Raw genomic sequence first — 60,948 nt, 5'->3', positions numbered from 1 at the left:
GGGCCAATACTTTGTTTGCTTAAAACCCTTTTCAAGGGCTTTTATTAATATAAAACAATACATTATTATTATTATTATTATTGTTTATTATTAGTGCAACTAGTGTAAGTACTAAGCATGTTTATGACTGGTCCAACTGTTTTCATGCAGCCATGCTCCCTTTCTTGCGTGCCCCTCTTGTCATCTGCAAGATCACCCACTAGAACCTGCCTGCATATGTATATAGTTTTATCGTAGATGTTTCCTCGAGCAGGTAATCATAACAGTTAATCAAACTCTATTACAATATTGACACATTTCCAAAACCCTAACTTAAAAGTCATCCTGTTGAGAGTTTCGAGTTTAAATATTAAGATAAATTAAACTTGTTTACGAGTCCGACTGTTTGTCAGCTTTGCAAGTTTTTTTATTGGACTTGGTATGTGATATACTAATTATTATGTTATTAAATAATAATTTTTATTTTTCAATTTAATATACATATATATTAATACAAAATATTTTAACATATCATAATTGATGATAACATGACATGCTAATTGAGTAATGACAATTAATCAAAACCATTAATTATAAAAGTTAATTTAACTCAAAATAAAAATATATGATAATAATTGAATACCATAGAAGAATAAGAGTGTATTTGAATTTTTTTAAAATAATTTAAGGATTTCTTCGAACATTATGCTTGAAATTTAAATGGACAGACTAAATCAAACTCAAGTCAAACCTTAATTTTGGAGATACCAACTACCATTGGATTGGATAATTAGATTCGATTCATGAACACCTCCACAATGGGTTTGGTGAGAATTTTAAAATGGTAAACAAATTATATTAAGAGTTGTAGAATAAAATCAACAACTAAACGCGTTTCTTGTCAAAAATTTTTCGTTTTATTTTAATATCTAAAGAATATATATATATATATATATATATATATATATATATATTGTGTCTGTGTGTATGTGAGAAATTGAAGTGAAGCAAAGTAGATGATAATAGGCAAGTAGATTACATTAGTAAATTGAATTAACGTCATGTGTTTTCTGCTAATACCACATTATTTTAGTGCCTAGACATCTGGAATGCACCACTGGTTTGACAGTTGACTTAATCAACAACATGCATGTTGAGGTCTTTTCCAGTTCAATTTCTTAGGGCTTTAACAAGAACAAAAGGTCAACTCCATTTATGTTTGGTAAGAGTCAAGTGCAAAGCAATTGATATTCTATTTCGTACTCGAGTATTTGATTTATTGATTGGTGCATGATTCTTTATTTAAAGAGTAGAATTCGAATTTTTTTTTCTTTAATAAAAAAAATCAAATGCAAAGCAATTGGTATTCCATTTTATACACGGACATTTGCTTCATTGATTAGTATATGATTTTTTATCTAAAGAGTAAGATTCGAAACCCCATTTCCTTAATTGAAAAAAAAATCAAATACAAAGCAAATGAATTTCAGGACTCCTGTCTTGTATCCAATATTGTCAAACGTCAACCGTTTGGAATTTAGGATGAGCAGGCACCACTTTAATTTGCACCGTGTTTAGTGTTTATAAATTGCAAACACCAACAAAATAATTCAAAAAAGTGCATGCCCAACGGAATCTCCCATCAAATACCCTTCTTTCTCTCTTTTAATTCAACCCTCACCAAATCCCTAAGCCTACGATACAAGTAGGCAGGCAAATAATGCTATTATTTTTGTCCCTTTTCTTTTCTCTTTTTTATTTTTTTATATTTATAATAAATTAAGACAAACAAAAAAGAACCGAAAAAGTATATAATTTAACAAGTGTGATTTGGTCCATCTAAGTGTGTTGGCTACTTAGGAGGTTTGGTTTTGCATTTGCAATGCCAAAATATTGAGTGATGGTATCTCATATTGATTAAGTATTGGTTTTTTAGTGGTTTTGTATTTAAGTTAGATTTTTTTTTTGTTTATAATTGAGAGAATGGGGATTCGAATCTCATTTTTTAAAATAAAAAGATTATACATCAATCAATGAATTAAATATTCGAATACTATATTTCAGTAATTTTGTATTTAAGTTAGGTTCTTGTGAATGTACGAGCCGCACAATGTGCTCGTCAGTCTTCACACATGATATCTAAGTCATGTGATAAGTTTGTTGTCGTTACACTAAGAAAAGCATTAATGTAGTGACAAAAAAACCCCACATCTGTATTTTTGGCTCTAAAATTTCTTTTTCCTTGGCACTTTTAGAGTAAAGTGAAAGCACCTCTTTAGTTGCTTTCGCGGTTGCCAAAAATACTGTTGAAGATTACACGATCAAAATGTCCATTCATATTTTTTGGAATAACAAAATTACCCTTTTAATTATTTAAATCTTTTGAATTTAAAATAAAATTATAGTGCGAGCATAAATATTTAATTTCTAATATGAAACAATTTTATTGTTTTTTGAAAGTCCTAAAATTCCAAATTTCATAATAGTTTTTTTTTTTTTCGATACATCTTAAAAAAATTAAAAATGACTAACTCTTTACACTTCATCATCATGTCCTTTTTAAACGTTATAGATTGAGATGTTGAAACTTGAAAAGGGCTAAATTTAGGTTTTGGGCAAGAGAGAAAAAGAAAAGGATAACATCGCAAGAGAAAAGCGTGTCTTGACTTTTTCTTGTTAGCTTCAGGATTGAGTTAAAAGATTTGTAAAGAATAAATATAAATGTATGTATAGTTGCGACTTTTGTCTGGGGTCGTGAGTTTGGACAATTTGACCCAACAATGTTGCTTCACAGACAAGGTCAGTGTGAAAGACATCCAACAAAACTTGCATGACAAGTTCACAACGCCTTCCATTAACGGAGATTGTTGCACCATATTTATCTCATTCAATGCCTTTCATCAATAACGTCACCAAACCCACAATACGGTAGCTTTATGTTATTGCTCCTGTCGGAATCCATCCTTAAAAAGCAATAACTTTTTTCATATATAATTTCTTCTAAAAGTTAAAAATTCGATATGAAAATTGTACTTGTACACTAAATGTTACATACTTTATCCTAAATGTTTGTCAAGTGAATTCAATCAATGTGAATTCTCTTAGATGCTCTTTTTTTTTTTTTTGAATAACATTAATCTTGTGTTGCTATGATATATAATTGTGTACAAAAAATGATCAACAACCGTATATAGTACATGTAGCCTAGTAGATAAATTCAAAATTTAAACACCTAGCTTAGCCCCCACATACACAAGCTATGAGGCGTTGCACAAAAAGTCATCACCCCAAAGTTTATATATAGCCCATACGGTTCAATATACCTTCACCTCTACGTATAGCCTGACAAGTTGATGAAATTCTTGATGGATTCCCATTTTCAGCCATTGGTTGAAATGTTGGTAACAATCAATTAATTCCAACATTCATGAAATGTTTCCAAGTTTTCAAAAGACATGGCAATCGTTAAATTGAAAACGTTGAAATATCTTAGATAAATTAATGTTATTTTATATTTTTTTTTTATTTATGTTAACTTACATATAATATTATTGTCAAATAAATTAAAAAATAAAAAAAATTTTAAAGATAAAATATTTTGATCTTTTTAAGTTTTGATCATAAATTTATTTCAAATACTAATAGATTTGTGTGAAATTATAATTAAAATTTAAAAAAATTAAGATATATTTTTTTATATTATATATATATATATATATATATATATATATATGTTTAACAAGAAAGCAGAAGAAGATTTCAAAGAGTGGACCTGTTTTATTTTTCCAAAGATTTGACCCGAACCCATATGAAGGGCAAAGTTGAAAAGTAAAATTCTAAAATAGACCCGACTTATCCCTTCGGGAACAAGCCTTGAAGAGGTGATGTTAAGAATGTCGATATAAATAGACAATAAATGGATTGAGTAAATGGTCAATGTGCCGACTGCCATGAAAAGACCTAACCACCACGGTTCGGCTTTGCACTTTTCAAAAGCTGTTGGTCCCCATCTTGCTCGAGCAAATGGACGGTCACGATGATAGAGATGCCGCCCACAGTGATGTGGGCCATGTTGTCGGGATTCGGATGCTCACACCAGCACTTCCGTACAAAAGCTCAACACCTAAGACATCCCTGGAAGTGGGGTTCGTTTTTGGCATTTTGCTTCTTTCTTGACTAATTATATAGCGTGCGAAATTTAGTTATAACGATAACAGGGTGGCAATTTTTCTTGTGGTCCAATGCCAATGTGGCGTTATGCCTTTTCAGACTTAAATAATTATATATATTTTTTTAATTTTTGATAGGAAAACCATGTATTATGTTGAATAATTATAATTAATCTAATGGAAACATAAAATGATAGAATGTACTTAAACATTTTAATATGTTGAAATGAATAAATAATTATATTGAAAACTCATGAAATCTATAATAATATAAAATGAAATTTATCAAAAAAAGAAAAAAAGAGATATAAAGGAATACATATATACTTCATTAATTCAACCTAATCTAGTATGTATTTATAGTAACCATAAATTTAAATTATTATCAACCTTGTAATTAGAATATAAAAATACCATATTATTTTTATAAAACATGAGAAATACACACAAAAAGGCAAGAGGAGTATATGTATATTAAAATTAATACTGTGTGTAATTAAGTAAGTGTTAGATGTAAAGTGGTCAAATAATCTAAAAAGTAGACGTTATTTTAGAGTAGTATTTGTTTAGTAACATGTTAATCAAATTAGGGAATAGTGAACACAAAAAGGTTAGGGTGGGGGTGAAGGCACTCTTTGAGCACCCTAAATGGGAAAACTTGTCGGTTAGTATAAGAAAAAAGGGGGGTGACGTGGGATTGGGAATATCAAGTCCCAAACCCAACCAAAAGAAAAAGAACAAAATCCAATCCAGCAAACGTCAACACAATCAGACGCTGACTTGTTTTATTTTATTATTTTTTTTTCATTCAATACTAGTCGCAGTGATGCTAACAGTGACACCCAGCATCCGTGCTCGTCGGTGCTGCTGAAACTTCTAAGCAACCGCGTTTTTGTTTACCAGATTTTTCTTTCTTGTGCTGTCGCTGGGTTTTATTGCGAACTGACTTATTTCTTTTAATTATTTATTTATGCGAGAATGTGAGACTTTTTGAGTTTTCCTAGTAAAACCAAAAAGAAAAAAAAAAAAAAAAGCATGCACTTGTTAGTATTCAACTACAGCTGTCATTGTTCCATTGGCTCCCTCGCCTGCACCAGGGCACCTCCAGCTACTATCCATGTCGTTTCATAATTTAAAACGTTTTACATGACCTGACCCTGCTTCCTCCAGCTCTTCTTACCCATCTTCTTGCTCTAACAAATTTTAATTTCAATCGACTTAAATTTCATAAACCAATAGGTTAGCCACTTGTACGACCCATAATTTAGTTTTGTGAGCAAAAAGCTGTATACTAAATGTATTTGTCACACACGTCTCGGCAATCAATACTGGGGACACAAAAACCCATCACATCACATGCATTTATGAAGGAATTTATGATATCTCCTCCTAAAATAAAGAATATCAATGAGCATAGTTTCAACTTTTATTTGGGCAGTCATCCGAAATTTAAAAAAAAAAAAATTAGAGTAACACTTGCTCCTCGAAGGAAACCGGAACACACAAGGAAGGAGGATGAGGAGAAACTTGTGTTGATACACAGGAAAAAGGGCACCAAACCCGCACTAAAAGTTTGAAGGAGTGAGGTGTCGAGATTCAAGGTTTGCCCATTCCTCTTTCCACTTTCTCTTGCTTGTCTCTTAAGTTTGGAAGTAGATTCAATATAATCTCTATAAATTAATAATTTCAATTAAATAATACTTTTAATCAATCTCAATTTGATATTAATATGATAAATTAATAATTTCTTAAATTTACAAGATAATACATTTTTAAAAGAATATATAAGTTTCACTTGATATATAAATTAATATATAATCTCTTTATTTATCAAAATTATATATATGACTTAATTAGGAGATATTTGTAAAATATAACTCTAATGTTACTTGTTTCTTCTTTAAATTGATGTTTCCTTATACCTCATCTCTAATTTTTCTTAATACATTAAGAAGCTCTAGTGTAGCGTCCTCGTATTGTAAGAAAAAATTATGCAATGTGATTGTTGGTTTAAATGCATCTTTGTGCGACACAAGTTCCAATACTAGGGGTGATGCCAACCGACTAATTTATACATCAATTAAGCATCAAAAAAGCTTAATTGATGTATAAATTAATAAATTATTGATTTATTGATTAAATAATATCATAATTAATAGATAAATTTTCATGATTCCAAATGTAATAATTTATAGAGGTTTAACTGTATTTACAAGCAACCCTAATCCGTTTAGGTTCAACGCAACTTTTATGTTATTTATAAAATTTCCAAATTTAATTGAACTCTTTTAATTAAATACTTAAAGTTACAAACTTTTTTACAATTAAGTTCAATTTAATTCCTTATTTTATATTTTCAAATTGTCATTTTTAACGTGTGTTACCCATTAAATTTTTAATATGTTGATAATAAATATAAATTATATATATTTTAAAAAATATATAAATTATAATTCTAATATGAATAGGATTAGATAAATCAGACTCCTTTAAAACCATCAATTTCCAAATGATTAATTCATTTTTTTGGGTTAAGATTGACATCTAAGAATATGTCATAACCACCAAAATGTTAAGTAGAGTTATAGTGGTTTGACCCAACCTTTCAGTGCACAATCTTATCCTGTTATTAGTATCTTATCACCAAAAAAATATCTTGATAATATATAGAGTATGGTTTAGTGTCTACTCTATATTGACTTTGCCATATTAGCACTTGAGGCTAATAATGAACTCTTTAATAAGATTAAAATACTCTTCTCTATATCCTTATTTTGTCTTGGCCAAGGACTCACTTGGGTTATTACATGCCAATGTGCAGTGGGATATTCCCCTTAGTATCACTTAGGTGATGAATCTTTTATTAATAATTTATTTGCTTTCATGTACTTCATATTATATCCAATATCCATCCTTAAGCATCATTAGTTAGGATCACTAACAACAGTATCAAAGTATAGTACTCTAGACATAAAGCAACCTAATGATTTCAAACTTAAGGATTACTTACACAACTATTATGAGAAAATTTACTTCTATAGACATTTAAGTAAAATTAATATAAAATGTTCTTATGGTAGATTATGTTCAATGAATTTGTTCATATAATAAACACCCATATGGTAGTTCATGTATCCTTCAATTTGCAAAATTGATTACTCTCTACAAGCAAAGGTGGAGGGGAAAAGGATCGTAGGATACTCTGCCCCCATAAAGATATAAAATTTTTTATGATAACTCTTATTTTTTTGAATTTTTATAATTTTGTCCCTACAATAATTTATAACGTATCTTTATTTTTAAAAAAAGTTTATAATTTTGTCTCTATAATAATTTTATAATTTTTATAACATACTAATATGTCATTTGAATTTATGTTTACCTTGCATCTTATGAAGGAGTTGTTGGAAATAATAAAATGACCTCTCAAAAGCTTTACAACTTAAGTCTTAAGACATACTACATGCAATTTGTTTAGTATCGTTTATTAAAAAGCCTTTCCAACAATTAAGATAAGATGGATTGAAAATTTTACTTGTGTCAGTGAAGAAGCTTTGTGAAAAATATGAAATTGAGATTCCTAATATGGGGGCTAGATACAAATTAGGTAAAGATTGTCTTTAAAAGGATCATGCCACAATTGGGCACCATTGTCTAGTTGACTTGTTTCTTGTTGCTATTGGCTCATTCTTGCAAAAATTAGACTCCAAATTTAGATTTAATGTGAATGTGGTGGAGTTGCTCACTCTTGGCACACCTCGCAAGTAAATATTATCTAATGACTTTACTCAGCATGATAAAATGCATTTAAGCTATCAATTGGATCCATTTAAATTTGACATTATTCGTAATTAGGCTTAAAAAAATATATCTATACTTTCTGAGCTATGTTAAGTGTTACAGAAAATAAGAATATCATAAGTTTACTTTTCTTATTGGTAGATTGATCCAACTTGTCTTGACTTTTTCAGTTTCTACTGCAACATCAAAGTGTGTATTTTTTTATTATGAAACTCGTTAAGAATGAAACTCATAATAGAATGTTAGATAATTTTCTTAAAAATTCGTTAATCATTCTCATTGAAAATGAAATTATTCAAGTCTTTGACATTCATTCAGTAATAGATGCTCTTATCTTAATGAAAGATTGTCGAACTCAATTAAAGGTATACAATCTCAGCGTGTAATAGTTGTTAAAAATGTCTTTATTTTGTACTTTGCATGTAGTAGAAGTTATTTATGTAATTTTCACATGAATTTTTGTCCATCTAAGTTATATTTTTGTCAAACATTAAACTTGTGGCATGATTATTTTATAGACATTGTCTTCGTCCCCTTAAACGTGAAATCTTGGACTCCATCACGGTCTACAAATGAGGAACATAAGCATGTATTGGTATCACAGCTTTATCAATTTCTAATCTTAATGAGGAATGATTTGAAACATTTAAGAAATATGCTTTAATGCAATAAAGATTTCTAACTATAACATGTTATAATTTTTCTTTACAAAGTATGTCTAATTTCATAGATTTTATCCTATTAGTAAATAATAGCAATTATAAATATAAAAATAAAGAAAATTTTTATTAAATAAAAATATTTAAAGTCTCTATCCGACACAATTATTATAGATATAAAGATAAAGAAAAATTTTATTAAATAAAATGTTTAAAATCCCTATCCGACTAATTGATTTATAGGGCATACATTAACTCCACCCTCTCAAGGACTCATTTAGTATTGCGTTTGCGGTATTTCATTGTGGTCGTGGTATTTAAAAGTACTTGTAGCCTTATTACAATTTCAAATACATGTTGATTTGGCTCTAAATTTTTGAGTGTCAACCGACTAAAAATACTGATTTATATTTTTTAAAATTACCAAATTATCTTTTTAATTATTAAAATATTTTGAATTTAAAAATACAATTTTAGTACCTTTCAAATGAAAAATAAAAAGTATGGTAAAAATGTAAGTATTTAATTTCTAGTTAGAAATAGTTTTAATTTTTTAGAAATTTAAAGTTTTTTATGTATAATTGTAAAAGTAAATTTCACAATAATTTAGTTTTTATAGCATCTTAAAAATATTACTTAAGAATATAAGAATTGACCTTTTTGTTTTTTTTCATTTCAACATCACGTTCTGTTTAAAATATTTTAACTCTTCACCAACATATTTGACGATAATTTCTGACAGCAATTTTAATATATATTTCCTGCAACAATAATACCAAAAAATTAACCCTAACACTATCTTTACAACACTAAGGTTTGGTACGCCTGTATCTCTCACACCGGGCAAGGCAACGTGGTTGAAGTGACAGCGGACACGTGGGCATTGACATCTCGTACGGTGCAAAGTACCCAATCTCACTTAATCTCTCTCTTGCGTTGCATTTGCATGGAGATCCCAAATGACAGTTGTATTTTGGCTGTCGGATTTTCCTGCTGATTTTCTACTTTTATTTAATTCTCGTAAACAATTGTACTAGTAAATAATAATGCAGCCAACGCAGATAATATAATAATAATAATAATAGTAATAATAGATAGAAGAAAGGAGTTGGACAAAAAGCACAGCCTCAGAGGATCTGTACGTGTTTTCCTTTCTATTTTTCCTTCTGTGCGTGTGTGTGTGTGTGGTGTGGTGTGGCTAGGGAGTAGGGGTAGGGATGTTTGACTTTGAGGACCAACTGGGTCTGGGGGAACGAGGTTTTTGGTAGTGATGACACTTTGCTGCTCTCTTTTGACACACGTTGCCAAAAAGTCACTGCCTAAAGTATTCATATCTTGCAGGTCACAATCTTGAATTCCAGATCTTTGATGTTTTAAACTAGGGTGAAGGAGAATCTATATGTGTTGGCACTTAGATTTGTGCTCACCATTTTTCATTTAGAATTCAATTTATTTCTCAGTTGCATTGTAGATCCAAAAATTTGAGATTTGGGTACAATGCATAAAGGTCAAACTTGATTACATATACTAATAAAATGATAATTTTAATTAAATTTTACAGAAAAAATATTCAAACATATCGATATAAAATTTTACGAAACCCACATATAATAACAAATTAATCATAGCATTCGATGGGTTATAATGTGGATATATTGTGATTCAATTATTGTGTAAAATGAAAGATACATTGCAATTATACCTAGATACTAGTACAGTTTTAAAAATGAGGAAGTGGTACAAAATGTTATTATTATATATATTAAATATCATCATGTACTTTTGCATTATGGTGTACTCTACTTTCCGACACATGCACATTATTTAATTTATACTTTATCCTTTGGATTTAAGGTGTTGGATTTTTCGGCTACGCGTCTATATACTTTTAATCCAGCTTTCAAAAATAATTTGGACTGCGCCAAGTGAAGTGATGAAGTGTAAAGTTTCAGATGTGACAATTAATTTGTTCATAGTTCATACATATTTCCCTCACAAGACGGTGCTCCTTCCATGTGAAAACACTATACATTACTTGTTCTCTTCCCCCTGCCCCCCCAAGGGTTGTAATGTTTGGCCATCTCCTTTTAGAGAGCAGGAAATTTCAAATGCAAGTTGGGGTATTTGATATCTTTAATGTGTTGTAGTTTCTAAAGTTGTATGAATAAAACAAACAAGGGAAGGAAAATCGTGGGTTTATTCTAACATTTTAGTTTGACTTGAACATTAAAGCAACCTCTCTCATTTCTACCCCAAAAATACAAAATGTAGGACTAGTATATTGACAACTGGTTGTGATGCTAAACTCATGGATATATAGTATAGACAATTATGGGTAAATTTTGATAATAAAAGAGAGTAATAATCAATTATTTATTTGAAAAATATATTTGACATTAATTGTAATAAGTTCTAATTCCTAGCATAACAAGTCCATAATAACATCAATGTAACCCTTTGGGACTATCTTCCATGCATGTTCACCATCATAACCTAACCAATTGTCCTCTCTCTGTCACTTTTCCATCACCAAATGCAACTCAAAAGTAATTTCTACAAGGAAAAAAAAAGCTCCATTTATTTGTTACTTCTGTTATTTGTTATTAACTTTTTTTATATTTTTTTAAAACAAAAAAGGGCATTTGGGAAAAAAAATCAATAATACATTTAAGAAATGTTATATTTTAATTTAATTTTTATAACTAGATTACAAAAAGTATGATTTTACTTTTATGTGAAATAATTACTTTTAAACGATTTTTTTTTGCAACAATTACTAATATATATTTAAGCAAACACGATGTTACGTTGTAATAGTTGCTTTCAAATTAAAATAAGCAATATAAAAATAAGAAGAGCTGTATATGATTGGGCTGTCTAATTAATTGCTACATCTTACCTAATTTTTTTTGGTATTAATAATTATCATTAATATTGTTTTCGAGTTTCCCATCTTTGCTATGAAATTATAAGCATTTCCATCAAGGGTACTCTATAGTTGAACATACGAAAGGCACAATGCATACAAAATTTACAAAGACAAAAAAAAAAAAAAAAAGAATGAGGTTGGAGAAAACTTGAAAAAGCCAATGAATCATATGATATGATAGTTGAAGCTGGAATGGGGTGGTGAAGTGGGTCAATTGAGGAGGAAAATAATGATAATTAGCCACCCCATTTTGTACTTTTAGTGGGGTATAAGGGTTGTGTATGTGTATAGCATAAAATTGTCTCAACTTGAAAATACATGCACAATCCTCCATACGTTTGAGCACAAGACATTTGGTCAGCATTTAATAAATAATATATAGTTTTCTTTGGACAGATAATATTTATGTTAATAAAATTGCCACCGGATGCTTGAGATTGGATTAAACAAATAGACATTTTATAATTAAGTGCTTTTCTTTTGTTGCTATTAACTCATCAATCCAAGTCAACTTGAGGGTCATTCCCCAACAGTGCATGGAAGTTTCAATGACTTTGAGCTTTCCTCTTCGTAATACCCATTCAATATTTGTGTAATTTTTCTCATCCCCGTCCAATGTTACTACACGTGTGCAAAGACATCATCAACCTATTGCTCTTCTCATTTTCCTTGTAAATACATTATCTATAATATTCAACTTAAACCATTTTTAACATCTTTTATCTCTTAACATTACTAAAGACTTCTCGTAATAAATGAAACTCGAAACAATAAATTTCTCGATTTTCAAATAAAAACATGATATACCGTGTTGACGTGTTTTAAGGACACTTGAAAGTAGCATGTACAAAAATATAAATATTTGATTATAATTAATTTTTCGGAGATGATTTATGATTAATTTTTTGCATGTGAAACCTAGTTATATTATATATTAATTATGATTATAGTCAAGGTAAATAGATAGTAGTACCTAACAAGAATAGACTGATTCCAACATGGTAACACCCACTTCTCCAAAAGTCGAAGGAAAGTTGGTCTTTAAAATTTTAACCACAAAGCTTGGGAAAGAAGCTACGTTTTTAACAAGTAGGATGAGAAAGAAAGAAAGAATGACATCAGTGGTGGCGTTTGTGATCAAGTCAATCTCCTTTTATTTGCTACGAACTCCTATTTGGTTTGGAATAAACCATGACCTCAATCTGAAAATGACCTCTTTATTACATATTTCTCTGCCCAACAATTTCCAGGAAGTTATTTTCCAGTCTCTTTACCATTTACTTGAACAAGAAAACAGAAACAAAAAGTCAAACCCAAAATTTCATTCTACTTTCTATTGTATTCTCCTTCATTTAGAATTATATATCAATTTTACAACACCCATTTTTTCTTTCTTTTTTAAAGCAAATATGGTTTTTAAGTGTGCTATGTCGTCAGAATCGTGTTGAGTTTTTATCTATATGGTTTAATTTGCATTTTTTAATTATATTTTCAGGTTTAGTGTCAGCTTTTGTTACACTTAATGAAATAATTTTATTTGATTGAGAAAGAAAATAGTATAGAATTGAAGATTTTAAAATTTTTCATCAAAATTGTGAAAGGAAAAAAAAGAAGAAAATAATTTTTTTTTAAAAAAATACTAGCTAAAAAAAAAAACTTTTTTATTAATTAATATATAATCTTTCTATTTAAAGAACAAAATTTAAAACCCCACCCCTAATTATAAAAAAAAAAAAAAAAACCCGAAACGGAACCTCCAGCAAGTAGTCAATCCACGTGATTGGAACTTGAGAACAAAACCAACGCCGTTTGGGGTCTTTAAATTTGCAGTTGCTGTCTCTGTCTAACATACACAATATAAGCAGCCCGAGGTCGAAGGTAGCAATGGTAGTTTCGTATTTGCATTGAGACTTGAAAGAGTTTGCTTTTTCAGAGAAACAGAAAGGGAAACCCAAGGAAAGCTGATATCAAAATCCAAAACCCAGCAAACAAAAATCTAAACAATCCTCTGCTTGCCCCTTTTACCCAACACCATTCTTTTTGTTTTCTTCTTTTCTTCCATCCCTTCCCATCATCATACAATTCAAGGTAATGCTTTTTTTTTTCTCTATTCTAGACTGCTTTCTTCACAAATGATGGTCTGTTATATCTGCTTTTCTTTTGGTTTTGATGACATGGGTGTTATTGGATTGTTGCTGTTTGATCATATGATTATGTTGTCATGTGCTTTTCTTAAGTGGGGTTCTGGGATTGCTTTTGTTTGATGGTTTTGGCAGATCCACAGTCCAGTATTAAAGGATGCTGATAAGGGATTCTATATTTGGTCTTCGATTGAATGAAATGAGTTTTTTTTTTTCCTGAGATTTTCAAATTATTCTTGTTTAATGAATAGTTTTCATTGTTAAATCGACCTTCCTTAGTTCAAATGCATAACTCCAATGGGTACTTTGCTTCTCTGGTTATATAATCTCTCTATCATTTATTAAACAATGTGAAGAAGAGAAAATGGATTGCTGTTGTTTCTGACAAGGTGGAAGGTTTCATGAGTTTGTCTTGATGGGTTATCTGCAACATGTGTTCTGGTTTCTGACAAATGGCTACCCATTTTATTTATAACAAGCATCTTGCTTTACTTTGTATCACTGATAATTTGTGTATTTATTATATAAAACGCCTAACTGAATTCAGTTTGTTTCACAGAAATCAGTGCCCCTCGTTGTCGGATGGGTGTTACTTTTTCCTACCCATTTGCAAAATGCAGTGATGTGGAAAATGGCTTAGAATCTGTCATTGTGAAATCCATTAGTTTTGGAGATGATGAAGTCAAAACACCCGTTAGATCTATCAGTTTCAAAAGTATAGATTCAGAGCCCACGATATTAAAATCAGTAGGTTCTGGAAAGATGATACTGGAGGGATCTGTTAGCTTTAAAGGGATAGAGTTGGAGAGAATGCTTTCAGGTAAAACTCAATTAGGTAGAGCAGAGAATTTGTCCATTAAAGCTATCGGTTTGAAGAGCAAAGCAATAGATATTCAAACCCCAAAACCAGATACATCCATAGAGACTCCAAAACAATTACCAGTTTTGGATCCCAGCAATCCACAACATGAGGCTGCAATAAGATTGCAAAAAGTGTACAAGAGCTTTCGAACAAGGAGAAAGCTTGCAGATTGTGCAGTTCTTGTTGCGCAGAGCTGGTGTGTATTATATTTCTATGTTCTATATCTGACCTATCCATACGGAAGTTTTTCTTTCTTTTTTTCATAATGCAATTATTTGTTGTAATGTAGGTGGGAGCTCTTAGATTTTGCTGAACTCAAGAGGAGTTCTATATCATTCTTTGATATAGATAAACATGAAACTGCTATTTCACGTTGGTCAAGGGCGAGAACTAAAGCTGCTAAGGTTGGAAAAGGTTTATCAAAGAATGATAAAGCTCAAAAGCTTGCTTTGCAACACTGGCTTGAGGCAGTAAGTCAAATTGCAGTAAAAATGAGCTTAATTTACCGTTGTACTTCATTCTCTGTTACTGATTCCAGTTTCATGTGTTATTCAGATTGATCCGAGGCATCGTTATGGACACAATTTACACTTCTATTATAATCAATGGCTCCAGTCTCAGAGTCAAGAGCCTTTCTTCTACTGGTAATTTTCTTTAACCGAGTGTTTTGTTTGTTTAGTAAGACGTTCTGATATTAGGTTCAAGAAATTAAAACTGAAAATGGATATGCTTGTTCTGAAAATGCAGGCTGGATATCGGAGAAGGGAAAGAAGTAAATCTGGAAAAATGTCCTAGATTAAAGCTTCAACAGCAGTGCATCAAATATCTTGGTCCGGTGGGTCTTTATTTCTTTTCTCGCCAAACTTTATCTGGATTTATATTCAAACTTTTACTGAAATAATTATCCACAATACAGATGGAAAGGAAGCCCTATGAAGTTATTGTGGTAGATGGAAAGTTCATCTACAAGCAAACAAGGAAGCTTCTCCATACCACTGGAGAAGATCGCGATGCTAAGTGGATTTTTGTCCTCAGCACATCAAAGATCTTGTATGTTGGCATGAAGAAGAAGGGTAAATTTCAACACTCTAGCTTCTTGGCTGGAGGTGCCACCATTGCTGCTGGAAGATTAGTTGTTGATAGTGGTGTCCTTAAGGTATAGCTATACATAATATCTTTTTTCTTTTGGTTTTTTGTTTACTGCTTTGTGCTCTCTATGTGTTGAGACAATCTCTTAACGATAGTTACTTGTTGCTCTCTTCAACAGGCTGTTTGGCCTCACAGTGGTCATTATCGTCCTACAGAAGAAAATTTTAATGACTTCATTTCATATCTAAGGGAGAATAATGTGGATCTAACAGATGTCAAGGTAAGAAAAAGAAAAAACAAAGAAAATATGTTATATGCTTTGCATATCGTTTTTGGAGAATAGAGAAAGAATATACTGATAGTGCTTCTTTTGTTGCGTTCAGATGACTCCATTGGATGAAGATGAAAGCTTGGCCAACAAACAAAGAAGCAGTAATCATCTCAGATGCAACTCATCTGAAGAGGACTTTATTTTAGAGACTGAAGAGGTCAGAGTCAAAGATTCAATCAAAGTGGTAGTTGATTCAAGGGTACAAGAAACTAGGGCTGCCCTTGAACGGCCCAGGTCAAGCAGGCTTCTGAACCTTAGCAGAAAATTGACTAATCTTGAAATACCAAGAAGATCAGAATTGTTTGAGATGTCAGATGTTGACCATAGAGCTGTCGTGTCATGTAACAATGACAATTCGGTGGATTCTCCGTTGGAGGATGGTTATGAGACAGAAGAGGAAACCATTGCTTCAGAGCAGGATTCAATGGTTCCAAAACAAAAGATTGACAAAGAGGTAGAGGACATTCCTGAAGAGTCGATTCTTCAAAGGATTAACTCTAAAAAAGGACTGAAGTCATATCAATTAGGGAAGCAGTTGTCATGCAAGTGGACTACAGGAGCAGGGCCCCGGATTGGTTGTGTGAGGGACTACCCCTCAGAACTCCAATTCCGGGCTTTGGAGCAGGTGAACTTGTCTCCAAGAAGTGCGAGCGACACAAAGTCATACTTTTCTCCTCGGTCTGCTAGTAGCCCGAGTCCTAAAGTTTCCACACCAGCAGGTGCCAGGGAAGAAATGAGAACCCTAAGTTTACCTGTGCTCAAGAAGGAAAATTTGTTGCAGAGAAGCATCCATTCCAGAATGCAGTCCTCCGCATTATTAAGGGGAGCACTTGTTTGTAACATACCATAGTGGGGACATTCCCAGTTAGTTGATTCTTTTAGTGTGAATAGAAAAGATGATATAGGAATTGTTTATCATTCTTTTCAACACTGGATTCATGTACACATTTTTTGATTTGTTCATCTTGTATCATAAGATGACATATGACAGTTGTATTTGTAGGAGTTTTGGGTTTAATGCCCTTTGAATACAAAAGGAAAAGAATTTACTTTTTTGGCAAGTAGCTTGACAACTGTAAGGGTGCGTTTGGTATAAGGTATGTAAAGTCACGTTTTTTGTAATGTATCCAATTAAATTACATTGTAGTGTTTGTTTTGTAATGAACCACTGCAATGTATTTGCAATCTTACATTGCAACCAATGGATGTAATGTGATTGCAGTCTAAAACCAATGCAATCACATTACATTGCACTCTACAATATTCTTAAAGACACTTTTATCTTTCAATTTTATTATCTTATTAAAAATATTTTGTAACGTTATAATTAAAATAAAAAATATTAAAATAAAATATATAATCTAAAAATAAAAAATTAAAATAAAATAAAATATAAGAAATTAAAATTTATAAAATATAGGTAAAAGAAATTAAAATAAAATATATAATATAAAAAATTATATTAAAAAATAAAAATATAAAATATAAAATTATAATAAGAAATAAATATAAAATATATGACATTAAAAATATATTTATGAGATGATATTATATAAAAATTAACAATAAAAAATACAAGTATATTAAACTTGCATTTTAATAAATAGGAGTAATTTTGAAATCAGTTATATGGTTTTGGTGATGTTATGCTTGATATTTTGTTTTAGCTTGATAGTAAGTTATTTTGAATCTATGATATTTTCAAAAGAAATTAATTGGAGATTGAGAATTATGGGTATTTTGTTGCCAATTTGCTATTGGTTACAAAAGAGGAAGCTATCACATTAATGTATACATATAAAACGTATTAAGAAATAAAAATAAAATATTATCTTTTAAAAAAATTTTAAAATAAAATATACAATATAAGAAATTATATTAAAAATAAAAATAAAATATATATTTGTAATAAGAAATGAAAAATAAAATATATTTAATTAAAAATATAATTAAAAAATGACATTATATAAAAACTAATAATAAAAAAATACATGTTAAACTTGTATTTTAATATATAAGGGTAGTTTTGAAAATTAATATTACATACCCTGTAAAGTACTTATAAAACAAACACTGCAATGTTATCTTCTCTGTATTTTAATCATTACATTATTTATGTACCAAACACTGCGATATTATCTTTCTTGTAATCACATTACTTATAATCATATTATCTGTAATTATATTATATTATAAAGTATTAAACGCTACCTAAGTTCAGATGAAATTTCAACAAGCAATCTTCATTTAACCTTCAATGGAAAGAAGAACAAACTGGCGGCAGCGGCAGCGACAGCTTTTATTGGCCCACTTTCCTATCTCTCAGCAATGGGCCTTCTTGGGTAGGTTTCCTCTGGGCCTGGCCATGATCACTTGTGGCAACCGTTAAACCATCAACCATCTTTAAATGGATACAACAAAAAACGTTGCATTTGAATTGAAGAAACACAAAAGTTATAGATTTTTGAAATAAACAAAACTTTGGATTTTGACAGTAATTGGATATTTATATTAAATATATTATTATTGATGATATCTTCTTCTCTCTAATAGGGTGAATTTATTTCTTTTTATTGGGGTTTCATATAAATAAATAGGTTGGATCTAGATTTAGGACAAATCCAACATAAATTTTAAATGGCCCAAATTAAGATTTAATTTTTTTTTTTTCAACTAGGAAATCCAAATCCTCTGATGTCTCATTCTCTCTTCTCGTGCCCTCATGCTTGATTCTCTCTCCTCTTCTTCCACACCATTGTTCTTCCAAAGTAGCTCCCTCGTTCCTTGGTTGCCAAGTAGGGGTTTCCCTCCCCACACACTAAGAAATTAAGTACCCTAATTAGGGTTTTGAATGTATATCCATTGTTTTTATCAGATTAGGTGGTTTCGATTTAGGGGGTTTTGAGATAAGTTGTGTGCATTATTTGAGGTTAAGCTTAGGTTATTTCGTAAGTCAAATTAAGAATTTAGTTCCTATACTGACTAAAATGTTGGATTTAGTCTCTATTATAATTCGTATAAATCGAATTTCTATATTTTAAAATTTGTTAATGTCAATTCAATTATTAACACCGTCTAGCTTCTTTGTTAAACTTGTTGACGAGATGGTATTGATAAATGTTATATTTAGTTCATGTACTCTACCAAAATGTAGATTTAATTTTTACATTCTATTAAAATGTAAGATTTAATCTTTTTATTGCAACTTGTATAAATCGGGTCCTTATGTTTTCAAAATTTGTCAATGTTAACATAATTATTAATATTATGTAGTTTCTCTATTAAAGCTATTGATGTGACATTGATTAATATTGACATGACATTATCAATGTTAATGAGAAATTTATAAATAAATAGTCAAATAAAAATACAAAAAAATTAACAATAATTTCTTGGACTAACCTATGCAAATTTTTTCAAGCACAACCACAATAAAATATTTTTAACCTTTCTTTGGATTCTCTCTCTCTCCTTTCCCCTCTTGTTCGATTCTCTCTTTACATCACATAACTTTTGGTTTTTCTCATATTCCTATAGTAATCAGGTTATGAAAAGTTTGATTTAAATTGCTAAAATCACTCATTTGATCGTGTATGTATCAATTCTTAGATCTCAGTGGATCACTATTCTTTAATCTTAATTAGTTTTTTTTAATAGAAAGAAAGGAATTTGAACTCTATTCTTTAGGTAGGAGATTCTGTATCAATCAATGAGCCCAATGCTAATTAAGTGGTAATATTTTATTTTAAACTTTTATTTCTTTCTTTATTCTTTGATGAATCTTTATTAATTTAAAGTTTAATCTTAACTAATGGATTTCACAAAGACAGATTCTAAGCCATATTCCACATCACTGCACTTAGCAAATGGATAGTGAAAAAGTAACACCCATATGATAACAAAGGACACTAATTTTTATGAAACAAAATGATTAATTTTTTTTTTTACATCTTACATGTTAGTGTTACGTCAATCTCATTTGAAGTGTCAAACATCATATTAAAACTACTTATCAGTATTAACGGTCAAATTGATCGAAATTAAATAGGAAAACCCAATTGCACACGGTGTCAGAATATAAAGACTAAATTAATCAATTTTTTTAATAAAATACTAAATTAAAGAAAACTTTATAATATAGAGACTTCCTAAGTACTTTGAACAAAATATTATCTATCATAACCTATCTTCAAAAAATTTTCTATCTTCAATAATTTTCTACCATAGCATCATAAAAATATTTTTACAACATTAAAAATTTATATATAAATAATATTTAATCTTATTTATTTGTTTATTTCTCATCATATTGTAAGTGAATAAATCGTAAATTGAAAATTTAAAGAAAGGAGAGATTTTCATGTGTGAATTGTCGTATTTTAGTAAAAATAATTATATGTGATACGATCTTTATGAAATAGTTAGAATAAAAATAGTCAATTCTACTTTGATGGAAAAAAAAAATGAATAAGGAGATAACAAATGGAAAATAGTTGAATAATTGAATAATGCTTTGTTGAGAAATGATTGAATAAAATAATGACGCTTCATTGTTTTGTAAGATTAATCTCAGGGTTTTAGAGATTGAGATCCCACATGGGAGGGCAACATTTTCCAAGTAGGATCGATCCGAGAGAGAGATGGAAAATGTTTTGTGCTGGGATTACCAAAAAAGAAAAATAATGAAAAAAAGTTTGAAAAATGTTTTTTATAAGACCAAATGATTATAAATGGATTTATTTTAAATGAAAAAAAATTCAAATTAGTAGAATTTTGATTATAATATCGAATTTAACTTTGAGCCTTTGAAATGTTAGCGAGTGAATTTGGATCCGGCCGCTTTGGGTTGGAGTTGGAGCGGGTTTCCAGATTGGGATGCATTTTCCCACCTCTCTCTACTTCACTCTTGTTGATGCCTATGGAAGTAAAGTAGGAAATTTGGAGACAAGATACGAATTTTGCACCTTGTCATACTGAATCCATTTCCGAATATTCAAAATTCAAGCACTATTTGTTTCAAAAGTTTTACCCAAAAAGCAGGTTTCACCTTTGTCTTTGTTTCCCAGTATCAGAGTCGCTCATGCCTAGCACTTTCTCAGACACGGCTCTACTCTTTCTACTTACCAAAATTTTATTCCTTGGCAGCTGCAATGTTTCTAGCTTGGCCTAATCAGCTGGAACATGAGACACCCATCAAGCATTTTCAAGGTAAGTGCCTCCAACTTGGCACTGCCTTAGTTGTGGTTCTTGTTCTGGGTTTTGCATATTGTGGGTTTTCTGATGAGCTCCCAATGGCTTCCGTACCTCTTGGCTTTGAGATTTCTGGGTTTGATAAAACCAGGACTTGGGTGTCCCAAAATGGGCTTTTTGCATTTGGGTTCTTGGAGGGTCGCCAAAGAGCTGATGATGTTGATGGCTTATTTGTTGGAATTAGGTATAACTTACGAGATAAAGCTGCAAATTTGCCTGTTTGGACCGTTGGTGGCGGCATTAGGGTATCTGACAACTCAACAGTAAGGCTTTCCATGGATGGGAGGCTGATTTTGTTTGATAATCCTAGTGGTTTAATTGTTTGGAGCAGTAATACTTCAAGTTTGGGTGTTAAGAAAGCTACTCTTCTGAATAATGGGAACCTCGTTCTCATGGATATGGATGATAATGTGCTTTGGGAGAGCTTTGATAGGCCAACCACTACTCTTCTTCCAGGTCAGTCTTTACGTTTCCCTCAAACCTTGAGGGCTCCTTCCACAAAATCAGTATCTAGTTACTATAATTTTGTTATTCGGCACTCAGGAGAGCTTGCCCTTGTATGGGAAGCCAATGTGACGTATTGGAGGATTGATTTGAGCTCCAATGATGTTATTATGGAAGCAAAATTTGATTCTAATGGTGCTTTAGGGCTAGTTGATGATAAAAGTAGAACAGTTTGGTCCATAGCAAGTAAGGACTTTGAAGATCCCTCTGTGGCTTTGAGGCATCTTAGGATTGATTCTGACGGTAACCTGAGAATTTACTCATGGGTTAATTCGCTTCATGCTTGGAGAGTAGGATGGCGGGCAGTTGAGAACCAATGCAACATCTTCGGTTCTTGTGGTTTGTACAGCATATGTGGCTTTAATTTGACAGGACCTATTTGTGATTGTCTGTGTCAGGATTCAGTTGCTTGGGGATCTGACCTTCCCTTGGTGGATTCTACTGGCTCTGGATGCAGGAAAATGGCTGATTTGGAGAACTGTAAGATGAGGACTAGCATGTCAACCCTGAGACGAACAGTTCTGTATGGTCTTTATCCCCCTCAAGATGTTGATATGATGCTAAGTGAGGCAGCTTGTAAAGAGTATTGCTCCAATGACACCAGTTGTGTGGCAGCCACTTCAAAAAATGATGGTTCGGGAGTTTGTACAATTAAAAGAACGAGCTTTGTAAGTGGCTATAGGAGCCCATCTAGTCCTGCAGTTTCCTTCTTGAAGGTGTGTTTGCTTCCTCAGGCAGTTTCAGCTAGAGGAGCTAATCCCCGCAACAGTGCCAAGTCAATTCCTTTGACATCTACAAGATTCCTTGGTCATGGAGGTGACAAGAATATGTTTATAAGGGCTATCATTTTAATAGTTTCGGTAACAACCATGGGCTTTATCACCATTGAGATGTTTGTCCTTTGGTATATCTATCGAAGACGACAAATTGAAGCTCAAGCAAGGATCCCATTTGGAAAGTACACTCAGATGAATCATCACTGCAGTTTTCTCATCAGAGTATCTTTTGAAGAGATAAAACAGCTGACTAATAACTTTACAAACCAGCTTGGCCCCTGTGTCTACAAAGGTGTGTTTCCCCATAAAAGCCCTATTGTTGTGAAGGTATTGAACAACGTTGTTGCAAGCGAGAGAGATTTCCAAGTTGTGGTTTCTACCTTGGGTCGAATGTATCATCAGCACCTTGTGCCTCTGAAGGGCTCCTGTTTTGAAGAAGAACACAAGTGTCTGCTGTATGAGTATATTTCAAATGGCTCTTTGGATAAGTGGCTATTTGACGTGGAGAAAAGAAAGACTGAACTAAATTGGCAACAGAGGCTTGATATTGCTCTTGGGGTTGCCCGAGCGCTTGCATATTTGCACACAGAGTGTCAAACATGTGTAGCACATGGGAACTTGAAGCTTGAAAATGTCTTGCTTGATGAAAAGCTTGTTCCGAAGGTTACAGATTTTGGGCTTAGGACCCTTCTCGGAAAGGAAGCGGCTTCTTCTTCAGAGTCTCCAATAGAAAGAGATATTTTCATGTTCGGGGAGATGCTAATGCAAATTGTTACACGTGAAAGGGACATTCTTGGTGGCAATATGCACTCGCTCATTACTATGATTAGTGAAGAACATAAATTGGAGGATAGCGTTGCATCTGAGAAATTAGAAAGAGCTGTAAGAATAGCTCTTTGGTGTTTGCAAAACCAACCATTTTTACGGCCTTCCATTGGTGAAGTGGTTAAGGTATTGGAAGGTTCACTTTCAGTAGATAGGCCCCCATCAAATATTGCTTTTAAACAGGGCTGATAGATGGTTGACTGAGATTGAAGTAGATGCCTAGAAGACTGACCTAGGTTAGGAAGAATGTAGTAGCACTAAATATATCAACCTCCACACCTTAAAGCTTACTTTGGAGAGTGTGGGAGTTGAGTATGTTTTTTGGTTTGTCACTGAACCCTTGACTTGTGTGAAATGCGCAGGCACTCTAAAGTTCTGATAAAAAGGATGTTAATTGATTTCACATTCCATGTAGAGTATTGAGATTATCTGTTTCTCATATATAGAGCTTGGGAGGTTTTGGTTTCCAAGTAACTGATTCATTACAAGGATGCTGTATCTAATTGACATTTCTGAGATATAAATGATGCTGGTTTCCTAATTGTTGTTCATTCTCTTGCATGGAAGGCACTGTTTTTGTTAAGCCAACCAATGTGAATACCGAATGATATGTTGAGAAAGCAAAGAATTAGCGTCTACCATGTTTGTGTTGTATCATCTAACAACAATTTGTAAAATATTAATATTATGTTTCTTGGAATATAAGGTATAATTAAATGATATAATCAACTAATATGCAAAATATACTTTTCAATAGGTAAATTAACTTGTAAAATGTTAATTACATAAAAATCTTTGAATGAATTAGAAAGTGAAGTTAAATCTATTAACAATGACCATGAATTTTCTACGAAAACAAAAATCATATAAAAAAGAAAAGTAAGTAATTTATTTTTGAGTATGGCATAAAGAATATTATTTTGAAAAAAAGGCAAATATTTGTTGTATAAAAATAATTACAGTGTCGTGAGAAATCAATTTTTTTTAATTTACACATTAAAAGGATAATTAATTTGACAGATTATTTCATCTTGATAAAAAAGATTTTTCACGCATTCTTTAAAAAGATTTTACAGATTATAGTTTTAAATTTTAATTAATAAAATTCATCAAAATTAATTTTAAATTTCTTTTAATTGAATATTGATAAAGTTCACAAATCCTACTAAATAATAAAATTTAGATTAAAATACCTAAAAAATAACATGTAAACGGAGATTGAACCAAAGGGAAAGGTGAACACAATAATGATAAAAATGGTGATCCTTTGAAACGTACAAACAGGAGCATTCTTTCAAGAGGATCCATGCTCAGTTTGTATAATTTCTTCCTTTCTTTTTTTTTTTTTATGTTTTATTTTTTTTCTTGAGAAAGAAATTGTAGCGTAGATGTCAACGATAAGGATTAAATCCAAAGATTACAAATGGAGTCAATTAGTCATTGGTTTGTACATTTCTTATCACCTATTATTAAATTTGACAAAGAGTTAATTAATCGTTACCGCATATTGCTATATTATTAAAATCTTGATGATCTACCGACAGTACAAGTTAACATTAAATTGAGTTTTAACACAAGCAGTGTTTGATATAAGAGAGGATAGAGCACGTTACTTACAATGTACTTACATTATAATGATTTATAACAAATTACTGTAATATAAGATTGTAATGTAATCACATTACATCTAATAGATGTAATGTAATTGCAGTTCAAGATCAATATAATCAAATTGCATTATATTTTAAAATGTTATTAAAAACATAATTACCCTTCAACTTTTAAAAAAATTACTTACAATTAAAATAAAATATATAATATAAAAAATTATATTAAAAAATAAAAATAAAATATATAAGATTATAATTAAAAATAAAAATAAAATATGATATTAAAAATATATTTAAAAAATAATATTATATAAAAATTAATGATAAAAAGTATAAATATTTTAAATATGTAATTTATTATATAAGATTAATTTTAAAAGGTAATATTATATTCACAATAAAATACTTATAAATTTAATAATTACTTTACTTATATATAAAAAATTATAATATTATCTTTTCTACAGCCTAATTACTTCCAATCACAATTTTTATAATAAAATAAGATGCAATGGATAAGATACCAAAATGATCAAAATTTCAGACAACATGCAGATCGTAAAGCATGGGTTGATGCTTGTACACGCATTCTTTCACTGGCTGAGCCTGAAATCATATCAGCCACTCACGCAATTACTTAAACAAAAAATTATATACGACCAGGAATTGCCAAAGCCCCATCTCATACGTTCTCACTCTCTTCTCTCTTTCATTTTGAGCCTCCAAAAGTTCAACTCTCTCTCTCTCTCTCTCATGTTCTTATGCCGTGAACCGTTTTCAGCCTCGGGTTGTTTCTCTTCTTTCTTCCTCGTTGCTAATTAAGCTTGTGAAGCAATCAGCCAAAATTATTATTAACACTCAAAAGATCAAAAAAAAAAAAAAAAAGAGAGAAATAAAGAGAGGCAGCCATGGATGTTCTCAGAGCTTCTTCGGGCATTGTTCCTTCACCATACATTCCAACAGCAACAATCAACAACTCCCAGTTTACTAAACCTTTGTTTCTGAATTTTCTGTTCAAACCACTTCATCACAGAAATGTATCGATATCCAAGTTGTTTACCACCTTGTCATCATCCCCGGCATCAACAGAATCTGTGGATCCACCTCAGCCAGAAGTTGAGGCTGACAGTGAGCTAGGGAAATTTGATTGGTATGCACAGTGGTACCCAGTTATGCCAGTGTGTGATTTGGATAAGAGGGTGCCACATGCAAAAAAGGTGTTGGGACTTGATCTGGTGGTGTGGTGGGATAGGAACGAGAATGAGTGGAAAGTGTTTGATGATACTTGCCCTCATAGGTTGGCTCCTTTGTCTGAGGGAAGAATTGATCAATGGGGGAGGTTGCAATGCGTATACCATGGCTGGTGCTTCGGTGGCGCCGGTGACTGCAAGTTCATTCCTCAAGCTGCCCCGGATGGCCCTCCGGTATTTCCTCTTGAATGATAACCTGATTTCTCAATTCACATTTGCATGTTTAATCTGTTCCCCTTCTTCTTTCTTGTTGTTAAGATTGTGAGGAGCTTAAATATCTTATGGTTCGTCTTCCCACAACTTATGTTGATTTTGTAATCACAGTCCATTTCCAGCAATTTCCTGTGATGTCTGGGTCTGAGCATTTTTGGCAAAAAGGATACTCTTCTTTACCTTTACATTCAAATTTGCAGGTCCACACATTCAAGAAAGCATGTGTGGCTGCTTATCCTAGCACCGTGCAGCATGACATTTTGTGGTTTTGGCCAAATGCTGATCCTGAATACAAAGATATTATTATGAAGAAAAAGCCCCCTTACCTTCCGGAATTGGAGGATCCTTCATTTTCAAAGTTGATGGCAAACAGAGATATTCCTTATGGGTATGCAAAGTCATAACTTGAGATTATTAAAAGATTCAATTCTACTGTTATGTCTTAGTATGGCCACATGCACTGCCCAAGCCAGTGTTTCTTTTTTCTTGCATATATCCCAACAAAATTTTGTATCCATTTCCTCTCACTAAAGCATATGACTTCTGAGCTTGATTTCTTAAAATTTGAACTTAATCCTATCCTTAAATTCTAAATTTCGCCTTCCTGGCTATATATAGCTTCAATAGATTCAAGCCAAGTAAAGTCCGGATGTCTATTAGCTTCTGCAATGTCAGAATTTGGTGATCAATTCCATCTTATTGCTTCTTCCCTTCCATTTTCTCATCTTCATAACTTCTTGAATGATGCTACTACTTCTACATCTTTTGGAACTCATATTTCCCCAGGCATGTCATTTGTACTACTCCCTTTGCTCATGGTGTTAGTCACCACTCACCACTACTCCTTCAAGGACTAAATGTAGATAATTATAGACCTCTACTCTTGATCGTTAAAGGAATAGGCAGCTACTGTGACTTTTTTAAGTCCTAGCTTGCATCGGACTCCATTTTGTTATAGTACAGAACTTTGAATGAATTAAAAAGGTGGTGATGCACATAATTAAAAAGAAAGAGCATAACTAAATCCAAAACCATCTGGAATGAGTTGGATCTCGCTGAAATTATCATTTGGCAAATTGGACAAATTTCTTTTCAACAGATAGAAGGTTAACTAAAGTTTACAGAAGTTCTATTGAGAACGTAGAACTACAAGTCTACATGCAGGAGACACCTAATGTGATTGGTATTTGCTGACTTTTCTTTAAGTAAACTAACTTTCTTACTTTCAGGTATGAGGTCTTGGTTGAAAATCTTATGGATCCTGCTCATGTTCCATACGCACATTATGGAATAATGCAAACTCGGAGCCCCAAGAGTAAGAAGTTCTTAATGTATTTCAAGACTTTTTCCCTTCTCTCCCAAATGAATTTCACTCATATAATTGTACATTATCCCTCACAGTCAAGGCTGACAGAGAAGGGGGAAGACCACTTGAGATGAGTGTCAAGAAGTTGGATGTAAATGGTTTCACTGGAAAGCAGGACTGGGGCTGTTCTAAATTTATTGCACCTTGCATCTTTCATGCTTATGCTGATCCTGCGGTTGATCAAGGAAATGGATCTGAAACACCAGCTGAAACCAAAAAGGTTCTCCATTCAGCTTTGAATTAGCTATTTGGTGTAATTAATTTTTTATATTGCTATTATTGGTGTTCTAGATGGTTTTATTCATAAGACTGTAATTTGTGCAGGCATCACCAGCAAATCGGAAAATTGCTTTGATTTTTATGTGTGTTCCAGTCAGTCCAGGTAATAGCAGATTGATCTGGACCTTCCCGAGAAACTTTGGTATTTGGATTGATAAAATAGTTCCACGATGGATGTTTCACATTCGACAGAACCTGATTCTTGATTCTGATTTGTATCTTCTTCATGTTGAGGTGATTCGTATATCTCTAGCTGAAACAAAAGTTTCATTCATAACCATTCTTAAGTAAAGTATTTATTTTGGTGTGCTCACTAATACAATTATGTGATCAACCACTAACAGAGAACTAGGAAGTTTCTAATTAGGATTGTACTATCTGACACCCACTTCTCATTGTAGGAGCGTAAGATAATGGATATTGGTGCTACCAATTGGCAAAAAGCTTGTTTTGTGCCTACAAAGTCAGATGCCTTAGTGGTTGGTTTCAGAAGGTGGTTAAACAAGTATGCTGGCAGTAAGATTGATTGGAGGGGGAAGTTTAGTGGAGCTCTTCCTCCATCCCCTCCTAGAGAACAACTGATGGACAGGTAAATCAAGTACTTCATCCTACAACCTTGACTTTCTGAGTGAAATGGTCATGCATCTTTCCTCTGATGATGTTTAACGGCCAAAACAAAAATTAGTGTCAGTGATTTTTAACTATTAGAACTGTTAGTTCAATAAGAAGCTCTTTGTTAACTTCCGCAGGTACTGGTCTCATGTGGTGAACTGCAAGAGTTGCAATGCCGCATACAAGGGTCTCAATGCACTTGAAGTTATCTTGCAAGTCATATCCCTTATTTCGATTGGGATTGTTGCTGCAACAAAGCAGGGTGTGATGTCAATGGTCACTAGAACAACAGTGGTTTCGATGGCAATCATATGCTTTGCAGCTTCAAGATGGTTGGCTTACTTCATCTACAAAAATTTTCATTACCATGACTATAACCATGCGTTTCGCTGAGTTTAGTGATCCGCCAATAATTTAGTAAGGTGAAGCTAATTGCACACTTGTATACACCTAGTAGGCAACCATAGTTGGCTAGCAGTTTCAGAACCACAGTTAAGAGACCTTAGTTGTTGTCTTCATCTTGAAAGTAAACATCTGTTTCAAAAAGCGACCAAAATATATGCATTTCGAATTGCTTTGCATTTTGAATTGGCTAGCAGCTTAGAGCTGAGCAGGCTGCCTGCTAACGGTGCATAGGGGAAGATACCGAAGGTGAATCCGTGTATCAGAATAAACTTGGATGACATTATTAGCTAAAGTGCGATGCTTGATATTTGCAACGATTTTCTCATTTCGGTCCTCTCCCAGCATGAAGTCTTCATTGCTTTAGTTGGAATTTCAGGCCTTGGTAAAATCTGAAGTTGTAAACCTATAATCTTCCTTGCTTTCTGGGTTCAAAAAAGTAACTGCTACACTTACAAGAAGCGCTGCAAAAGCAAGCAGAAGACAACACCATTGATATGGTAACTTTTCAGAGTAATACCACGTGAGTGATTAACTTGAGTACTTCATATGAATCTCAACCATTTTGCTTACATCAAATATAAGAGGGTACAATCTGTCCCCACTATGTCATAAACTACTTTTCTAAGTGAACAACTAAATTGCCGAGCCTATGCACATTTGGTTTTGGAGAAGTCCAAACGTGCTCCCCATTTGCACTCACCTCATGTGCTCATAAAAAAAATTTGGCCTTGTTAGTTTACAAAAAATTATTATACCCCATAAAGATTTAAAATATTTTCACTTAAGTCCCTAAAGAAAATAAATAAGTTAGGAATTTTTGTTGTCAAGTAAACTAACATCACTTTAGGTCTTTTCTCACTATCAAGTCGCATATCTTAACAAATCTGTTTAGTGGTTATTTAGGGTAGTTGGGAGAGTAAATCGTTGACAAATAATATGTCAAGTTGAAATGTTAAAGACTTAAAACTTAAACGTGATTAGAGTTCATAGATATATAATGTTCGAAAAAGTCTCTAAACTATTTAAGAAAATTTAAATAAGTCTTTATAACTTTTATTGTATTCAATCAAGTTCTTATATTTTCATTTTGGATCAAATAAACCTTTATGATTAATGGTTAACTAATTATCATTAGTCAAAATATTACTTGTCATTTTATATCCACATAACACTAACGTGGTGCTAATTTGGAGAGTAAAAAATGCCACATGACCATGTCATCATGTCATATTAGTATGCCACGTTATTATCAATTATAATAAGTTAGCATGCCATGTCATCATCAATTGTAACATATTAACATGCCATGTGGTATAGAATAACAAGTGACATTTTGTCTAAGTCGACCATTAGTCATAAGAGCTTATTTGACTCAAAATAAAAGCATAAGAGCTTATTTAGTTAAAAATAAAAATACATAGGTTTGATTGAACACAATAAAAGAATAAAAGGCTTATTTGAATTTTTCTAAATCGTTTAGAGGTTTTCTTAGATATTATTCTGAGTTTATAATGTACCGAATTATTACCATAGGCCATCCACTACAAAGAAAAGGGTTTTATCGATGGAAATGATTGCGCCTATAAATTTCGTTGACATTGCCAACAGATTATAAACCGATTTCATAGTAAATGTGTTGCGAGAAAATTGACAGAAGGTGCTTTTTTGGAAAGTGGTTGGTAATTTGATGGCGCGTATTGAACAAGGAAGGCATGAAGATTGCCGACTAGTCCTACTTGTCGGTATTGATGATCTCCAATGGAATTTAGAGATCGAATTCTCAACGGGAATATCTGTTAGCAATACATTTACAATACTGATTGAGTTTCCGATAGAATCGCCATTGGTAACGTTGTTTTAGAAATTTGTAGATTTATCGACTATATTACCGATGGAATTTTTGTCAATAATATTCTATAGGATTTTTAATTACTGACGAAGTATTCTATCTGTAAATTTAATATACAGATAGCCCCATTGAGTTCCTCCCCCAAAGGCCTTAGTTGATTTTTTCTCTTTTTTTTTTTTTTTATATCTCGTCACTTACCCCTAATGTTGCTTTTGCCTTAGATTGACCCCCTGGGCTCCACTGGCGCTGATTGAGCCTCCCGGGTCATCAATCCAGCCTTGCTTGTTGCTTGAGAATCAACCATTCTTGGTACTTTTTTTTCCCTTTGGCATTTCTTTTCCTTTTTTTTTTGTTTCCTTCATGTTGCTTGAGATGCCATATACATGTTTGACATGATCAATTTTATCATAGAATGAAAAAGTTAGCTTTTGGAATAATGGTAGTGATAACACTATTTTATAGAGTTATCTTGCACTTTGTTGAGCATAAAAAGAATAATGTAGTTTTTACATCTTCTTATTAATTAGTTTAATGCTTTGTTGAGTATTTTTAATTGAGTACTTTTCGCTTATTTTCAGTAAAAAAGTCGTACTTTTATTCCCTATTGATTTAGTCATTTGTTATTGAAGGTGTGCATGTTGGGATGAGTCTTACACCTAATTGAGATTGATCAAGACTTAGTTCCAATCATGTAATGATATCATTCATATTGAATGATTAGAGGTTTTTCTTCATCAATAAGACATTATTTATAATGAGTTATAAGTCTAATTGGATGAAGTCCATGAGATTAATATGCCTTGCAAGGGAACTGAAATGGGTTGTAGTTATGAGATCCTTATGCATCAAAGCATGATATCAAAATGTTCTTGGTCAATGTATCATTGAGACTAGACATCAATGATGCTTAGTTACTAGTATATTCTATGTTCCTTATTTTGGAAGTAAGCAATCAATCTCATATATTGAAGTATAGAGATACTTGGAACTAGAATGTAGGTGCTTACCTAGGAAAGTAAGTTCATTGAACATGACCTGCCATGAGAAGTGTATTTGGTAATACACTCCAGTGTCTATGCAACACTTCTCATGTGTCAATCGTGTAAATACTCCTTAGACTTGAGATATTAGGTTGTTATATATGTGGAGTGTTATGCTTTAATTTTATCCCTACAAGTGCTTAACCAAGGATGCTTAAATAGGATGCTTTTAGGTATAGCATGAAGCATGTGAAGGTAAATGAGTGGTCAAGATAAGAATCATTACCTGAAGTGTTTTAAAGGATATATCCTATCAGTTCTTGGTTAACATTAGCTTACTGAAGTCTTTGGCCAAGGTGACTTGGAGATTATGAAAAGGTTTTATAAGTCTTTATAAAGCTAATGCTCTAATTGCAAGAACGAATACGAAGGTAAATAAAAGTAGACACTATATCAAGCTCTTATCATCTTTCGGATATATGATGAGGAAAATAATTACACTGATAGACTGTGCAATGAAAGGTTTTCAAAGAACCTTTTAACTTTCTTAAAAATTGAGTGGTTATGATGCATTGCTAGATGTCAATCTTGATTTATGGAATTGATTATAAATTAATTGATTAAAATTTATATTAATCAATTAAGTTATTAATCAATTCCATTGCCAACATGTTTGGAACTTAATGGGCCACACACAATGATTGCATTTGAATTAAATTAGAAAAGTGATGATTTAAGTTAAACTTAAATCACATGCTAGGTAATTACCTTTCATATACTTAATTAAAAGAGTTTAATTAAGTTTTTGGGCATAATATATAAATAGTTATAATTATAATGTCGAAATTGCAATAACATAAAGGAAATTATTTCAAATTAATTTCCATTGGGCTTAATTAAAATAGTTTAATTAAGTCACGGGCCATATTGTGATGTGTTATAATATGGAGGGCCTTGTTGCATAATTAAAGTTAATTTTAACCTAGTTATATAAATCACATTTAACTATTTTTCTACATGTGAAAAGAGTTGTCAGAAAAAAAAAAAAAGAAAAAAGTTCTCTCCTTGTGTGCCATCACCTATACTATAAAGAAGAAAAATTATTTTTGGAGCAAATTTTCAAGTGTGTGATTCAGCCATCCTTGTGAGAAGTGGAAAGGGAAAAACGTTGTACCCTTTGCTAGCACAAAAGCATAATTACAATCTCCCTCATTTGTTGAAAGATTTATGTGAAATCGTGTGTACTATCGTTGAGGTTAAAAGCTTGATTGGCTAGGGTTCTTGCTTCTTGTAGTGTTCGCTGTCATGACCCGGAACTCCCATCGAGCCCGTGACAACCGCCGCGACGTCTCAATTTACATTCCTTACCCGGAATGTCAACCGAGACCCCGCAAGGCTTTAATATCAACTTCTCATTTCCCCTGTGGGTAACTGTTTCCAAATACCACATTTTAAAAGATTTTAAACTGTTTCCAACTTAAACAAATGAAATAATAATTTCCGTCTCACAGGGGTATTTTTGTCATTTATCCCAAAAATCTCAAAAATCATCTAAAAATATAGTATGTAAGTGGAAAACACATATTTCTTAATCAAAAATAATTTTGGATGTCTAAAACATTCGTTTAAAATGGAATTATGACTGTTATAATAAAATAAAAATATTCAATAAAATATTCAATTTTCACATAAAACGATATTTTAAGAACACTGCATAAATAATTTTTATAGCGTAAAAGCAAAATAAATTCTTACATACCGTAATACAGATAACCAAAGTATAGAATTTAATTTACAGTGACACGTGGGCCCACGAATGACCAAAAGTATCAAAAGAAATGAACCTACAGTCTTTGGATGTGGCAAGTTCAACTGTAATCCTTGCCGATATCAGTTATCTACAATCTATTCTGAACCTGAAATGGGTGGAAATGAGGGTGGTGAGATTATAAAATCCCAGTGAGTAAACAAACATCACTCAAAATATCTAAAGTCGAGTAAAAGGAGACTATTAAAACATTTCATCAAACTGTAATTTATCATCTTTCAACTTATTTCAACCAAATGAAATCAATTTATTTAAAGCAAGTAATCAGTATGGCTTATGAATTTCTTAAAAAGCTTGGCTCATGCCAAAAATTATTATCATACTCAGTTATTTGGGATACCTTGGCCGAGGGCTATCCCAACTGAGTCCGCCAAGGCTATTAGAAAGTCATGTTTTTATTTTGAAAACATAGCCATTCCTTGACGTTGGCCGAGTTCCCCTTCACGAGGTGGTTTGGCGTGAAGTGAACTCTAAAAGTTATACCTCAGGAGTTACCCTACTCGCCTCTCCAACCGAGGTAAAAATATAACAGGATTCCGTGCCCCTCTAATAGGCTAGTCCACAGAATCCAGCCCACTGCAGCAGGTCAAACCCACCATACAATAAAATTTTGACAGCATGACAGGGCTAATATATTACTACCCAGCCTGCAAGGGTAAAATAAAGCAATTCATATAATTCATAAAAACACAGCCCAGCCAGTCATGCCAATACAATAACATAAGCCATTAATTCAATTTTAAATTTACAACATATCAGTGGTCTCCAATTACTCTATTTTCAAAATCGTTATTTCGTTTCAAGACAATTTATAAAATATTTTCATTTAAACTCATTTTGTTTACAAAACATAAAAGTTTACCATTTGAACTCATTTTCATAAAATTCACCAAAACCGAATAAAAACATACTTTAGATAATTAAAATGATGGTAAGGTTACTCACCGTGTCTAGAGTGAGGATTTTCGAAATACTCAGACTATTGGTCCTCGGGTGCAATTCCCTTGCCTTTATCAGAGGACTCACCACCTTGACACAGTACCAAATCGAGAAATTTACCACATTGGTACTAAATTGAAATTAAACTAATTTAGACTACTAATGCTTGATATGGAATGCAAAAATGTCTAAATTTTTGCCTAAATGCGGTGTTAGCCTATTTCGGTCTTTTACCCAATAAATTGATATACGCGTCCGTTTAAACTCCAAATTAATTTTTTTCAGTTTCTACACCTCAATTGCACCCAAATTGACTTAATGTCCCTCAGTGTGGTGCAAATTATCAGTCCCGATAACAAATTACGAAAATACCCCTAGTGGGTAAAAATTTGTATTTTTGCTCCGAAAATATCCATTATTTTTCTAGGCTCATAATTCATTATTATTCATCATAATTCCTCAAATAACCATCAAGATCAGCAGCCAATATTCCCCTAGAAAATTCAGCATAATGGGTTTCAATGGGAGAAAATTATATTTCTAGCTTATTTTTGCTATATTTCAATATAACTTAACTAAAATCACTTAATTCAATTAAAATCAACCAAAAATCAAGCTCAAAACTCATCCATGGAGGTTTGGCCAGCATGGGTGTCCATACCCACTTTCTAATTTTGCATGGAAATGAGAAAAAAATGCATGGGTAGTGAAAATCACAAGGAAAATCAATGAAATTTACCTTTTTAATGCTTGATTTCTTGATTTCTCTTGATTTTCTCCAAATTTTTCAGGTAGGATTCTTGTTTTCTTTTTTCCCTTTTCTCCCCTGGTTTGGACAGCTGAAGAAGATGAGAATTCCGGAATTTTTACCTTTTTAAAGGCTAAAATAATATAATATTATTTTATTCATTTTTTTAATGTTTTATTAATTCCTTAAATTCTAGCCATCCATTTATTTCCAAATTTTCACCATACACTTGTCCCACATATCCATAGCTTAGGTAAAATTCTCAGACTTATCCAAAGTCTTGGTGGAGTAATTTTTGAAATTTACACTTTTACCCCCGTAAAAGTCAAAAATTACATTTTTGCCCCAAAAATTGAAAAATTACCCATAGACATATTTTTCATCCCTTATACTCATACCATTCTCCAATTTGTCAAATTTGATCTAAATTCTCTCAAAATCTCAAATTTTGTCCGCGGGTGGCAAAATTACGATTTTGCCCCTACACTCTAGAAATCACTGGAATTAAACTTTTTCACTGCGAAACCCTCAAATTATACTCCAATACTCAAATCATACTCCAATAAGTCAAATGGGGCTAAAAAAATTCTTTTCTAAAAATTCCCATTGTGTCCTTGGGTGGCAAATGACCATTTTGCCCCTGGACAGTAAAAATTCTAGTTTGACTTCAAATTGATCCTCGAACTCCAAATCACCATATTAAACCATTCTGGGACTTTAATATTCTTAATTTCATTTTAAATTCTCTATTTGATCTAGTTCGAGACTTAAATTAACTTAATTGTACCATTTGGTACATTGTCGTCTTTTAACGATTTTTCTTTCAAGGCTTTCCAAGTATGCAAGCATATTGTCAATCATATGAATGACATGGAAAGTATTTTATAAGATCGGGCTTGACATTCGCGGTTTACATTGAGGAGATTGCTATTCTGAATAGAAGAACATTGCTAAGGTTTGCTTTTGATTTTATGATTTTATATGCCATTCTATGTGTTAAAATATCACCATGGTGATCCGTGGTTGGAAGCATGTTTTGGTTCTAAAGTTTTAATTTTTTTTTTTCATTACATAATTTTTAGTATGCTGTCCATAGCCAAACCCAACAATGGTATTAGAGTCATCCATGGCTCGATTTTACCACATTAAGATGTCTAACAATTATTGATATCTTCTTTGAAAGGGCTATGAGATGTTCGGGTTTTGTAGGAAACAAATAAGTAATATTTAAACTTTACAATGTGTTATAGTTATTTTGATTTTTGGATAGATTTTATTGTGAATTTTTAAATCTTCAATATCGCCATCCTAATCTCATTTTAATGTCAATTTTTTGAAGATTAGTTAGTACATAAGATGCACAAATTAATTTAGCAATTAAAGTGGTAATCCGATGACATTGTGATGCGTTATCTATGGGAGAATTTTGCCCAGCTTTTATAAGGGCACGATTTTTAGCTTTTAAGTGAGGTTTAAGTGCCTCATAAAATGCTGAAAAATTAAGAGATTAATACACATTGGAAATGTTCCAATATGGGTGATTGTGTGGTTGAGGGTGAAGGTAAAGCTACCAAAACGTGGTTGAAATAGTTGTTGTTCACAGTAGTGATAATCACGGTTTTGGTTTGGCTTGGCAACAAAGAAAGACCTAAATTTATGCAATTAGTTGCACAAATTAGTTGATGATTTTTATAGAAAATTTCCATAAATTATCCAAATTGTTGCCAAGAATTTAGGATTTAAATCCCTAGAATTAAGCCTTTATAAAACTGAGTTGGTGGAGTCAAAATTGTTGATGCCTTTGCAACAATAAGCCATGGTTTTGAATTTTTTGACAGCAAAAAACATTTCCTAAAATCTTGAAAAATTATTATGGAATTTTTTCATAAGTTTTCTATCAAGAAAAATTTAATTGGGAATTAAATTTATGATTTTATGCAACCAAATAGCTTCAAAAGAAAGAAAAAACCAAAACTGCCTCTAAAGATAAAGGTCATGGGTTTTAAATTTTTTGAATGGCTAAATCACCTCCTACAACCCTGAAATTTTTTTTGGAATATTTCTATGAGTTATCTATTAGGATAAATTTTATTAGGAATTAAATTCCTAAGTTTAAGTCACAAAGAGTTTCAAAAAGAGTCAAAAATCGATTCTGCCATCTGCAGATAAAGGTCAGGGTTTTTGAATTTTTTGAATGGACAAATCAGCTTCTAAAATCCCAAAAATTTATTCTGGAATAGTTCGATGATTTATCTATCAAGATAAATTTTATTGGAATTAAGTTTCTAAAATAAACCACCATAATACCAGGTAATTAGGACATGTCTGCTAATGTCTACAATAGGCTATTGTCTTGGTTACGACATAGGATTTGTCCAAATTTTACACCAATAAATGATCAATTAAATTAGTTAATTGGCTGAGAACTATCTATGGAATTAGTTCCATAATTATGCTGGTTTTTGACAGATTTAATTTAAGGAATATGATTACTAGAATTAGGGATGTCAAAGATGATGCATTAACATCTATAAATAAAACAATGTGGTTTCTAAAATTATAGAAGTTAAAATATCATCATTGGCTAATTAAATATTTATGGAATATGTTCCATAAGGATTGATAATTGATTTAATATATTATGGAATGTGATTCATTAATTTAAGGGTGTCAAAATTTAAATAATTTGAGACAACATTAATCTAGGAATTAGATTCCTAGTAGTAGTGCGAGTCTAAATCTATATGGACAAATTTGGTTTTGAGTTGACTTCTACAAGAAGATAATTCTAATTTGACATTAAATTTAAAGATTAAATTGTCTAAGATATTTCCTAATAAGATTAGGTAATAATAGATATTCAATCTTTAATTAAATGAGATTAATAATAGGTTGCCTAAAATGTTTAGGAACACAAATTAAAATTGTCTTAATTTGTAATTTGTAATAAAATTTTAATTCTAATCCTAATGAAATTAGGAGTTAAAAAATTACTAATTATGATTAGCAAAATTCTCTAATGTTAGAATTAAAAATAAATTGCAAACTTGAAAATTTGAAATTAGTGAAATTTAAATAAAAAAATACTAACTCAAATACCTCATATGATTAGCAATTTGAATAAGATATGATTTAAATTTTTGTAAATTCATATTGATGAATATATGTAGATATTTATTGACTTAGGCTCAATATATTTGTGCTATAATTGATGTCTATATTTATCTCAAGTAGTTTGCATGAGATAGATTTATTTTATGCGATTTAATAAATGCTCTGCAATGCAAAATAATAAGCATGTGATAGATTTATTTTATGTGATTTAATAAATGCTATGCAAAATGAGACCTTAATAAATTTGTAAAACAAAATCTCTCATGAAAATATTGAGTTACATGCTATGCATGACTAAGTTGCCTTCCACAATATAATAAAATAACTTGGCTGTTCTTTTAATCGGAGGCTTGTTAAGCACACTCAAGGCCACACTTTTACATGAGTATGTTTGAGCTATTGGTGAGTTTTACTTAACTAGTTTCATAAAATTTGAATGCTTGGAAACTTGATTATTATGGAAACAAAAGGCAATGGCTAGGCGAAACATATATGATATGTTTAGGCGAAACATGCATGATATTTTTAGGCAATCTTTTGAGCCTTGTATGATTGGCTGTCTTCCATAAGACATTTCCCTTTTTTCTTTTCTCGAGTGTCACTTGGTAGTGAAGATTTAGCCATTGTTCTCAGTGGTTTTTGACTTAGGGTTTGAAGAGTTTAAGATGAGGAGTTTCAGTTTTTAAAGGGCGGTTCAAGAAGAGAAAGTATGAAAAAAAGATATAAAGTTAAGAGAGGTTATTAATCTCCCTCTTTAAATTAGGTCAGGCATATCTTTTTCCAAATTCAAATTTTTGCCCCCATTTTTGACTTTCAGTTAGATAATTTTCTTTTCCCTAGTTCTCTTTTTTTTTTCCCTTAAAAAATAATAATTTTTTATAATTATTTTAGTTTCTTAACTGATTAAGTTTTACATTTAGCTGACAAAGTCAAGCATTCTGATTTAAAGGATCAGCACAGAACATTTTTAGTCAGTTAGACGATTCTCTTGGCCAACTAAATTTCTACTGACTTGTATAAGGAGAACTTAAAAGATTTACCTAAAGCTCATTTACATTAAACATCCCTAGATTTCTTCTAATTTCACAAAATCATTCTTCACTTAAGGGTTAAGTGAAAATATCAGACAGTTGATGCACAGTGTCAACAAATTCAATCTTAATATCTCATTTAAGCACATGATCTCTAATAAAATGATGTCGAATTTCAATGTGTTTGGTTCTAGAGTGTTGAATTGTATTTTTTGAAATGTTTATAGCACTTATGTTATCACAAAATATAGGTATATTATGCATGGTTATTTCCAAATCTTTTAACTATTGTTTAATCCATATAATTTGTGCACAACAACTTCCTAAGGATATGTATTCCACTTCAACTGTTGATAATGCAATAGAGTTTTACTTTTTACATGACTAGGATACAATCATATTTCCAAGAAACTGATAGGTACCACTAAGGCTTTTCCTATCTGTTTTACTTCTAGCAAAATTAGCATCAGAGTATCCGATAAGATTAAAGGATGATCCTCTTGGATACCATAATCCTAAGCTTTGTGTGTCCAAGAGGTACCTAAAGATTCTTTTTACAGTTGTTAAATGTAACTCTCTAGGATGTGACTGAAATCGTGCACACAAGCATACACTAAACTATATGTTAGGTCTGCTAGCAGTTAATTAGAGTAAAGAGCCGATCATACCTCTATAAAGTTTTTGATTAACACTCTATCCTTTTTCATCTTTATCAAGCTTGGTAGAGGGACTCATAGGTGTGCCAACTGACTTCAGCTTCATCACATCAAATTTTTTTAGCATGTCTTGAATGTATCTTTCTTGATTGATGAAAATACCATCCACACATTGTTTGATTTGAAGACCAAGAAAGAATTTTAATTCACTCATCATGCTCATTTCAAACTCACCCTGCGTTTCTTCAACAAAGTTTTTACACAAAACTTCATCAGTAGCACTAAAAACAATATCATCTACATAAATTTGAACTATAATTAAATCGTTTAAGTATTTCTTAATAAACAGGGTTGTATCAAAACTTCCTCTATGGTAACCTTTTTCAACCAAAAATTTTGACTTTCATACCAAGCTCTTGGAGCTTGTTTTAATCCATATAAGGCCTTATACAATTTAAAAACATAGTTAGGTTTTTCAAAGTCTTTGAAACTAGGGGGTTGTTTGATATAAACTTCTTCTTGAATAAGGCCATTTAAAAATGCACTTTTCACATCCATTTGAAATAGTTTGAAATTCAGGAAATATGAAAATGCAAGTAATAACCTTATGACTTCTACCCTGGCAATAGGAGCAAAGGTTTCATCATAATCAATGCCTTTTTCCTGATTATATCCTTGAGCAACTAGCCTAGCTTTGTTTCTTATCACATTACCTTGTTCATCTACCTTGTTTCTAAATGCCCACTTGGTACCAACAGTTGGGTGATTGAATGGCCTTGCAACTGATGTCCATACTCTATTTCTTTCAAATTATTCAAGTTCTTTTTGCATGGCCATCATCCAACTTTCTTCCTTTTTAGCTTCTTCAAAGTTTTTAGGCTCAATTTGTGAAATGAAAGCTAAGTATTTGCATGTTTCTTTAACTCCTTTTCTAGTTCTAACTTTTTTTGAAGGATCATCAATTATCTGCTCTTGTGGGTGGTCTTTGACATATTTTCTGCTTTTTGGAAGAAAATTGTGTTGATTATCAACTTTTTGTAGATCTTCTAAAGATGGAATTCTGCTTCTCTCTCATGAGAGTTTTCTTATCTATTTTTCTTGTTCTCCATGCTCATTTCTTTTATTTGTCTCTCAAGGTCTTCTGCATCATTTTCATCAAAAAAAGCTTTCTTTTGCATAGCATTAGTTTCATCAAAAACTACATGAATGGACTCTTCAATTATTAAAGTTCTTTTATTAAAAATTCTATATGCTTTTGAGTTCAATGCATATCCTAGAAATATTGCCTCATCACTCTTAGCATCAAATTTTTCAAGAAAATGTATTCCATTGTTCAAAACAAAACATTTATAGCCGAAACTTCTAAAATGAAAAATGTTTGGTTTTTTGCCTTTGTACAATTCGTAGGGAGTTTTAGATATCAAGGCCCTTATTGAAACTCTGTTTAGAATGTAGGTTGCTGTATTGACAGCTTCTGCCCCAAAATACTTTGGTAGGTTGTTTTCACAAAACATGGTTCGAGCCATATCTTTTAAAGTTCGATTTTTTCTTTCAACAGCCCCATTTTGTTAAGATGTTTTAGGTGCAAAAAAGTTGTGATCTAACCCATTTTCATTGAAAATAATTTTCAAATCCATCCCCTTCAAACTCACCTCCATGGTCACTTCTAATGTTGACAATAAGAAGTCTTTTTCATTGTGAACTCTCTTACAGTGATTTGTAAATGTAGGTAATGCATCATTTTTGTAAGCGAGGAAGTAGACCCAAGTATATCTTGAATAGTCATCAACTATCACAAAATCATATGATTTACCTCATAAGCTAGTTATGTTGATTGGACCAAATAGATCAATATGCAATAATTCAAAAGGTCTAGACGTTGAAATAATCTTTTTGGCTTTGAAAGATGTTCTAACTTGTTTCCCTAATTGACAAGCATCACAAATCTGATCATCCTCAAATTTAATTTCAGGCAATCCAATAACCAGATTTTTTCTCATTAGTTTTGAAATGGTATGCATGCTTGCATGTCTAAGTCTTTAATGCCATAACTAGCTATCATTTGGATCATTTACCATAAGACATGACTCACAATCTAGCTTAAGATCTTTAAGAAATATAATATACATGTTTTTATTCTTTTTCCTATGAATGCAATTTTGTTGGTACTAATATCTATAACTTCACATTTATGTGAATCAAAACATATTTTAAATCCTTTGTCACACAGTTGATTGATACTTAATAAATTATGCTTTAAGCCTTTAACAAACAAAACATGATTAATTTGAGCATGAGAATTTTTACCAATGGTTCCTATACCATTAATTCTGCCTTTTGAATCATCTCCAAAAGATACTGTACCACCATTTTTCTTATCCAGTTGAGCAAACAGCATTTCATTTCCTGTCATATGCCTCGAATAGCCACTATCCATGTACCATGGTTGCTTCTGCTTCAGTTGAACTTTTGAACATGTGTCCTCTTGGTTTAGCTCAACTTGTAAGATAAATGTTTAGTTCCTAATAGGTACCCATACCTTGATGGGTTCTCGAAGGTTAGTTGATACATGAGAGCCTTTTGGTACCTAAATCATTTTTATTTTTTGAGAGCTTGTTCTTTTATGACATGCATAAGAAAGATGACCTATTTTGCCACATACATAACACCTAGATGAGAAACCATGAGGATTTCTCCTAAAGGTTGTATTTCTTCTGTCAACCCTTTAAGAGCTATGTTTTCATCAATTGCCTTTTGCAATGCTTCATTTTTATTTTCAAGTTCTAATTTCAAAAGTTCAAAGTCTATTCTAGAATGTTTTAGTTCAGTTTGAAGTAAATTTCTTTGTTCAAAAACAGAGTTGAAATAATATTTTATCTTTTCTAGATCATTCTCAAGAGATGTAATCTTTCTTTTTAGAGCCTTATATTTTGATGCAAGTTTTTCAAACTTATCATAGAGGCATTCATATTCTTCTTGAAATTCATCAATTGAGATATCACAAAGGATAGAAGATACCTCGGATTCATCATCTTTGGCCATCAGACATAGGTTTGCTCTTTCGTCCACTTTCCCTTCATCAACTTCTGAACTCGATGCATCACTGTTAGACCAGGTTGCAGCCACCATAGCTTTCTTTGATTTTCTATTTTTCTTGGGAGTTTCTTTCTTCAGCAAGGGGTATTTCGATATGAAGTGTCCTAGTTTTTTGCACTCAAAACATATAATAACTTTCTTCTTGTTAGATTTATTTTTATTTCTGATCTTCCATAAAAAACTTTAATCTCTTTTGTAGCTTTTCTTAGCAAGTCTTCTATCTCTTTGTCCCATAAGTTTTTAAATCATCTATCTATCATGGCCAACTCTTCATCATCATCACACGATATATTATCTAATTCTTCTTTAAGAGTAATGCTTTTTTTCCTTTCTTTGTCTTCTATCTTATCTTCTTTTTCTTATATTTTAAGCTTCAGCTCATGGCTGAGAAGAGAGCCACATATTTCATCAAGAGTGATGACATTTAAGTCCTTAGCCTCTCGAATAGCAGTCACTTTTGGCTTTCAATTTTTGGGTAGGCTTTTAAGAAGTCTTTTGACAAGTTCATATTTAGGGATTGACTTACTTAACTGATTGAGTTTGTTGGTGATGCTAGTAACCCTATCAAGCATACTGGTGATATCTTCACTAGATTCCATCTTGAACATTTCAAGTTATGGGTTAGGAAAGCAATTTTGGACTCCTTGACTTGTGAAGTCTCTTCATGAATGATTCTAAGTTTGTCACAAACTTGTTTGGCAATTGTACAGCTTGACACTTTGTTAAATTCTGTAGGAGTTAAGGCACAATGTAGAGTTTTTATTGACTTAAAGTTTGTTTAAACCTTTTTGGTTTTAACCTTAGTCCATTCAACCCTTGGCTTAGAAATCCTTTCATTGGTCACAACATTCATGGTCGAAGGGATATAAGGTCCATCAACGATGACGTCCCACATTTCATAATCTATTACTCTTATGTAAATAGGCATTTTAGTGCTCCAATAGGGGTAGTTTGGTCCATCAAACAGAGGTAGTCTTTTTATGGATTTTCCTTCAACAACAACAAATTTTTGAAGAGCCATTTGGATCTTGCCTTTGAATGTTAAGCCTTAAAAATGAGGGTTAAGCTCTGATACCACTTGTTGGTCCTAAAGATGTGTTCTAGAGGGGGGTTGAATAGCACTTTCTGAATGTCATTAAGCTTAATTTCTGATTAGAAGCTAGTTAAAGGTCAATTATGAGAAATGCCTGATGGAAAAATAATTTGAAGAAGAGTGAAATGAAAAGTAAAAGAGGGTAGACAATGCTTAAAGATTTATAGTGGTTCGATCTCTTTGACCTACATCTACTGCCTTGATCTTCCAATCAAGGATTTTCAAGCCAAATCACTAGAATCGATAAAATTCTCAAGCTTCCACGAAGCTTTTACAATGGCTTTGCATAGGTTCAGCCACAGTTTTTAATAATGGTTTTTTCCGAGATCAATCAAAATCCAAAATTAACTTTTCTAAGGCCAAGTTAGAACCTACAACAACAACCAAGCTAAACCAAGCTTGATTAATCCCTTTAGAGTGCCTCGCACACTCTAAGTAATCAAGAAGTACAGATATGAAGAAGCACCTATGATCACAAACCTGATCTGAACGGTACAAGATGAAGTGCTAAGTTTTATTACAAAGATTTGAGTGAAGTGCAAGAAGGATTGAGAGAATTTTTCCTATTTTTGGGCTCTTTGTTTTCTTGGAAGCATCTCATACATTTCTTAGCTGTTGGAGATGTCTTTTATACTTAAAAAATCAACTATAATGGACGTTGATGGCTTTAGACCGTTGAAAACAGTTTAGAGTCTATTCTAGCCATTAGTCTGTCTTTAGACATTCAAATTTAGATTCTCAAATAGTGAGCTTTTAGCTAGATAACCATTCTTCTTAGTCGATTAAGTCTTATTTGTCTCACAATCAAAGTTTTGACTGTGAGCTTTTAGCTGGCTAAACATTCTTCTTAGTCGATTAAGTCTTCTCTGTCTCGCAATCAAATTTTTGATCATGAGCTTTTAGCTGGCTAACCATATTTCTTAGTCGATTAAGTCTTCTCTGTCTCGCAATCTACTTTATTTCGTTAATCGGTTAAGTGAGATTTTAACCCATTAAGAGCTTACCGTCTTTGAAACAGTCAATTTCACTATTGGACTTTGGATGAATAACTCCCTTGGTTATCTAACTTAGAGACTTCTGTTTGTAGCTAATTTATAACTCCTTATTTTGACGAGCTTTGATGTTTGCTTTCTAGTCATTAATTTATTATTTACATATATTTTCATCTTGCACACTCAAGTAGTATAGTTAGACATTAATGAATGAGAATATTTTGTTATCATTAAAAACTTATCGAGCCAACATTCTATAGCTATGGCTTTGAGTCTCCAAGATTTTGGTAGGTTATAAAGGATCTTCCTTACAAGTTGTGCATTGGGAGAATCCTTTCCTAAGGCTTTTAGACCACCAATAATGTTTGTGAACCTTTCAAAATCGCATTAATAAATTCACCTTCTTTCATCCTAAAGAGTTTATAGTCATGTGTAAGCAATCCAACTTTGGATTTCTTGACTTGGTTGGTGCCCTTATATGTGGTTTCTAAAGTATCTCAAATTTGCTTGACATTTTCACATATTGATACCTTATTAAACTCACTAGCTCTTAAGGAAAAAAGAAGGGCATTATATGCCTTGTAATTGATTTGAATCAATTTCTTATCCATATCATTCCACTCATGTCTAGTTTTAGTCATTATCTTGCTATCTACTTCCTTATAAGGTACATGAGGACTATCTAGTATTACACTCCAAACATCTAAGTCCATAGATTGAATAAACATTTTCATACTTTTTTTCAATAAGAATAGTTTATACCTACAAAAAAGAGTAGCCTTTAGATTGATTGCCTTTCACCAAGTACGATTGCTATCACTTCTATTTTTATCGATTTAAGCTTTTACAATGGATCTCTCAAAGGAGGTTAGACCTACAAAATTTGAGACCAAGCTCTGATACTAATTGTTAGTGTAGAAATCTCAAAGAGTGATATACCAATAAGGGGTGAATTGGTATATTAAAAATTTCTTTGAAAATCTAAGTATAAAAATAAAAATTTTTTTACCCAAAGATATTTTCTAGTATCAAAAACAACTTTGTAATAATAAATTACTAAGCATAAAAATAATATACCAAAGAAAAATATTTTCCTAAGTTAAATACTAGCTATGAATAATAAATTGAAAATATTTTCCTAAGTGTAAAATGATAAATTGATACAAAACTATTTTCCTAAGGCAAATGACAGCAATGAATAATAATGAGAAAAATTAAAAAGAGACACAAAGATACTATAATAGTTCAGCTTTTTCGATGCCTACATTCGCTCCTTTTGCAACCAAGGAATTTCCAATCAGCTAAAAAGATTCTTACTTTTTAATGAGATCAAGCAGTAACCCTTACATCGACTTTTTACGAGATCAAGCGATAACCCTTACATAATCCACAAAAGGAATCTTGCTTTTTAAAATGATCAAGCGATAACTCTCATAACAACTTTTTCATGAGATCAAATGGTAACCCTTACAAGAATGGTTTTTAAAAGGCTCAACTACAAACCCACAAATAGCTTTTTAAGGTTAAGCTAGAACCTTTACAAGATGAGCACAAAATATAGCAAGAATGTCTCTACAAAGGTTAGATGCTAGAGATTTTAGGTTGGGTATAGTGAGAGAAGAAATATCAGCTCAAATAAAGTAAGTATTCAACTTTTTAAGCTTGATAGAAGACTAAAGGAAGCTAGAGAGCGAGGATAAGCTTTTAGAGGTCTCTCTAGGGTTTGAAGCTTTGGTTTAGGTCTTCTTTTACTTCCAAATGGCTAAAATGCAGTTATTTATAGCTAAGGTGAAGTTTGGAGCCATTAGACAAAAGTTTGAATCAAATCTAATCGTTGCTGAAGCTTGAAGGTTGACTACAATGCTCTTAAGGTCGAATATTCTTTAAATTTCTCAAATTAGGGCTCCATAATCGAGTATATCTTTTCTTTATTTGATTTTCCTCCTAAAAACATATTTTTTTTTGTAAATTTGAGCTCCTATAGTTGACAATGCCTCCTCTATAGTCGACTATGTTTATGTAAAGTCAACTTTTTCATGCTTTTGACTTATCATGGTTGACTATACTTGAGCCAAGGTCTACTATGTTTGTTCAAACTTGATTTTCTTGAACTTTCTGGAACAAGGTCTACTATAGACATATCAAGATCGACTATGGCTTTATATTCTTCAAGTTTTGCACTCTTTCTACCTTTAGATCTACTTGAGCTTCTCTAGTATTGACTCTTAACTTGTGTCTTGAGGTTTTCTTAACTTTTGGCACTTCTCTTCAACTATTTCTTGATTGCCTTGTTCTTACATTCAAATGACATCTCAAGACATGTTTACTCTTGCATTATTAGTTAAACATGCATTGTTTGAAACCTTTTATGATAGTTTCAAATGATGGATGGATTTTCAAACAATTTTGTAACATTAAGGGATTAAAAACATATTTGAGACAATTCAAATGCTTGACATTAAGTTTAAGATAACATGTGATTTTTGTTAAATAAAAACATGATGTAAATCAAGGCCAATAAAATACTCCATCTCCACTGATCTCTAGTTCTTCTTTACCGAGCTCAACTCCAAGAAAAATGAGGAGTTTTGAGTGATGTTTACGTTAGATGCAATTATTGTGTTATAGAACCAAAAACTTTTGAAGAAATAATCAAGGAGGAAGCCTGAAGGAATGGTATGCAAGAAGAAATCGATGCAATTGAAAAGAACAAAACATGATACTTGGTAAAGAATTTAAATGACAAAAGAGTTATTGATATGGAGTGTACAAGATGAAACACAATCTAGATGGTTCGATCCAAAGAAATAAAGCTAGATCTATGGTAACAGGGTATGCACAACAATTTGTTATTGACTTCAATGAGACTTTTGCTCTATTAGCTCATTTGGACACAGTAACTCAAAAAAATTGGAATTTATATCAACTTGATGTGAAATAAGCATTTTTAAATGGAGAATTAAAAAAAAGAAGTGTATGTGCAACAAGCATTTTAAAATGGAGAATTAAAAAAAAAAGTGTATGTGCAACAACCTCCAGGCTTTGTAATTAACGGCCAAGAAAAGAAAGTGTATGAATTAAAGAAAGTTCTTTATGGGTTGAAGCAAGCTCCTAAAGCATGGTATAGTGAGATCAATAGTTAATTCCTTGGGCAAGGATTTGAAAGAAGCAAGAATGAGCCTACTTTGTATGTAAAGCATCAAGGTACAGTTGATATTTTTCTTGTTACACTTTATGTTGATAATTTAGTTCATACAGGAAACAACAAAATAATGATTGAAAAATTCAAAATAGAGATGATGAAAAAAATATGAGATGAGTGATTTGGGGTTGCTACATCACTTTCTTGTTATTAAGGTATATCAAGATGGACATTGAGTTTTTATTTGTCAAAAGAAATATGTTAAAAATATTTTGAAAAAGTTTGGCATGCTTGGTTGCAAACCTATTGTATTCCTTTGGTGGTGAATGAAATATTTAGAAGAAAATAAGGTGGAAGAATTGTAGATTCAAGCATGTATGGAATCTTAATCGAAAGTTTGTTTTATCGCACAACTACAAGGCTTGATTTGATTTTTGCAGCAAGTTTGCTTCCTAAATTCATGAGTAAACCTAGTTAGTTGCATCTTAGGAGCAGCAAAAAGGATGCTAAGGTATGCCATGGGCACCATTGATTATGGAATCAGATTTGAGAAAAATTCAAAGTTGAAACTAAATGGTTATAAGAATAGTGATTGGGTTGGAAATGTTGATGATATGAAATGCATTTTGGGCTATGTATTCTCTCTTGGTTTAGGTGTGTTTTCTTGGTCTTCAAAGCACCAAAGCACTTTCAAGAGAGACATTCTAGCAGCTTCGAGAAGCACTAGGAGTCTCACAGTAGCTTATTTGTCACAACCTAAAACTCTTATTGAGCCTGTGACAACCGCTGCGTGCCCCGATGGGCACTCATCTCTCGGAATGCCAACCAGAATCCCGCAAGGCTTAATATCAGTTTCTCATTTTCCCCGATGAGTAACCATTGCCAAATTTTATGTTCTAAAGGATTTTGAGTTATTTCCAACTTAAAACTGATAAAATAAAAATTTTTGTCTCACAGGGGCATTTTGGTCATTTTCCACTAAAAATTTCAAAACCAGTTAAAAATGTAGTAAACAAGTACCAATCGCATAATTCACAATTAAAAATAAGTTTAGGCATCTAAAACCTTTATTCAAATTGAAATTATAATTATTTGAATATAATAAGAAGATAAAACAAAATATTCAATAAAATATTTTATTCTCTTATAAACAGAAATTTTGGAGTAATGCTTAAATACTTTTTGTAATGTAAAAACAAAATAAATTCATTCATACTGTAGCACAATAAACTATTAAATTTACAATATCAAGTGGGCCCACATTAACCAGAATTAAAGAAATTGTGAACCTACTGTGTGGAGGACGCTAATCCAATAGAAGCTCTCGATGGAATCAGCTATCTACAGCCTACTCTGAACCTGAAATGGGTGGAAAGGAGGGTGGTGAGATTATAAAATTTCAGTGAGTAAACAAATACCATTTAAATCAGCTAAAGTCGAGTAAAAGGAGACAATTAAAATATCCCATCATTTTAAGTATTTCACAATTTGAAAGTTCATCCCAACCCATGCAAACGATTGTATTTCATTTAATTTCTCATTAGGGCTTATGAATTTTATAAATAGTTGGCTCATGCTATCAAATATACTCGATGACACCTTGATCAGAGGCTTACACTCGAGCCCGCCAAGGTTGTTAAAAATTTTGTATACACGTAAAAGATATTTTTAGTTTGAGAAAACACAGTCGTTCCTTGACGTTGGCTGAGTTCCCCTTCATGTGGTGGTTTAGCGTGAAGTGAACCCTAAGCTTTACCCCAAGAGATACCCTACGTGCCTCTCCGTTTGAGGTAAGAATATAATGAGGTATTCCGTGCCCCTCTAAAAGACTGGTCCACAAAAACCCCCTACTGCATTGATTAATTAATATATAATCCACCAATCAATAAAATTCATTCCAGCATGACATGACAATTATTATAATTCACAGCCTTTCAAAGCTAAATACACATTTCATATATTTCAACACCAATACCAATTCAGCTATTCATGCAAATATTGTCATAAGCCATTAGATTCATAAATTTAATTCATAACAAGTAGTCTCTAATTATTCTATTTTTCAAATTCATCATTCAATTTTAAAACAATTTATAAAATCTTTTCATGTAGATACATTTTGTTTGTAAAACTCAAGATTTACTATTTAATTTCATTTTCATAAAATTTCATCAAAATCGATTAAAAACATACTTTAGATAATTAAAATGATGGTAAGGTTACTCATAGTACTAGGAGTTCGATATACTCCTATTCTCGGTCTTCGGGCACAATCTCTTTACCTTTGTTAGAGGGCTCACCACCTATACATCATATGTGACACGAATTTCAATAAATTGTGTCAATTTATCATAAACTATTTTAGGCTCTCTAAATCTAAATGAATGCATGTGATGGGATGCAAAATGTCTGATTAATCACTTAAATGTGATATTGGACCTAAGTCACACTATAATCGGCTAAAATCTCCAATTTAACTCCAAATCAATTCTTCTCACTTTTTACACTCCAATTATACCTAAATTACCTCAGTAACTGTGAATGAGATTCAATTTATCAATCCCGAGTCAATAATCACACATGTCTATACATTAGGTAAAAGTTCAAATTTTCACACCAAAATTTCCCATTTAATTTCTAGCCTCACCAAACATCAAATATCAGTCAAATATCATCAAATATTATCAATTTCAGCCACAATATTCTCCCTAGAAAATTCGGCCAATAATGGTGATGGGGGAAAATGAATTCTTTTCTTGTTGTTTTGTTTCTAAATATGTTAAACTAACTAAAAACACTAACATAACTTAAAATCAAATCAATCTAACTTCATTCTCTCTCCATACCCATTTGGGCAGCCATGAATTCACCATGAAAACATGAAATTTAACCATGAAAAATAAGGAGAAATGCATGGGAAAGGTAGATCACAAGTCAAAATCAAGAAATTTTACCTTTGATTGCTTGATCCTTTGAAATCTCACACTTTTTCTTCAATTTTCCCACCTAGGTTTTGTGTTTTTTTTCCTTTCCTCTCTTGTTCTTACTATGGCCGGCCACATGAAGAGAAAATGGGATAAATATGGGCTGATTTTTATGGAAAATAATAAAGTATTCTTGCTTGACATGTGGCATGTTTCCGTTAGTCTATTTTAAAAACTTTAAAAATTTTAAACCTTTTTATCTCCACCACATGATTAGTCAATGGTCAAAATGAGGATAAGGGAAGACCATGTGCTGGACAAATGTCCTGGTGTTGGAAAATTACTGTTTTGCCCCTAGGGTGGTAAAATTACCATTTACCCCTATGCTCAAAAAAATACCAAGAATAAATTTTTTTCACTTCTTAACCTCAAATCATACTCCAATACTTCAAATCATACTCCAATAAGTCAAATAGGGCCAAAAATCTTTTCTAAAAATTCTCATTTTGTCCCCAGGTGGCAAATGACCATTTTACCCCTGGATAGTGAAAATTCTAGTTTGACTCTAAATTGATCCTCGAACTCCAAATCATCATATTAAACCATTATGAGACTTTAATATTCTTAATTTCTTCTTAAATTCTCTATTTGATCTAGTTCGAGGCTTAAATCAACTTTGTTGTACCTCTAGGTACAATACTGACTTTTGTAAATTTTTCAGGACTTTCCTAGCATGCAAACATGCTATCCATCACATGTATGTCATGACAAGTATTTTATAGAGTTAGGCTTGACATCTTCTCCCCTACTTGGATCAACCATATGATCATTCTTCATGACTGATTTCAACACCCGGTTAAATATTAATATTTTAATATTATTTTATTAATAAAATATTATTTTATTCTAAAAATTTATCTTGTCTCATTGGTTGCCAAAGTTCCTTATTATACCTCAATTGACCTCCGAATCACCCTTTTATCTCTCAAATTCTCCTCTGATAAAATATTATTATTTTATTGTTATTTACTCGCATGCGGAATATTTTATCATAAATTATGCCTTTCATCTTTTATCACTTTTAAATATTTTAATTGACCTCAATTTGCATCCGATGAACTTTATTAATCACTATTTCAAAGTATGAGGCATTTCATTATTAAAGGGAAGTATGTTGATGAGTAATTTGCAGTGATTTTTTTTTTTTTTATAATTAGGGGAAGCGGAACGCAAACCCTGCTCTTGAAGTAGGATGATCATGCACTAATCAATGAACAAAATGCTTGGGTGTACTGTGATATTTATTGAAGTTAACTTTAGTTAATGTGGGTAGAGGGTTTTTTTTAATGAATGTAAAACTTGAGTTATGTGTGTGTAATTAAAGTTCAGCTTCTTAGTAGCTTAAGAGTCACTTTTGTGAACTAGAAATAAGTATGCTGTGTTCTGGAACATTAAGAAAAAATATTTTGAATGAAAGTTCAGTAACCATTTTCTACTCTCTACTTAGGGTAAAAAAATCCAACAAACCAAAAACCCCACCGAATCCAATAGAATCTTGGGTGTTTAGATCAAAAAGCAACTTTAGAGACCAGCTAATAGAGCTGAACTTTGTTCTGCGCCAATGGTAAGCTCTTTTTTTATAGCAACAAACAACTTGAATTTACCTTGTTCGAATTGTTAATTGATTTTTAGATCATGTGCATGTTGACGTGATCCTCTCATTTGACGTACTAACTAAGTATTTATGAATCTACTTAATTAGCTTACACTTATCTATCCTGTCTTTCAACTTTCCCATTAATGGAAAAACCTGTCTAAACCACTACCCTTGGTGATTGATGATGTCAAGCCTTGATTGGCAAAATGGATCTGCCTATTCAAACTCCTTACTGATCAAGACTGCTTAAGCTATTAGAGAAGGTGGCATTTGATATGAGGGAAGTGAGAGCACATTCCCTACAATGTGTACAATTAAATTATATTGCAGTATTTATTTTGCAACAGACCACTACAACGTAAGATTGCAATGCTATCACATTGCAGTCAAAGGATGTAATGTGATTGCAGTCCAAAACCAATGCAATCACATTACATTGTACTTTGCAATATCTTTAAGGACATTTTTACCCATCATCTTTTAAAAAAATTACTCACAATCCCTTTTAAACCTTATTCATTGTTGTTTTTGGGGTTTAAGGTTTGCTGTTTCTTCTCCATTTTGCTAAAGTCATTCTTCCTTCTTCTAGGCAATAAGGTCCTGCTTCTTCATCATCTGCAATTGTGGGTTGAAATCTCCCATTCTTCTTTTACTTTCTCTTTTTTTTTTTTTATCTTTTTCTTGGATTCTTCAAATTGGGTTTTTTTTCTTTTAATTTGGGTTTTCTTCATATTTATATTTTTGTTTTATCAGTGAAACAATTTGGCCTTGATCGTCAAGAGACATTGGAGTTCTAGGCTAATCTTCAACAAGAGGCATAGGTAATTTTTTCTTGAGATCTTCTGAAATTTCAGGTTCTCTAAATTTTTTTAGAGATCTTTTGAAATCTAACATAGTGATTTTGTTCTATTGGGTTTTCCTTATTAGTTGATGTTTAGTAAGTCTTGAGAGAAATCTCAAGTCATGCATAAAACTTGCTCTTGACATTGTGTCTCCTGAAAACATTCATGAATGCATCTGTTTAACTAAGGAGTTTTGGGTTCTACCACACAACCATAAGGCTAAAGAGGATAAATTAGAGGTGAAGAAAATGATACTTCATGCTTTGAATTATTCTATGGAGGAATTGGAGAAGCTCATAGCATGAGTCTCTTAATCCCCACCCTTTTCAACTTATTGTTCATATATCTATTTAGGCTGCTATGCTTGTTTAGTTCTTTATTCTAGAATCCTGCTGGACAGAAACAATGGCAAGTGCTATAATTATTCAAAAAAAAAAAAGTCTTGAGAGAGATATCATAATCATGGTCTTGAAAGAAAAGCTCTCAGATCTCTAATTAGACATTAAAATTTCAAAACTTTTTGCAAGTTAGATATGATTAGTGCAGCTGTGCTTAAGTCTAAATTAGGATGATTGACAATGAGCTATAGCTAGTGATTTTGAGTTTCGAAAGGCAAAATCCAATAAGCCATATCTAAAGCCAAAAACAAAAATGGATTAATAGTAGCCAATTATTCAAGAATATTAATTAGTAAAGAATCTAAACCTCAAAATAATAATAAAAAAAACACAGCACTAAGCTTTCTTCAAAATTGAATCCCCTCCAAGCATGTATATATATATATATCAAGTTCCTTAGCACTTATGCTGCTGTGACAACCGTTACTAATTAATTAATTAGATTCCCATGTATCAAATGAAGGGCCTATAGTTCTTTAAGTAAAGCTAGTGACATTTTATTTGGCTACTCTAAAGATAAAAGAGAATAAATGTTGGAATATATTTACAAGGTGAAATCAATCTCTCTCGTGTAACTTTTTTCATCTAAATCATGTCAAATGTTATTTGTTGAATAATTCTGATTGATAATGTATATGTTGTTTCTATATAATGTTTATATTTCATGATTTTAATTATTTTTTATATTGTTAGTTCACACAATGGAAGGATTTTCTCAAGAGCAAATTGCAACTATCGTGTCTGCTATTGTATTAGCCATTGAGTTGTTTAACATAATATTTTTAGCTAATACTTTGGTTCAAGGATGTTATCATATTTTAATGTATACTAGAAAGTGTAAAAGATCCAAAACTAGTACTTATAGGAGACATCTTATTAGGCAATTGAATTTTAGGAGAATGGTGTTTAATTCTTATTTAACATGAATTGAAAATATTAGAATAGATAGGGCTGCATTTTATAACCTATGTAATATGCTTCACTGCATTGGTAGGCTTACACCAACAAAAAACATGAATGTTGAGGAAATGGTGGCTATCTTTTTATACATCATTTCTCATCATGCAAAGAATAGGATCATAAAGAGAGAATTTGTTAGAAGTGGTGACACAGTGAGTAGGCATTTTGGTTTAGTTTTGAATTTTGTTTCAAGATTGCAATCAATACTGCTAAAAAAGCCAGAGCTTGTACCCCGAGAATTCAACTGACTTCAGATGGAAATGGTTTAAGGTGAACTAAAATTTCTTAAACATTTATAGCTTGAGTATAAGAATCTATTAAAAATGCAAATAAAGGATAATTTTTGTCATTATTTTATTGAAAAAAATAGAATTGTTTAGGTGCTTTAGATGGAACCTACATTAAAGTCAATGCATTGGAAATTGATAAGCCTAAATACAGAACAAGGAAGAATGAAATTGCTACAAATGTGTTAGGGGGATGTTCACAGGATATGCAATTCATATATATCTTACTTGGATGGAAGGGTTCTGCTTCAGACTCTAGGGTCTTCAAGATGCAATATCTAGAAGAAATGGATTAAAAGTCGCAAAAGGTATGAGGAAAATATGCATTAAATTATTAACGATTTTAGCTTGACATTGTTTAGAGTGATGAACTAAAATTAAATTTTTTATCATAGATTTTTTCTACTTATGTGATGTTGGGTATACAAATGGGGAGGGATTTTTAACTTTATATAAAGGTCAACGTTATCATTTGAATGAATGGAGATAAAATCGTACTCCTCGTTCAAAAAAAGAATTGTTTAATTACAAACACTCTGGTGCTAGGAATGTTATTGAGAGATGTTTTGGATTCTTTAAGATGAGGTGAGCAATATTTAGAGAAAGGTCTTGGTACCCAGTGAAAACAAAATGTAAAATTATCTCTGCTTGCGCATTATTACACAATCACATTAAGAGAGAAATGACACATGATCCACTTGAGAATGAAATGAATGAAGAGTATGTGGAATCAGAAGCGATGCAAAATGCTGATATGACCCAATACATTGTGACATCAAATGCATGGACTACTTGGAGAAATAACTTGGCACAAGAAATGTGGAATGATTGGATAGCTTCTAGAAATGAAACTTAATTTTTTACTTGGTTCAACAAATGTTGTATGCTTTATTTGTAATAGCTCAAACTTATGTTGATTGAGATATATTTGTATTTGTTCTTAATTAGATAAGTTATGTTTCTTCTTTAATTTTTAATTTACTTATTGTATACTATATAATTGTTATTATGCCTTTTTTATATTACGTTTTATGCTTGTAGATGGACGTTGTATCTCTCAAGGATTAGGGAGGACAAGCAAAAAATCCACCCATCAGTGGACACCTACTGAAGATGGAGTCTTAATTGACAGCTGCGTTGATCTTGTGAATGAAGGAAGTTGGGGTAGAGATAATGGGACATTCAAGCCTGGTTACTTGCAACAACTTGAGAAATGGATAAAAGAAAGGATCTTAAATTGCAACATAAGGGTTATCCCCCATATTAACTCTAGAATGAGGTTGTTGAAGACGTAGTATAGGGAAGTTGCTGAGATGATATCGCATTCCGCTTCTGGATTCGGTTGGGATGATGTCAAGAAATGTGTTACTTGTGATGATGATGTTTGGATTGGTTGGGTTAAGGTAATGATTCTATTTTATTTAAATTGTTCATGGTATTTGCCATGTATTTTTGAAGGGATTTAGCAGAACTTATGACTAGGTTTAGGGCTGTAAATTATGAATCACATTACTGTCACAATGGGAAGCTGTTCAGGGGTATTAGTATTAAGAAAACAAAAAATCATTATGAATAAAGTTTGTGCATTCTATTTAAATAAGTGTATATCATTTATAAAAAAGTTTGTGTGTTGAGTGGATTAATTCATTTTGGTCTCATTCAAGCTAACATAACAAAATTTGTACACTGGTAATATTGTGTGTTTGTGGTTGCTTGATTGTGAGTGGTAATGAAAGCAGATGTTAAGATGGCCATGATCAACTTTTGCATGGTTTTTTGATGCCTTATATTTGGTTATATATATAGATTTACCCAGCTGCTGTAGGACTTAGAAACAATCCTTTCCCTCACTTTGATCAATTAGCCATTATATTTGGGAAGGATAGAGCAATTGGGGAAGGAGCAAAGTCACCAGCTGATGCAGTGGAGAACATAGAAACTGAGGAAGTTGCATTTGCAACAACAAGGGTAGCTTCAGAAGCTTTCAATGCATTGACTATTGATGAAGATGACAATGGTGATGATGATGTTATCCTGCTCAAGCTACCAATAGTGAGGGATCCACTGCTGCTAGAAGAAGGACTATAGAGCAAGGTGATAGAGAGGTGACTCGTAAAAAAACTAGGACAAAAAGTAATGGTGACAACATTGTTCATGCATTCTAATCTAGTGTGGATAAGATTGGAGAAATCTGTCAAGGTGCAAGGGAAGGAACTGATAAATTAGCAAGTTGTTTTCAATTCATGGCTGAAGATGAGAGGTTAAAAAAGTGTGTAGTTGAGATAGTTCAGGGAGTTGAAGGTTTGACTCTCGAAGAAATTGTTAGGCGGACATATCATTTCTAGTGATATGTGGAAGATAAATTATATATTTTCATTGTTAGAGGAGTTGCAGAAAATTTATGTGAAGGCTTTGCTTAGTGGCTCAATCTAAAGCAATGATGGGTATTGTTATTGCAAAGAACTAGCTATCAATTTTGGGTGAACTTTAGCAATGTTATTAACTTTGAACTCTTTTGTATTTTAACAATGGTGGGTTTATCCTTTAAGTGACTTCAACTTTGGTTTTATTATAACTTTATGACTTTTGGTTTAGAGCATTAATCAAGGAACTTCATTTAAGATTTTTAGTTATATGGTTTTGGTGATGTTATGCTTGATATTTTGTTTTAGCTTGATAGCAAGTTAATTTGAATTTATGATATTTTTAGAAGAAATTAATTGGAGATTGAGAATTATGGGCATTTTGTTGCCAATTTGCTATTGGTTACAAGACACTTTCTCATTTTCTTCATAAGTAATGAAGGCTTAATTGTAATTGCAACGGTTTGCAAAATGCTAAAACATCCGCTCAACTGAATTAGATATAAAAAATTGTAGCTGAAATTTCATTAAAACTTGAAAGCTATATAGCAGATATGTACTCCATCCTGTTTCCTGGCAAGCAGATATATCATAATTTGATGACAAAAGCCCAGTAACACAAAGAGTTCCAATTCCTGGCTCGAGTAAAAATTTAGAATAGGCATATTTGACAAGACCCAAGGCACTGGAAATAATACAACAAGGAAGCATCGTTTTTTGTTTGTTTTTCCCACTTTGTTTTCCTCCGTTTTCTAAGCAAACAAACTGACAATTTGCTGAGAATTCAACAAGGCAGCAGGAGGCGGATGCTTACCTGAGGGTCTGTGGAGATGAAATGCAGAAACAGATTCGGGTAGCTATAGCTTAGTAGCCTAACTAAAAGGAGCAAAGAATCTGCAGTCTGCTGCACGACATGCAACGGCTGGTGGAGATTCTGACAGCAATAATTAGCTTTATACGACTTGATTGATCTGTATTTCTAATATCTAAAACTTGAACACAAAAATCTCATGTGATGTTATTTAGTGTCAACGAGAACACTTGTGTACTGCTCATTTTTTCTTCTTCCTCTAGCATTGCAAAGACAATTTGGGTTTTTTTTTTCTTCTCTCATACTATTCATCATTACTAGTAGATTCATAAACAAGAGAGGAAGCTATCACATTAATGTATACATATACAACCTATTAAGAAATAAAAATAAAATATTATCTTTAAAAAAAAATTTAATAAAATATATAATATACAAAATTATATTAAAAATAAAAATAAAATATATACTTGTAATAAGAAATGAAAAATAAAATATATGATATTAAAAATATATTTAAAAAATAACATTATATAAAAATTAACAATAAAAAATACATGTTAAACTTGTATTTTAATATATAAAGATAGTTTTGAAAAATCAACATTACATACTTTGTAAAATACTTATAAAACAAACACTGCAACATTATCTCTCTGTATTTTAATCATTACATTACTTATATATCAAATACTATAATATTATATTCTCTACAATCGTATTATTTATAATCATATTACCTGCAATAAGTGTCAAGTGGCAATTGATTTGGCTAAAAATGAATTTGAATATTAATTTCTTCTTAATTTACCATCCTATCACTAGCCGGTCTAATACATGGCAAATATTTTGCGACAAGCCAAGCCACCCGATTCCGCTGGACCAGCGTCCAGGTTCAACGCTCAGCGAGAAGGGAGAGGCCGTGTGAGTGAGTTGCATGTTGGCATCGTGGACTAACACCCACCACTGGCAAACCTCAGATATAATCTGAGGCTCCTCTTTGCTTTCTGAACCGCTCCTGACTCCACGCAGCCTGTCAGTGTCAGACACACAAACACACTCTCTCTTTCTCTCGCCTCAATGCTAATGGCAACCGGCTCCAACTCTCTTACTACTCTGCCCTTGTCAAGACTAGAATTTCCTCTTGCACTGTTCTCTGCTCGACGAACCAAGCTTTCCGCGTCGCCCCTCCCTTCAATTTCCAATCTTTCACGCTTCAGGCCAAATGGGTTCATTGTATGCTCCCTTTCAAGTGATCATTCCACCACAGGTGATCAAATTCTGGACAAGAGCAGCCCCAAGCCTCACGTTCAAAGCTGGTACTCTTCTATATCGTTCCCCTTTCTATTGGCTTTAATTTCTTTTCTTCTTCTTCTTCTTCTTCTATATTAGCATATTGTATAAGTAGTTGAATTTCTTTTAGAACTGCGGAAAATACAGCTAAAAAGCAGAGGTAGAATGCCCATGGGTGTTGATTTTTAGCTTTCTGAGGGAATTTTAATCTAGTAGGGAGCACAATAGTTGTAAGAAGAATCTCCATAAAGTTATATACACCCTCTCACGCTTTACGAAATCAAAATACCAAGTAAACCATTTCATACAAATACGTTTTCCTAACTAGCTATTTGGATTAGGAGTCTTGAGAGGCACTGTAATCTTAGAAATTTCCTTAAATCCGCCTTTTTGATGCCAAGGAATAGTTTTTTGACACCATAAAATGTTCACTCTGTTTGTAGCGTAAAAGTTACTCTATTTCATAACATTTATTATCCAACATCGTCATTATACTCTGCAGTTGCCCAAAGGCGAGTTATAATTCAATAACTTTTTTTTTCTCTAGTTTTAAAGGCGTATGTTCTGTTTTACAGTACATGGAATTGGAGGGGCTACTCAATCCGCTATCAATGTTCTGGGAGCTGCGGTCCTGCCTTGGTTTTAGTACATGGTTTTGGAGCAAACAGGTCTACATAATTGAAATTTCGCTTCTCATTAGCAGACAAGTAATTTCTATAGGTATTGATTGTATAAAATTGCTCAATGTACTTGTGCTTTTGTATTCTCATATTTTGCATTGCATGCATGTGTTTTTGTTTGAAATCAAGTTGATATTCCTAAAAAGCCTTGGTTGTTATTATTCTTCTGTTCTAAGACCTCTCATGTATATTATAATGAAATTGTTTTTCTTGAC

General features: G+C 32.0%; 4 protein-coding genes across 8 annotated transcripts in view; all 4 read left to right on the top strand.

The window, feature by feature from the left end:
* The first annotated feature begins 13,381 nt into the window (after positions 1-13,381).
* Positions 13,382-17,021, top strand: LOC18589582 (calmodulin-binding family protein). The gene is made up of 8 exons (XM_007014616.3): positions 13,382-13,625; positions 14,238-14,736; positions 14,830-15,010; positions 15,096-15,184; positions 15,288-15,375; positions 15,457-15,696; positions 15,808-15,909; positions 16,013-17,021. Exons 2-8 carry the CDS (start codon positions 14,261-14,263, stop codon positions 16,808-16,810), a joined length of 1,974 nt encoding a protein of 657 aa, XP_007014678.3. The 5' UTR covers positions 13,382-13,625; positions 14,238-14,260; the 3' UTR covers positions 16,811-17,021.
* Positions 17,022-20,712: 3,691 nt separating this feature from the next.
* On the top strand, positions 20,713-23,856 carry LOC18589581 (G-type lectin S-receptor-like serine/threonine-protein kinase SD3-1). Of its 2 annotated transcripts, XM_088809372.1 has the most exons (3): positions 20,719-21,000; positions 21,106-21,168; positions 21,395-23,856. In XM_088809372.1, the coding sequence occupies exon 3, from the start codon at positions 21,486-21,488 to the stop codon at positions 23,502-23,504; it is 2,019 nt and encodes a 672-aa protein (XP_088665498.1). In that variant the 5' UTR covers positions 20,719-21,000; positions 21,106-21,168; positions 21,395-21,485; the 3' UTR covers positions 23,505-23,856. The 2 variants fall into 2 exon arrangements, with proteins under 2 accessions (XP_088665497.1, XP_088665498.1); XM_088809371.1 differs by having other exon boundaries at positions 20,713-21,000; positions 21,106-23,856.
* Positions 23,857-25,582: 1,726 nt separating this feature from the next.
* Positions 25,583-29,375, top strand: ACD1-LIKE (ACD1-like protein). The gene is made up of 7 exons (XM_007014614.3): positions 25,583-26,349; positions 26,589-26,776; positions 27,618-27,703; positions 27,790-27,974; positions 28,079-28,267; positions 28,435-28,622; positions 28,783-29,375. Exons 1-7 carry the CDS (start codon positions 25,834-25,836, stop codon positions 29,036-29,038), a joined length of 1,608 nt encoding a protein of 535 aa, XP_007014676.3. The 5' UTR covers positions 25,583-25,833; the 3' UTR covers positions 29,039-29,375.
* A 30,281-nt stretch (positions 29,376-59,656) lies between these two features.
* Positions 59,657-60,948, top strand: part of LOC18589578 (alpha/beta-Hydrolases superfamily protein) — a 7,735-nt gene continuing 6,443 nt past the window's right edge. Inside the window, exons 1-2 of one of the 4 annotated variants that reach the window (XM_088810019.1) lie at positions 59,657-60,079; positions 60,629-60,721. In XM_088810019.1, the coding sequence (XP_088666145.1) occupies positions 59,841-60,079; positions 60,629-60,721 (332 nt within the window). In that variant the 5' untranslated portion in view covers positions 59,657-59,840. The remainder of the gene's footprint in view (positions 60,080-60,628; positions 60,722-60,948) is intronic. The other 3 variants (XM_018128228.2, XM_018128229.2, XM_007014612.3) reach the window with 3 other exon arrangements.

This window comes from Theobroma cacao, chromosome 9 (genome assembly GCF_053813885.1).
Source record: "Theobroma cacao isolate CCN51 chromosome 9, ASM5381388v1, whole genome shotgun sequence".
Lineage (NCBI taxonomy): Eukaryota > Viridiplantae > Streptophyta > Magnoliopsida > Malvales > Malvaceae > Theobroma > Theobroma cacao.
Note: the sequence above shows the minus strand (reverse complement) of the source record. Positions and strands in the feature narration are given on the sequence as shown.

Coding starts and splice junctions, on each gene's coding strand:
- LOC18589581 (XM_088809371.1), top strand. CDS start 21,111: ATGTTTCTAGCTTGGCCTAATCAGCTGGAACATGAGACACCCATCAAG.
- ACD1-LIKE (XM_007014614.3), top strand. CDS start 25,834: ATGGATGTTCTCAGAGCTTCTTCGGGCATTGTTCCTTCACCATACATT. Junction 26,350..26,588: donor CTGCCCCGGATGGCCCTCCG/GTATTTCCTCTT, acceptor TCAAATTTGCAG/GTCCACACATTCAAGAAAGC. Junction 27,975..28,078: donor CACCAGCTGAAACCAAAAAG/GTTCTCCATTCA, acceptor TAATTTGTGCAG/GCATCACCAGCAAATCGGAA.
- LOC18589582 (XM_007014616.3), top strand. CDS start 14,261: ATGGGTGTTACTTTTTCCTACCCATTTGCAAAATGCAGTGATGTGGAA. Junction 15,697..15,807: donor TTGATAGTGGTGTCCTTAAG/GTATAGCTATAC, acceptor TCTCTTCAACAG/GCTGTTTGGCCTCACAGTGG. Junction 15,910..16,012: donor TGGATCTAACAGATGTCAAG/GTAAGAAAAAGA, acceptor TGTTGCGTTCAG/ATGACTCCATTGGATGAAGA.